The 71,810-nt window shown below is 43.1% G+C and overlaps 2 protein-coding genes across 2 annotated transcripts; one reads left to right on the plus strand and one right to left on the minus strand.

Moving 5' to 3' along the window:
- Positions 1 to 11,272: 11,272 nt before the first annotated feature.
- Positions 11,273 to 27,244, minus strand: Slc25a32 (solute carrier family 25 member 32). Its single transcript, XM_051159500.1, has 7 exons — positions 26,935 to 27,244; positions 20,453 to 20,603; positions 17,597 to 17,682; positions 15,778 to 15,938; positions 13,394 to 13,507; positions 12,975 to 13,120; positions 11,273 to 11,484 (listed from the first exon to the last, which is right to left on the minus strand). Exons 1-7 carry the CDS (start codon positions 27,086 to 27,088, stop codon positions 11,346 to 11,348), a joined length of 951 nt encoding a protein of 316 aa, XP_051015457.1. The 5' UTR covers positions 27,089 to 27,244; the 3' UTR covers positions 11,273 to 11,345.
- Positions 27,245 to 27,518: 274 nt separating this feature from the next.
- Dcaf13 (DDB1 and CUL4 associated factor 13) lies at positions 27,519 to 59,160 on the plus strand. Its single transcript, XM_051159501.1, has 11 exons — positions 27,519 to 27,706; positions 33,603 to 33,802; positions 34,441 to 34,548; positions 38,473 to 38,562; positions 39,597 to 39,752; positions 44,001 to 44,078; positions 46,171 to 46,253; positions 50,440 to 50,604; positions 55,395 to 55,530; positions 56,898 to 57,061; positions 58,977 to 59,160. The coding sequence occupies exons 1-11, from the start codon at positions 27,637 to 27,639 to the stop codon at positions 59,062 to 59,064; spliced, it is 1,338 nt and encodes a 445-aa protein (XP_051015458.1). The 5' UTR covers positions 27,519 to 27,636; the 3' UTR covers positions 59,065 to 59,160.
- Positions 59,161 to 71,810: the final 12,650 nt, after the last annotated feature.

The raw sequence follows: 71,810 nt of genomic DNA on the forward strand, positions 1-71,810 counted from the left end.
CTTGAAGGTATCCGCTCCACAGGAGGGTCCATGGTAGTGAGTGTAGGTGTCTCAGTTGGAGCTGAGCAGCCCTAGTACCACAGAGAGTGGGAGCAGGCATGTGGCCTGAGGCTGAGGCCAAGTCAGCAGGAGCCTGAGAGATTTTCTTGGGTTTAGCCAGGTGACCTGAGGTTGGACCCGTGAGTTTTCCTCAAGTCTCACCTGGCAAACATAGATGTTGGGTTTTTGGGTTCCACAGCACGTCCGGTTGGTCCCTCTGCTCTCACTGCTGTCCTGCTGTTCAGATACCGTGCAGACTCAGTGTCACCATATTGATCTCTCCAACTTTAGTATTTTTAAGCTGAAGACTTTGCCACTGAAGATTAAATTTCCAGTACTTGACATATGAGAAGTTAAACATAAATCTAAAATTTAAGTATTCATTTAGCAATTTATGAAATCTTAGCATATGCATAACATGGTTATGTATCTTGAGGGATATGAAGCTAAGGGTGGTTATATGTCAGGAATATAACAGTATTTTAGGAGTTTTTAATTTTAATGTATCAAAAAGTAAAAACATAATACTCTGGCCTCAAACTGCTTATCATTTTTTAGAAAGGATAAGCTATACACAAAAATTACATAGTTGAAGAATGTAGATGTAATTGCTTTGAATTGAGGTGATCAGAAAGCACTCACCGAGCCAGGGTCAGTGTGAGAGAGATGAAACTCTAAGCTTGAATTGGGAGTGTCAGCAAGAACTCATGTTGTATTTACTACGCAGGCTAGGAACAATGGCCATCTCAGTGATCCTCAGACTGTGATCGCTACAATAGCAAGATCCTGGGAGGAATAAGTGATTTTATCTCTTGGGCAGGAAATGTACACCTTCCCTTGGGAAACTGTGAAAGAGATATCAGAGGATCCAAGGGGGGCAGCTCGAATCATTTCCTACCGGCAAAGTTGATGTATCAATAAAGACAACAGCTGCAGTCATTTGAAACATACCAACCAACATGGTTTAGCAAGATGATACTCATGAATTCATGGTCTGCTAAAATAGAAATCCATTGTTGAAATCTCTGCTAAAATAGAAATCCATTGTTGAAATCGTGGGATGGCAGACAAACTTTGATTCAGGACTGGAAACCAGAGTCAGCCTTCTTAATATGGGTTATGGCCCTGAGTAACCAAAGCATTTATGAATGAAGGCATTACTCTTTTTAAAAGTATATAGAGTTGGGCTGGAGAGATGGCTCAGTGGTTAAGAGCACTGTCTGCTCTTCCAAAGGACCCGGGTTCAATTCCCAGCACCCACACGGCAGCTCACAACTGTCTGTAACTCCAGTTCCAATGGCTCTGACACCCTCACACCAATGCACATTAAAAAAAAAAAAAAGTATATAGAGTCCAACGAGGAGGTCCAGGGATAAAGGCGTTTGCCACCAAGCCTGGCGATGTGATTTCAATCTCCAGGACCCACACAGTGGAAGGCAAGAAGTGGCTACTTTAAGTTATCCTCTGATCTCACTCACCATGGCACACATGTACTCCCACACAAACACAGACAAAGTAAATAAACATAACAAAAGGAACGCAAAGTCAGGTCACATATTATATATACATATGTATAGTGTTGTACATTAATAGTTAATGAAGAAAGAATGCTAACATTGGACTACCACCCGCTTTCCACCCTTCACAAATTAAGGCATCTGTAAGCGTGGATTCGTGGCTTACAACATCCCCCAGTTCTAGTTGTGCTGTGGCTCAGCCCTAGCTTGTTTTACCATAAACAAGCACTTGTGGTTTTGGCTCAGCCCTAGCACACACCTTTAATCCAAGAGCTTTCTATACACAGGATTAAATAAAATTAATCCTAGGTCAAGAGGCAGAGCAAGCAACAGGGAGACAGGAAGTACCTACAGAGAGTGAGAGGAAGTCCAGAGGAGGAATAGACAGACACACAAGAAGTAGAAAGGAGGGACATTGAGTTGAAGGGTACTTGAGACAGCATGGAGAAGGAGAAGGGACTTTTTCCTTCTAGAACATCAGTTGAGTAGGAGAGTCAGCTGGGTGCTTTCTCTGCCTCTCTGAGCTAGTAGGCCTTCTTCACCCCAGCATCTGGATCTTGAGTCTTTTTTTTGGTAAAAATCAAACGTTTGGGATTCTCTTTCTTTAAGACAATATTCAGGTTTTTTTAACAACCAAACAAACTGATATGTGTGTGTATATGAAGTCTAGGAACTAAGCTGGCAGAGGAAGCTGAGAGCTTCACCATGGAGTGAAAACCCCAGAGTTATCTGCAGGGCAATAGAGGGCCAGTGAGTGAGAGTTTAAGTCAAATGACAACCAAAAACTAGGCAATAAAAATGAATAGGTATTTCTCTGAAACAGCCCACAAATGCATAAAAAAGATCCCCAGTGTCACTAGTCATTAACAAAATTAAACTTAAAACCACAAGTTTATCACTTTATCCCTATTAGCAGGCTCTAATTTAAAAACATGGAAAAAGGTGGTAAAAAAAAAAAAAGTATGTGGACAAAGTTGGACTTCAGTAGGGAACTAGTGGCAGTGTGCATAGCCTTCACATTCTAGAGTGATAATGTCACATAGCAAGGAGTACATCAAATGCCACAAAATCATACACATCAAAGATACCAATTGGGAACTTCCTATTATGTATATTATCCACCACTTTTAAAAGCAGCTACCAGAGGGCTGGCAAGATGGCTCAGAGGTTAAGAACACTGACTGCTATTCCAGAGGTCCTGAGTTCAATTCCCAGCAACCACATGGTGGCTCACAACTATCTATAATGATGCCCTCTATTGGCCTGCAGGTGTACATGCAGACAGAACACTGTATACATAATACTATAAATAAATCTTTTTTTAAAAAGCAGCTACAAGAATATGACTTCATTGATGAACCTAGCAATAAAACAGAAAATTTAAACATATCTAAAATGTAAAGATTTCAAGCAGGATATAGGAACATGGGCTATAGGAAAATTAAGAATCACTTCAAGGTTTCAGTCTAGGGACCCTGGGAGAAATGGACATGAGGTCAGGGCAGATCTGGGCATAAGATGCTGGCTTTGAACTGCTACTAGAATACCCAGTTATTTCTGGCCAACGGGAAGTTAGAAGTGAAGGCCTGCTGCACAGGGGACAGTTTGGAGGTGGAGACAGATCTCTGGACATCTTTCCTGAAGAAGTGATGAGCAGAGCTTGGAATGTCTGATCCTGGTGCTCAGAAAGGCAAACGGACTGCTAGATGTCTTAGAGTTTCTATTTTTTGCAACAAAACATGATGACTTTGAAAAGCAAGGTGGGGAGGAAAGGGTTTATGAAGCTTATACTTTCATATTGCTGTTCATCATCAAAGAAGTCAGGGCAGGACCTCAAACAAGGCAGGAACCTGGATGGAGGGGTGCTGCTTACTGGCTTGCTCATCATGGCTTCCTTAGCCTGCTTTCTTATAGAACCCAGGACCACCAGCCCAGGGATGGCACCGACCTCCAAGGGCTGGGCCCTACCGCATTGATCACTAATGAAAAAAAATGCAGCTGGGTGCGGTGGCACACCTGTAATCCCGGCACTCAAGTAGGCAGACACAGACAAGATCTCTGTGAATTCGAGGGCAGCATGTTCTGGGTTCAGTCAGAGTTCTGGGGCAGCCAAGGCTATACAGAGAAACTCTGTCTTAAAAAAACCAAAAGGAAGGAGGAGGAGGGGGGGGGGGAGGAGGAAAGAAGAAGCCACCCTACAGTCTTGCCTGCAGCCTGATTTTATGGAGACATTTTCTCAAATGAGGCCCCTTCCTCTCTGATGACTCTAGCATATGTCAGGCTCACATAAAGACCAGCCAGTATGCTAGTTCAAGGCCAGCCTGGACTGTATAGCAAGACGGTCTGAGAAAGAAAAACACACTGTGAAAATTAAAGCTATGAGATGAGATCACATTGCAGAGAAAGGAGATAGACAAATGCAAGAGAGAAAATTTCACATTGTGGATATTTAAGTGACTAGAAGGAAAGGAATCGAAAACAGAGGACACCATTAGGCTAAGGACAGAATCTAATGAAGGAAGGGGTGGCAAACAGTGTGAATACTATACAGATGTTGATGAGGCTTCAGTTTTACAACAACCAGCGCTGTGGTATAGCAGCCGGAGCCGCCCACCCCCCCCCCACCCCCAGCTTCGAGTTCACTGCTATCACACTGGCGTCCTGAAACAGACCACGGTCTGAAGCTGACCAACACTAAAAATATGGGCTTTCTTATTTCTTGCCCTTCGGCTATGGGGTAGTCTTTACCACAACCCAGGCATCTCCCTCATTTGTAACAGAGCTCCTAAGAGTACACAAAATACCAAACCCCAACAGAAGGTGGGTAAAGAACATACGTAGTTCACAGATTCATGAGAATTACAGAGTAGAAGCTACCTAACTCCCGCGAAAGCACAGAAGCCCACGGCTTCACTGGAATTTCTAAAAGGTTATTAACTTGAGAATTGTTAGTATGCATTTTCCAAGAGGGACTTGAGAAGCAGAAGGATCTCCGTGAGTTCAAGGCCAGCCTAGTCTCCAAAGGGAGTTCCAGGACCGCCAGGGCTACAGAGAAACCCTGTCTTGAAAAACAAACAAACAAACAAACAAACAAAACCTCAAAAAAAAAAAAAAAAAACAAAAACCCATAACAACAGACACTTGTAGCTATTCTTGAGTTTTAGAAGCCATATATAAGATCTGAATGTGATACTTTACCCCATGCATGCAGTCACCTCTATGGCTGCTGGTGTTGATGGAAAACCAGCCCCAAAGCTCTGAAGCAAATTCCGGCAGCAGCAGCAGCAGTGCTTGCGATCTAGCATACTCGATAACTAGGAATGTTCATAGCAAACAGAAATGTTCAACGGCAGTTTTAGCAGGCACCAGTAGGAGAGTCAAAGACAGGACTTGTAGGATTTGAAAGAAAACTATGTTTTTTTTTTTTTTTGTTTTTGTTTTTTTTTAAGTGAAGACGGCTATTTTCTAGAAGACAGCATCTGGCTGACTGTAGTGAGCTCTGGTTGAAGCATCACGTGATCCCTGGGCCAAGACTGTCACCTTGACCTTGGTGAGGACACATCTCTGGTGCTATCTGTGGGTAAGAAAGCAACCGCAGGAGGGTGAAGACACAGTATGGGGAGCTCCAGAGCCATAAGTAAGATTTATGAGCAGGTGGCTCAGCCAGCTGCAAGAGAAACTCCTGTTGTGTTACTGCCTCTTTTACAGCTCATGCTATGGTCTCCTAGAATGTTCATTGAGCAGGTGATTGGGGGGAAAATGAACCTACTTTATAGATAAGCTGATATATAGAAATTCTGATAAAATCCAAGGCTGTATGTTGTAATGGATTTTTTCCCTCCCTGCCCTAAGCTCCCAGAATAATGACTCGTGAGACTCAAAATATATTACAAATACCTAGGCAATATATCTAAGCTCTTGTCTGATTAGCTCATAACATAAACTAGCTTATTTATACTAAGCTACATCCTGCCACGTGGCTGGTTACCTCTGCTCAGGTACCATGCGCCTGCTCTCTTCACATCTTGAATACCGCACCTGGCTCTCCCAGGATCCTTTCTGCCTGCCAGATGTCCTAACTCCTATTTCCTGCCCCCAGCTACAGGCCATAGGTTTTTAAGTTGACAGGTGATACATCCATACAATACACAAGATGTTCTCTCAACACCCAGTCACAAAGCTGGGTGGAGGGAGGGTGTGCGTTTCCATAAGAAATTCTGGCTGCTTCTTCAAGAAGAAGGGAAATGGAAGCTAACAATAGGGATGTATTCATTACAGGTGCATCCGGAGTCTGCTTTTTGTTTAATTCTTCAGAAGTCTAAGACTTTAACCCAAAGCCTTGCATGCTTTCTACATGTTACATAACACATTTTCGGAAAACAGCACAAAGGTCAAGCAAATCACTTTACTTCCTTGTCATTTTGTAAGGGCTTGACTTTGCTGCCAAGGTGAGTAAATATTGCTATCTTCAGAATGTTATTTTCCATTGAAAATAGTGTCAGTTTCCCAAGGAAAACAAACCTTGATGACTCCTGAGTTCAAACATACTCTTCAGTTGGCATCTCTTTTTTGATATTGTAGAAACCACACACACACACACACACGCATGCACATAGGCACACACACACAATGCACACACATGCACGCACATAGGCACACACACACACACATGCACATAGGCACACACACGCGCATGCACATAGGCACACACACACAATGCACACACATGCACGCACACACATAGGCACACACACACAATGCACACACGTGCACGCACGCACATAGGCACACACACACACGCGCATGCACATAGGCACACACACGCACATGCACATAGGCACACAATGCACACACATGCACGCACGCACATAGGCACACACACACACACACACACACACACCTCTTAAGGTAAATAAACTTTTTTTCTTTTTCGAGACAGGGTTTCTCTGTGTAGCCTTGGCTGTTCTGGACTCGCTTTGTAGGCAATGCTGGCCTCGAACTCACAGGGATCTGCCTGCCTCTGCCTCCCAAGAGCTGGGATTAAGGATTAAAGGCATGCACCACCATGCCCAGCAAAGTAAACTTAACCAGGCCACAAAAGTATGCACTGGAGCAGAGTGGCCCCTCACAAGGCGTGAGAGCCGTCAGTGGATCATGTTGGCTGTGCCTTTATCTTCAAAAGTGCCCTGTCCTGCTCTGGTTTTCCCTCCCCAACCTGCCCGACTTCTCCCTTCTCCTAGTCTGGTGTTTTTCATGCTGCAGCTCTCTTTACCCTTATCTGCCAAACGCCAAGAGGAGCCATGCTCCCTCAGCTGCCTGCAGCCTATCCTCAAATGCTGTACTTCAAATCGGATTAACATTATCAGCAGCATTTCAATCTACTGACGTATTTACGGGGTTGATGACACTCTTTTTGAGTTGCTCCTGATGTGTCTTCCTGTTTCTCCTAAGATGCAGACACATTTCTCTGGCCTACTTACTTTTTCCTCTTTTCCCCATTAAAATTCCAACATGTTCAGCCAGGCTCTGTTGCAGGATCTTTGACCCCATTGTGATCCCTGAGATTGTAAACTGTAAAAAAAAAAAAAAAAAAACTATCTTGTTTGGCATGGTTAAGACCTAACACACACCTTTAATTCAAGAGCTTTCTGTACACAGGATTTGATAAAAATTAACCCCAGGTCAAGAGACAGAGCAAGAAATCAGGTGACAAGAGATTGAAGAGTAGGAGGGACTTTGAGTTAAAGGGTATTTAAGACAGCGTGGAGAAGCAGAAGGAGCTTTTAGCTTTCTAGCTCCTCAGCACCCTGGCTTTTGGCTTTTTGGGCTTTGAGCTAAAAAGCCTTTGGCCTTGGGTTTTGTTTTTTGTTTTTGTTTTGCCTTTTCCTCCTGGGCTGTCAGCTGAGCTAGTGAGCCTTTTGGGTCATTTTCCTTCTGGGACATCAGCTGAGTAGGAAGGTCAGCTGGGTGCTTTCTCTGCCTCTCTGAGCTAGTAGGCTTTGACCCTAGCACCTGGCTCCTGAGTCTTTACTGTTAAGATATAACAATTAGGATTTTCATTTAAAACATCAAGGCTCCAAGAGTTCTCAAGTTCTGTTCCCAGTCTTCCTCTTGCTTTTCCATTTATTACACTGGTATTTCACTGCTCAGAAGAGGCTGCCTCTGCTACTGCCCGCCAGAGTTCCTCTTCAGAGTACCTTCCTTCAGGCTCAGCCTTCCGCCCTTCTGAAGTCTTGCTTCGGTTCCTTGCAAGCTGTGTGTCACCATCTCTGACTCCTTCAGCCAGGCTGACGTCACTGAGTCACTAGCTCTTGACTAGATACTGTCAATACTCTGGGGACATAGCCAGATCCCCTTTACAGTTATGGGTACTAGCTAACAGCTCACAGCTCCACTCTTTGGAAGACTGCCCTTGCTTGTAGTATCTCGACTTTGCCTTTCCCCTCCCACAACTTCCTGAAGACAATGACGACTTGCTTTGAGAATCAAATGGGCTGAGCATGGTAGCACACACCTTTAATCCCAGCATCAGGAGGGCAGAGGTAGGGGATCTTTTAGTTTGAGGCCAGCCTGGTCTACAGTGAACGATGTCTGGGCTGGGCAACCTATGGTCCGATCCATTCTTCCTAATGCTCTCCAGGGTCAGGCTGAGGCTATACACATTCCCCTCTGTGTATCAGGCTGGCCTCAAACTCAGAGACCCGCCTGCCTCTGCTTCTGAGGGCTGGGATTAATGGTGTGCGCCGCCACACCGGGTTTCACATTAGATTTCCTAGAGCATTTTCTCTGTCACTTCACTAAGAATGTCCTCCTTGGGAATCACTAGGACTGACTGAACACCATATTGCAGATATAGGCACTTAAGACAGGAGGGAAATGGTTTGTCTTAGGTCAAACAGGAAGCCAGGCAAACCAACATTTGAAGGTACTCTGGTTCTCCAACCTGTGATCTCACCACACTGCAATGGCTGCATCGTCAGTCTGCTCTCCTCCAGGCAGCTTAATTCCCGCTCCGTATTTCTCACCTTCTCCTACCTGACACGGCAACACCACTCTCACTGCTGCTTTTGTTTATAGCATTCAATACCCACAGCTATATTATGCTTCTCTGTATTTTTTTTAATCACATGAGTCCAGTGACTTGCTTACTCTACGCCGTCAGTGGGCAGCAGTGCTCCTGACAGAGGAGGTCCCTCCACATGTGCGGCCGAGTGAGTGACGGACTACCCTACATGCTCATGCACCGGTTGAGGGTTGTAGGAACACACTTATCACGCAAGCTTATATGCTCGCAGAGGACAAGGACTGTCAAATTAATTTGAGCACACAGGAGGACTCATGAAACTGTAGCTTGCCTGCCCACACAGGCACATATCTGGGTGAATCCCATGCAAATTATAGTAAAATCCAGAACTATGAAATGCATAATTTATAAAACATTCTATGGTTTCCCTAACTGGGAGATCTGGATCTCAAATTATGGTTCTCATTGTTTAAATGTTGCCGTAGGCTGTAGCTCTTTGTAAACTACTAAACACCCCGTATTTTATCCTATAACAAGAATTTAAGATATCCAAATAAAGTGTAGGTACAGTTAGGACAATGTTTAAACCAGTAAAGTTTTGAAATTTCCAATAATTCCTGGGAATACTGATTCATTGTTCCTGAATCTCAGAGTAACACACCAGGAAATGTTGAAAAACTTGCTTTTTGTTAGTGCGTTATAATTTTAATGTATCATTTATGATGAATAAACATACTTAAAAATAACAGTAAAGGGTATTATAGTAAACACTGTATTTGTAAATATAAATTATCTTTTTGTTTTTTATTTTAAAAGCAATGCCATCTCCAAAATATAAAAAAAAAAACAGGCTTATTTTCAAAGAGCCCTTTAAATACAGCTTTGATCATAATGCTTTATTTACAAAAAAATACATACTAGTGCAACAGCGCTGACAACTTTTCAGGAAGGCATTATCCCAGCATCCTTTGGGGCAGTACTTAGAGATCTACAGTGACATACAAATCAAATCAGTAATGTAATCTGTACGTCAACCTGAATTTGAACAACCAATGTAGACAAATCAATTATTTGGAATCTGGATCCACAAACTTAATATTAAGAATGTTTCTATTTCTATATAAGGATATGCTTATTTCTTTTTTTTTTAAACACATTTTTATTGAAAAATAAAATAATTCATATTATATCTCATTTTCTATCCCATCCCATGCATCTTCCCATTCCTCCCTCCCTCCCACATTCACCCCAATCCCCCTTCCCTATGACTGTGACTGAGGGGGACCTCCTCACCCTGAATATGGTGCTAGGGTATCAAGTCTCTTCTTGGTAGTCTGCTATCCTTACTCCGAGTGCCACTGGGGCTCCCCAACAAAGGGACATGGCCAAATATGGGGCACCAGAGATCCTGTAAAAGTCAGTCCCCAGTCTCCACTTAACTGTAGAAGATCTGGGTAGGGGTTTGAGGATGACTGCACGTTTTGTCCTTGGTTGGTGCCTTAGATCAAGCAGAACCCCTGGGCTCAGATCCACCCATTGGAATATACCCAGAAGATGCTCCAGCACACAACAAGAACATTTGCTCAACCATGTTCATAGCAGCCTTATTCATAATAGCCAGAACATGGAAACAGCCTAAGTGTCCATCAGTAGAAGAATGGATAAAGAAACTGTGGTACATTTACACTATGGAATACTACTCAGCTATTAAAAACAAAGAATTCCCGAAATTTGTGGACAAATGGATTGAGCTAGAAATGATCATAATGAGTGAGCTAACCCAGAAGCAGAGAGACTCAAATGGTATATACTCACTTATAACTGAACACTGGCCCAAAGGGCAGGTCCCATGAAAGTCTGCACCTACCAGGAAAGTGGGATAGAGGTGAGAACATCCTATTGAGACTCTAGGGGAGAAAAATATAGGGGATAGGGAAGTAGGTGGATCCAGAGGGTCCTAGAAACCTACAAGAGGATATGCTTATTTCTATTCAGCAAACTCACAGCAAATGCTCCACCTCTGTGAGACGTGAGCCAGCGCTCCTGAGGAGTGATTTGTAAAGACATGTGCTAAAGAAAGATCTGGAAGTTCAGGTCTTATACACTCCAGCCACACTCCAAGTGTTTATGGCCAAAACCAAGGTCTGGATCCAGAATCACACTGTAATTAAGCCATGGGACAGCAGAAGGCACCAGATATTTCCCAGGGAAACACATGCCTTCTCCAATTACTGTAGTTGGTGAGTTCCTACTGCATTATAACTAAAGCACACTGATAATGTTTCTAACAAAATATCCCTATTCAAAATGGGCTGGATTTGGATAACTCGTTATTTCTATGTTGTCCACGTTTTCTTTACCCTTAAAATACAGTCCTTCTTGTAAGAAGCCAGTTCCTTGCTATTGCACAGGGGTCAGTTTTAAAGCCAATCCAGGCAAGAGAGTTCAGAAAAAAGAACATTCATCAAATTATTTACAAATACTGCAAATCAGCTTTTACTTGAACAGTGAAATGGGAGACCATGTAGACTCCCTGGCTCTCAGGGTCAGCCCTATGCTGACGGCATCCCCTCCAGGCAGAGGCAGCCGAGCTCCACACATGGAGAAGCGAAGGGCAGGAAAGAGGGAGATGACTTAGCAGTCCTTCACTTCTAACGGACAGATGCTGAGGATGAGCGATGTTGCTGTGTAGTACTCTTCTCAGTCTGTGCTTCGAACACAAAGGAGTTTGTTGCTGCTTCAAGCTGCTCTACAGGACTCTCCTTTTAGCTTACTTTCTCTTTTCTAAGGTCATGTAAAAAGTGTGAGACATTTTCATAAACCACGAAGGTGATACAGCAGGCTGGAGTCACTCTAATCAAATTGGGGGCAATTCCTTTGTAAAATCCACCGATGCCTTCTTTCCTTTAAAGGAGGAACAGATACACACTTAGTTTCCTAAGGAGACAGCACCTCATTAGCACAGAGCCTGGAACAAACGCTGAAGCTACCCGACTCACACGTGGGTTTAATGCCAGTGTGCAATGTCCTGAAGGACTGTACCTCAGGAGCCAGAGAACTGTGTTAGTGATGCAGTCAGTGTATTTACATGGATGACGATGCTGGAGATTTAGCAGACCTAACTGGACCATCTCTCAGGCAGCCAGGTGTGGTGGTTCAGGCCCATAGTCCTGGTACTCCGGAGGGCCATGAGGCAGAAGGGTTGCTACAAGTCTTTGAAGTCGGCTGGACTAGACACTAAGTACCATGCTGCTGAGAGCTACACTCCAAAGACTGTCTCAAACAAGCATGCTTGTTAGCAACCAGTGCGTCCATTATCTCATAATTGGCATTAGTGGTACAAAAACTAATATAGCTGACATTAAAAACAAAACTGTATTTCCTTAGTACTGAAAACAGCAACTAAAAACCTAGTAAGTTAACATGCAGATTAGCAAACATAATTTTTTAAATAATCAATTAATTTCTTTACTTTATATCCCTGACCACAGCTCCCCTCCCTCCTCTCCTTAGTCCTCCCTCTGTGCTCTCCTCTCTTTCTCCTCAGAGAAGGGCAGGCCTCCCGTGGACATCAAGCAGCCTTGGCATAGCAAGCCGCAGTAAGACTAGGTGCATCTTCTACTGACGATAGACAAGGCCGCCCAGTTAAAGGGAAGGGTGCCAAAGGCAGGCAACAGAGTGAGAGACAGCCTCTGCTTCAAACAGTATTTCCTAAAAAGAACTAAATTTAAACAGTCTCTTCAGGCCTTTAGAATTAAAGAGAAATGCAAAGGAAGTCTACCTATAATAGTTAATTATTCTCATGTATGACTTCGTCTACGCACAGAGACAAGATCTTACAGAAGTTGTGGGGCACTAGCAAATATGGGCCTTTCCCAATGTATTTACCTAGGCTTTTGACTGCTTATATCCAATGTCAATCAAATATTTTGAGTCTTAAATTCTACGCTGATAACTTTTCAAAGCACTTATTTGTTTCAAATCACCCCCCCCCCCCACGAGACAGGGTTCCTCTGTGTAGCCTAGGCAACCCTGGACTCACTTTGTAGACCAGACTGGCCACGAACTCACAAGCATCTGCCTGCCTTTATTTCCCACAGTGCTGGGATTACGGCGTGTGCCACCACGCCCGGCCCGGCTAGTTCACAATTTTTAAATAAGAACTCTGTGAGTCCAAACAGCCTAACTTTTCAAATGAAGAAATCAGGCGTTAGAGAGGTTGTTTACTGTGACAAATGTAGTAAACAGGAAAGTAAGGACAGCCAAGACCCCGCCCCCGCCCACCATCTTTTCCACAGCAGACTGGCCAGGCCCACAAAACTAGTATGGAGGGGACAATCTAGGCGTGCAAGGTAATTATGAGAGTGCTTCTGATGTCCCGTGCTCTCTCTCACCTCCACGTCTTTATGATGACATCCATGACGCCGCCATAAGCCACATGCTGATCCTGAAGGCGGGCTCTCACAACCTGATATGGGTACGTTGCTGCTACGGCAAATATTTTGGATAGTGCTGCAACAGCGATATATTCTGCTGTGCTCTAAAATGAGAATGTAAACAGGAGTTCTTTAAAAGCAAAAATTACATTAAAAATATAAATACATATATAGAAAAGTACTGTTCCCTCTTTAACACAAGGTCTATTTAATATTTGTGCCATTAGCTCATAAAATATTTAGCTGTTAGTGACAGAATGTTTTTATAGCAGCAATATTGTCAAAAACCAATATTGCTAAAAAACAGATTTTTTAAAAATGTCTACCTATTCAGCACGCTCAGAAACGAATGCCGTCATGTTGAAGACTGCTCTTACCAGCTGGGCGCCTGGCACTCTGCTGACGTGCTCATTGTACTTCAGCTTTAGGAGCTCATACGCCATAAATTGAAGGGCACCGTGCGATGTTCCAAACAGCCCAGGGACAAAGCCCTACAGGGGACGACACAAAGACGTACAGAATTAGCCATGCACGTGCGCACGCCTTTACTCCCAGCACTCAGGGAGGCGGAGGCAGGTGGAATGCTGTGAGTCTGAGGACAGCCAAGGCTATACTGAGAAATCCTGTAGCAAAAAACAAAAACAAAAACAAAAACAAAAACAAAGGGGAAAAAAACCAAAATGAAATAGCTTTCAATGAAAGATGTAAATTCACCTAAGTTTTACCTGAATCACATTTTAATCTATATCTTAACAAGTCATGGTTAATATATTAAGTACATATTTATATAAATGTGTCTACATATTATATATTTTATATATTAATAATATTACTATATAATTATATATTATATCAAAATATAGTTACAATATTAATATATTATAAATTATAATGCATATATTTAATATTCACATATGGCATGCATTTAATACACACACATATGAAATAGTACTCCTTCTCTGTAAGCTGTTTGGATTTCCATAGGTTATTTTCCTTTAAATAGTATACATATGAACATAAAAAGATCCACACTAACAGGAGTTGGAGTTTGAATAGGAAGTTAAATTTAGTGAAGAAAATTAAGCTAATGATATTTCAAAGGATTATGCATAGGTATTCTAAAAGAACAGGGTATCAAATCACAAAAGGAACTACAGAATTGAATAATATAAGTGCAAATAAAATTGCCTATAGACAAGTAAGTAGTCTTAAGTTTATATGCTAGTGATTTTTAAACTATCACACAATTCTTGAAAAACAAAGTAAAAAAACTTTTTTAAGATTTACTTTTTTTTTTTTTTTTTATGTACGAGTACTCTATCTGCATGTACACCTGCATGTCAGAAGAGGGCATCAGATCACATTATAGGTGGTTGTGAGCCACCATGTGGTTGACAGGAATTTACCTCAGAACCTCGAAAGAGCTCTGAAAGTGCTGTTAACCACTGAGCCATCTCTCCAGGCTCCCACTCCCACCCCTTCCTTAAGACAGGGTTTCTGTGTAGCCTTGGCTGTCCTGGAACTTGTTCGGTAGATCAGGTTGGCTTTGAACTTACAGATTCTCCTGCCTCTGCCTCTCCAAGTGCTGAGATTAAAGGTGTACACCACTATCTGTGTGCATGTGTGTATACATATAAAACATGTAAATTTATTAAAATATTTAAAATATATTAAATATATAAATGTAAACATAGTAATATATTTATTATTTATATATTTATGATAGCATAAATATATACCATTTATTATATAATTTTATATAATATATAATTATATAAATATAAATAAAATAGAAACTATTTATTTATAATATATTATATATATTTAATGAGGATAAACAAAAAAGACAGAAAAGGACTGTGGCAATTGCATCTCTGCTATCAGCATGACTGGGGAGACACCCTGCGGCGTGCACATGAGGGTGGTACACACACAACCATCCTGTAAGCTGTGGTCCTGGAGAGAGTTCAGGTGGGAAAGGAGAAAGCCAGCAGGGCAGCAGCATGTGCCCTGTTCCCTAAGCATGGAGCTGCTCTGCCGGCCGCCCCCACAGACTGACACCTGGGAAACCGCAAGCTGTGAAGGTCTCCCTTCTCTAGTTGTTTCTCTCACATACTGTGGCCACAGTGATACAAAATCACACCACAAGAAATTAGGGCAAGAGATAAAAGGTGCAAAATCGGAAACAGATCTTGCTGCCACTAAGAAGAAAGTTCAAATATACTGCACTCAATTCCTAGCAGTGAAGGCGCTGACTTTTTCTTTTGGTTGTTATTTTAAAATTCATTTTATATTTAGAGTCAATAAAAATAAGATGGCATTAAGACTCATGTGGTCTCTTCTGCACATATCATCAGAGACAACTTCCATGGGCTACAGTAGGAAACAGGAGGTCTAACTGCACGGCTGACAAAGTTTTAGACATTCTCCCAGTCATGAAGACACAGCTTACTGTGATCAGGAAGCACAATAAAGTACAATTTCAATATTATAAAGGTTTCAGCTTCATTCAATTGTTTCTTGCCTAAGTTTGGTTTCTTTTTAGAACCAAATACAGGTCCTTTAGAAGTGAACAAAGGAGCTGCTGTCCAGACAAGACAGCGGAAGCCGGGACAGTGACACGTGACGCAGGCATCACTGCAGTATTCTGTAGTCTTAGACACGAAGGTTGAGAGTTGAAGGCTAGCCGGGCTGTATAGCAAGATTCTGTCACAAAAACAAAGTATTAATTACTACTTCCATGTTCATGCTAGTTTGTTACCTTGTACAGTCCACGCACACCTTCATGTTTATATATTTTCACAAGTGCATCAAACATTCCTTTGTACTGTCTCTGTGAAGGGTTAACAACACCTCCATACTGCAACATAAGGCGGGTTTTCGTTACCCATAATGGGTTTGTAATGCAGAGTGTCATGGCTCCTAAAATCATATTTAAAGATGAATTAGCAAAAAGGTAGTTTCACATAATCCAAATAACCAAAAAAAATTTCCACACTGTGCACGTATAGAAAGCTCAGGTCATCAAGAACTGGGGTACAGCCAGGTGTTGTGTGCACACTTTTAATCCCAGAACGCAGGAGGCCGAGGCAGGCAGATCTCTGTGAGCTGAAGGCTAATCCGGCCAGCTCAGGCTACATAGTGAATCGCTGTCTTAAAAACAAAAATAAAGTAAAACAACTGATGCCATTGGGCATAAGTAGGACATTAAATTTGATTAGGAAAATGAGGCAATGATATTGCGATCAACTGAGCACAGGCGTCCTTAGAGGATAGGACACTAGGAGGCTGTAGCCGGGGCAGGGAGATGTGGTCTCTGAGGCACTGCCCGAGAGTCAAAAGGAAACTCAAGTCAAAAAGTTTCTCCTGTGGTCAGTGAGAGGTAACTTCTGAGATAAAATGTGAATTAGTTTCCTTGTAAGGATAGAACAAAGCTATCCAGACTCCTAAACAGGGTAGCCTGGGTAGAGGTGCGATCTTAAAACATGGGGCTGTGATTCAGGGGAGAAGAAAGAACTGGAAATGTGGTTCCTCAAGCTTGCATGTGCACACATATGTCACCTCAGATCCATCACACTCTGCCTCAAAGCCTTTCAGAAGCAGTCACTCCCCAACAGTCTAATAATCTTTAGAGTAGTGATAATTTTGCTACAAATGTCATCTGGTGACATATGTGGTGCACTGCAGCAGTAGGTGGGGTCAGGAAGATCATTTCAAGGCTAGCCTCGGCATATTACATGTGATTCTATCTTTACCAAAACAAAATGAAACAAACAAACAAACAAAAAAACAAAACCAAAGCAAAGAAAAACAAAACCTACCTCCTGCCCTACCAAAAATACATCTGGTTAAATTTCACATTTATTGAGCTTCCTGAGGAGTTTTTTTAAGTAAATAAATATCAAATTCTATTGTGATTTGGGTCTCTGCATGTGGCTAAGTATTTGAAAATACGACAGTTCTTGCTTTAAAAGAATACTCTGTAAACATGAAGAAACCAGGTCTACAAGGGATCAAATAGGCTTTATGAACACCGATAGTCTCATTAGTTTCCCTTGGTGGCACACACACAGGAGAAAGAGAATACAGTTCCTAAGTTATATAATTGGAAAACATTATATCCAAATCATCTCTTGGAATAAATTTTTCAAAAATTATTTTGCATTTCCGAGTGTTTCTCCTGCATGTATGTATGTGCACCATGCGTGTATCTGGTGCCCTCAGAGGCCAGAAGAAGGTGCCAGATGCCCTGGCCCTGGGGTTACAGACGGCTGAGCCACCATGTGGGTGCTGGGAGTCCAAGCTGGGTCCTCTGAGGAGCAGCCAGTGTTCTCAAGTGCTGAGCCACCTCGCCAGCCCCAGAGACTCCCAACTTCATAGGATTCCATGAGCACATTTAAGCCTCTATTGTTTAAAGGGGAAGGGGGGGGGGAGTTTTAAAATAAGAAAATGAAAATCAAGCCCGGAGGCAAAAGGTCACAGGCTCACCGGCCGGCCGACCTTTCACTCAATAGGAGGTCTCAAATGGAGACCTTTCACTCAAGCCCCCTCCCCAGGAATTCCGGTTCCACACTGCTTACCAGCTTCAGCAGCAGACACGAGGTATTCTACTGGCTCTAACTGCTCAGCTCTTCCCTCTGTCTTATATGACTTGATGGCATTGTAACTAAAAATATGAAACAAGCAGGTTTAATTTAATTAAACACACAAGGTTAAATTGAACATGAGTCATAAAGCAACAGTTCATTTTAAAGCATAGTCTTCAAAGTAAAAGTCAATGCACAAGGAAACCACAGATTAAGGCTCATTTAAGAATAATATGCCAGAAATGTCTCACAGTGGGATTAAAGCACCCTCCCCATAAATGAATATGCCGAGCAATATATATGAAAATGTTCTAATAACACCTTCTGCAGCACACAAAAACCGGGAGAAGACGGTACTGTGGTAATGTAAACACTGGAAAGAGGGCAAAGTCAAACAAGGGGCACAGAGGAGCTCCCGTTCAGGAACAGCGTTCAGCTTTCTAACGGACAGTGGGCCCCTTTAATACACTAACAAAATAAAAGGCAACAGTGTCCCTTAGGCAGGAGGGGTAGAGGGAGGGAGGGAGGGAGGGAGGGGAGAGAACAAGTGCAGAACCCTGTGTACGAGCAGCACTGGCCAGGCACTGAGACAGGTCCAGTTTCATCAGGGAAAGAGACACACACCGGGAGAGTGAGTGTGAGAGTGGACAGCAGGCTGAGGAATAAAAGCCACCGGAGTGGCGGGTTCAGATTTGGGTCTTGTTTGGCAGAGAACAGCCACTAAATGTTGCTGAGCAGGAAAGATAAACTAGGTTTGCTTTTTTATTTTTTTGGTTGTTTTTTTTTTTTTTTTTTGGTTTTTCAAGACAGGGTTTCTCTGTGTAGCCTTGGCTGTCCTGGACTCGCTTTGTAGACCAGGCTGGCCTTGAACTCCCAGAGATCCGCCTACCTCTGCCTCCCGAGTGCTGGGATTAAAGAAAGGCATGTGCCACCACTGCCCGGCTAGGTTTGCTTTTCGTTACTTGTTTTGTAAATAAAATTTTTATTACGTGTACGTATGTGTCTTGTGGCCACAGCAGCTGGGGCTGGACGGATAGGTTGTTTAGCTGTTTAATGTAGGGATGAGAAGTGAGCTCTGCTTGATAGAGAGAAAAGCCCCATAAGGAAACGTGGGCGGATGGTTACGGGACTCTTGGCTGAGGAACAGTCAACATAGTTTAGAGGGTTACTAGTTGCCCAGCCGCAGGTGTATTAAGGCTTATTAAGACTCTAACAGAATGGAGAGAGGGAGGAAGAGTGGACTGGGAGGAGAGGAGGGATGGGCCTACATCAGAATGCAAAGTGAATAAAAAAAAAAAAAAGAACAGTTTCTGTGTCTTTTATTTGTATAATAGCAGGTCAAGAAACAACTGCCACCTTAATAATTATATGAATCAATATTAAATATCAAATACCAATAATCTTTCCACACAGGTCTTCTACGACCCAGGCTGGCCTCAAACTCACCATGAGCAAAGGGTGCCTTTGAATTCCAGACCTTTCTGCACCTACCTACCAAGTTCTGGGATTAGGTGTGTCACCAGGCCCCAACTTCTACTTTCCTCTTCAAAGATTTTGGTTGAATAAACTTTTCCAACTTTACCCATAATATTTTAACATGAAGCAAACTGTCCTACTGTAAGAAATTTTTGTCACATAATTCACATAGCCTGTCCTTAGATATTCTTGGGGATATATTCATACACACACACACACACACACACACACACACACACACACACACACAGACGGCATTGTAAATTTGAGTTGTACAGATTAAATGCTTTCCTAAAGCGTTGCCTTGGTTTCTGCACAGCAATAGGACAGTGACTAGGACACAAGTGTCCATGCCAGAAGTTGCTCACAGCATCGCAGCACATGCCCCTGCACTGCAGCGCAGTGCCATGATGCTTTGTGACTGTGCCTTCTGAAGAGCTTGCAGTGGTTCCCAGAGGAACGCAGGAGGAGCTATTCCAGACAGTGGTGCTGGCTAACAGGTAATGAGCTATGAAGATGAAGGGGAAGGCAAGAGCGAGGTGTGAGCAGTAAGTATCTCAAACTATAGGAATCAGGTCAGCGCTGTCTCCCTGGCAGGGACCTTGCTCCAGGCCTGTGTCTCCTGCTTTCCAGCTGCATTATGCACCAAGTACACTTCTCTAAGCTGTCTCAAACAGTGTGGGGTTCTCGCTGAGGATAAATATATAACTATGTTATGATACTTCAGTATTTAGGACATTTTCTACTTTGGGAATATTCTAGAACCAATCTCTCACACATGAAGAAAATAGTCTTTTAAAGGACTGAATTTAAGGACTGAAATTGTGGGATTCATCTTAAAAAACAGTTTGAGGTTCCTACTGTAATACTTACAAAACACTAGTGAACAACTGCTTTATTCACATTTTCCTAACCTCTTTCGGCTGTTAAGAGTGCACAAGAGGACCGCTACTATGGTCACAGCACCTCAGAATTCCTGAAAAAGTTGTACAGTGTCACTGTGAGTATGCTGAGCTAGCGGTGGTTTTAACTAAAACAAAGAGCTCTTTAATGTGTCAGCACCCTGCTGCCCACAGTGACCAGCTGAACAACACTCCTAAATCCATCTCAAGGCAACAGTTTCTGCAAGGGTGGTGCTCCATCTCATCCTGTTAGCAACTCTGTTCTGGGTCAAAGGTCTCTGATAAGAGCTGGCAGACAGAAAACTAACAAGCTCCTTTGCTTCCCAATCCTTCCAACGCAAATATAAAAAATAAAATAAATTCTTTTTTGATTAAATGACTCATCAGTCACCCACGTAAAAAAGGATTATAAGCAGAAATCATTAAAACAACGATCCCCTTTAATACTGTAAAATCCCAAAGATGTACTCACAAGAAAAAGTAGAGTCCCCAGGATAAACCTGCACCCCACACATTCGGGGTCACTCCTTGATAAAGTCCTCGTAGTCCATCAACTTTCCAAATGGTAGTCAAGCAGTGTAAGATTCCATTATATTTTGGTCTTACTTCCAGCCCATCACTCACTGCATTGAGGAATACACAGGTGAGAAGAGGAGCTGCTCACGGCTCACGTATACACAGCAGTCAGAAGCTCACAAGAAAAACCTCAGGAGAGGAAATTGTCTTAACTAGCACACCTGTCAATTTAGCAAAGTATTCAGCCAAAGCGGACTAAAATCTCCAACATTTCAGAAAGTAGGCCTTATATAACCCAAAACACTTGTATGCTTGTTACTGATACTCAATTATACTGATACTGATTATGACCTCAAATGTTTCAAGATATTAGTCAGTGGCTAGAGAAATGGGTTTTGGTTTGTAACATTGCTTGCTCTTGCAGAGGACCTGGGTGTGGTGGCTCACAGCCACCAGTAACTTCACTTCCAGGGGCTCTGACACCCTCAATGTGAACTCTGTCGGTGCCACACATACAACGGGTGTTCACACACACATATGTTTAGGCAAAAACATTCACATATATAAAATAAAAACACTACTCAAACAACAAAACCCAAACCTAGCCAGCTGCTTCACCTCTGTCAGGTTCTGAGGGCAGCAGGGAAGGGTTCTGGAGGAAGGGCAGCCTGTTCTCTGCCAACGCGCACACACACCTCAGTCAGAACAAACAGTACCAAAGGGTTTCACCTGAGCACCCTTTTCTAGAATTGAGCTAGTTTCCTCCATCCTTCCCCAAGCAGTTCCTGTTCTAGGGTCCCACAACTCAACTAAAGTGGCACTACCATCCACAGACATGCTCACGCCACCTGGGGACCAGTTACCACCCCGCGTCCTTTTTATTAAGCAATCTTACCAAAAAAAAAAAAAAAAAAAGTTCTTTTGATCTTTTCATTCTACCACACAAAGCTCTCTTAGGCCTGTCTACATCTCAGAAAAATGTTGCCATCTGTTTCCAAGCAGCAGTAGTATTTTGAAGTGTAGAGTGCTATTATGTCTGGCTAAGTCTGGCGTTTGTTTTTGTTCTGCTTCTATAGGAAATGAAAACTACATTTGGAATAGGATAATTTAGGGGAATGAAGGATGCTTAACGGGACTGTGGGCAGGCTGTAGGAAGATGGCATGAAACAACGCAGTGCCAATAACTGCTTTATTGTTTTCAAGAAGTCACTTAATGCTGGGAGTAGAATGTTCAGTATCTCACTAACAGGGACATTTCATATCACGCATGTGACACCAGCTTACAAAACCATGTTCTGCATTATAACATTTCACAATATAGAATACCAGCTTTGTTTGCATATCCCTTCCTTCTCCACTCTAGAGCTTACAAGCATTTCTCCTTGCTACTACACTCCCACAAATAAGATGCTGGAAGCTGCGGCTGTCGTCCACCTCACAGCCATCCTATCGCTTGTGTACTCACTCTCTGATGTGCGTTGCACATCTTTTAATTCATGTTTTAGGTTTAGCATGTAAGACATGGGTTTCATCAAAATATTTTTATATGTATGTGTCATACTGCTTTTTGAGATGAGGTTTCTCTATGAAGCCATGGCTGAGACCAGGCTGGCCTCGAACCCATAGAGATCCGCCTGGCTGTTCCTCCTGAGTGCTGGGATACAGGTGTGCTCCATCACTCGGCCATTATCCTGCTTCTATTTCCTCCTCCTCTCCCACCACCCTCTTTTGTACGCCCCGTTCCCTCTGTCTGGTCTGCTCATCTTTTTACTAGTAAAAAAGTTCTCTAAAGAATAGACTTTACAGTTTGTGTGGAGTTTTATTACTTCTTTATCTATAGCTATTAGAAAGAAAGTAATACGGATTAAAGGGCATACATGTAAATTTAAAATACATAGTGACAAGTACTTCCTAAAACGCCCACACAAGGTACAGTCTTTTACATGTAAGCATGCCCAGTTCTCTGTCCCCACCTACAGCTGTATAGAACGGGCCTAGCAAGGACAGATCATGACTGTTTACCAGTGCCATGCAAAGGTGGAATGGCCAGTTTCGCTCACCATTAACCTGTCAATATTACACTACAAAATGAGATTAAAGTGCACTGGGCTTTGTGAGAGGCCTGGGTTGGATATCTCATTTTCTTTATTAATTACATGGTCTTACCCTCTCTGAGCTTCAGCGTCCTCCTTTGGAAAGTGGATATATCATCATTTATATCCTAAATTTTGTAAAGTTCACACAAAATAGAAACTTTCAAATAGCAGGGCATCTGCTTATGAGAAGTATTTTGTAGCACGCGTTTCTGATGTGCCCCTTTGGTTTTGTGCCTCTCATTCCATACAGATTTTTTTTGTTGTTTGTTTTGTTCTGGGCATCTTTCCAGTTTTCTCTCAATAATAAGCTCGCAATGCAATTGTGAGACAAAAGGCAAAACAAACCACCCCTGATTTCACGGCTATAAACCAATGCCTGCTTTACTGTTTGGAGAAGTTAATCTTACTAATAACTGTGAGAACAGCGGGTATGAAGGACTAGGCCTTCAGGTCTTCAGAGGCAGGAACGGTTTAGAGGTGGAAAAGTTAGCAGCAGACACAAAAGGGGCTGCACCACACCTGGCAATTTGGGGAGGAAAACTGGAGATTTGGGTGGCACAAGAGTTGGGCGGTGGAGGAAGGAATATTAGCTCGGAAGGAAGGGTGGTGGTGGTGTGGGGGGGGAGGGCTGTTATTAGCTCCTGAGTTCTTGTAAAGCTGTAGTTCTCAACGTGACTACACCTGGAGGCAGGGCCTGTGAGGAGGGAATTATGGTTAAAAGGCTATTTGCAAGCCAAGAAGAGGGTTCTCACCAGAAACCAGCCTGACTAGCACCCTGATCCTGGGGACCCTTCCAGTCCCCAAATCCCCAAGAGAAAGCAATCTTTGAGTTGTTTCAGCCACACTGTTTGTAGTGGTATTTTGTTGCACCTCACCTAACTACGAAGGTTCTTGGGGAGAAAAATACAAAAAAGTTTGGCTATGATCTCAAGGCTTTATCTTTCTCAAATTTGTGTTTAATTGTGTATAAAATAATCACATATCTGCTTTGAGAAAGGAAATGGCTTCCTCCGCTCTTAATTAGAAAAATATAATAGTTGCCCTACTATTAAGGTAAAAATTTCATTACACACATACTACATACATACATGATACAATGTGCTCACACACACACACACACACACACACACACACACACACACACAAAGGAAGGAAGGAAGGAAGGAAGGAAGGAAGGAAGGAAGGAAGGAAGGAATTGTGGTGCCCTCAGTAGAATGACAAGCAGAGAAAAGAAGAGAGCATAGAGATGAAGAGCCGAAAGAGGGTCTCCCTAACGTCAAACAGAAGTTGTTATAGTGAGGTTTAGCCTCAGTGTCCTGAGGAATTTTATCAAAGCAGTGACCTCACATCTCTGTAGTGACCAGTAGTAACACTGAAAGACACCAGAAGACAGGAACTGAAGCAAAAGTTGGTCAATTGGAGGGGCCGAGACAGAAGACATGAATTTTAAATTCATTTTGCAGAATGCCAACAAGTATATTGGCTTTAAAAACTATGCAGCGCTACCACTCTCGGTACAAACTGCTTCATGCTCTGGCTCTTAGGTTCACTGACCCCTCGTTTCCTTGGTCATACCCGAAGAACTTGTTTCTCTTAGTTAACAAATCCCCTTCACGTGTGCTTTGTGTGGATGGCTTGTTTCTGCTTTTTTTGTGATACTAGGTATTGAGTTTCTGACCTATAGGTGCCTCGGCGAGCACTCAATCACCGAGCTCCTTCAGTGGCCATACCTCTCTCAAAAGCATCTGTCCCGGCCACACTGTCATTCGGCGTTTCACTGCACACTGCCACCGCCCTGCCAGGCCAAATTCAGCATCCTGTAATTTTCCTGAGGACCAACTCACCATGGGCACCTCCCTTCCCACACAGAGCTCAACTAGTTCCTTCACCTTTCGCACATAACATTTCTATTCTTTTTAAAGCTGTCGACACTGGAGCTCCGCTTTACATGGGAGTCAATGAACTGTTTGGCTTTACGGCACCTGCAGGCAGAACTAACTCCCTCCCCATTGTTACACAGTAATTTTGTTAAGTGCGCTTAATATGAAAGCACAAAAATCTAGGACTTCCTCAGTACTGATGCTTATTGAGGACTGTATTAGTCAGTTTTATGTCAACTCCATAGTTTATGTCAACTTCTGGAGTAATTTGGGAAGAGGAACCTCAATTGAGAAAATGCCTTCATCCAGATGGCCTATAGGCAAGGCTGTAGACATTTTCACGATAAAAGGATGGTATGAGGGCGGAGATGCCACCCCACAATCTCACCCCCACCGCAGGTGTACAAGCCCGCAGGTGTACAAGCCCGCAGGTGTACAAGCACGCAGGTGAGCAAGCCAGGAAGCAGCACTCCTCCACAGCCTCTGTGTCAGCTCCTCCTCCATGCTCTGCATTTAGTTTCTGCCCCGACTTTCCTGGACGAAGGACTATAAAGCTGTCAGGAATAAACCGTTCCTCCTCACGGTGCTGTTGGTTGTGGTGTTTTATCACAGCGACCGAAACCTTAACTAAGAAAGCAAGTTAACTTTCCACTGTCTCTTCCTAAACGTCTGCTTCCTATCACAATTCAAACTGCGGCTTTCCCAAGACACACACACACACACACACACACACACACACACACACACACGCTGTGCTGGGAAGGCCTGCAATTAGGGGTTACTATCCAATCTCAATGCCTTAGTCTGTCACTAACTGCCTTGTCTGCCCTTCAAGATTCCATTACTCTTCTCACTTGAGGAAAAGGAATCCTCTCAGGTCCCAAAGGATTCCCTTTCCTCGAGCCCGATCAGCTTGGCAGCACTGTGCAAACCCCGCCCCCGCCCACCCTATCCCTCAATAAAGCCCCAGCTCCCCCTCTTCTGCTCCTAGAGGAGGCTGTGTACGAGGGACACCAAGACACAGACAGACTCACATCTCAAGGAGTCCAAAAACTCTTTACTCATGTTCGAGGCCCTGTTAGCAGGGACTTGCAGAGGCGCTGTGGGGAGTGGTTAAGTGCTGGACCGTTTTAGAATGGACCTGCTGAATTCAAATCTCAGATTGGTATTTACAATCTTGTGACTTGGGCAACTCAACTCCTACCGTCACCACCTGCATAAAAGGGATAATAAATTCCTAGTAAATGCTCAATGAAAGTTATTTTTCAATATCCGTAACTTTATGATAACAGTTATTTACAGGTGCATGTCAAATTCCATGGGATTATGTCTTTCTGGTATCATTTCTAGGACTCACCCCACAAATATCAGCTATTTCCCACCACAGAGTGCCTTTTTGTCTCCTCTTTTGGCTGCCAAAATTTTAATCCTGTTGAGAACTTGAATAGCCATGGAACCTTTACAGATATATACAAGCCGGCTACGTTACTTTTTAAAATATTTATTATTTCATATTATGCATATGTGTGTCCCCATGTGGTATGTGCATATGTGCATGTGAGCGCAGGTGCTAGCAGAGGCCAGAGGTGCTGGATTTCCCTGAAGCTAGTTATAGACGGTGCTGGAAACCCATTGAGGGTCCCGTGGGAGTGCTAAGCCCCAACTTTCTTTTTATATAGTCTATTTGTACTCTTATTTTATATTTGGGCTTATTCTACTTCGCTCTTGATTTTATGTTGTGTAGAATTCTTTTATATAACTTATGCTAATTAGACTCTTAAGTTCCCTCACAGCCAGAAACTGTTGGTACTGCTTAGCTCGGACACAGATACATCAAGTAAATTGGACAAAATTAAGATGCTCTACTAAAGCCAATTCTAAAGATTTGATTTGCAAGAAAGAATTTAGGTTGTAATAACTGAAATAACAGAAAGTGGTTTCTATATAGTTACCAAAGATCACCTCTGAAACGTAACTTGGCTAATTTCCATATACTTAATTCACACTTAAACACAGTAATTTAGAGTGTAAAAAAGCTCCTCTTTCCTTCGCCGGACAATGCATAATATACATACTTCAAGCAAAGGAAACCTCACGAATATTTTTATCCCAGACTTAGTCCTACCGCTCAATGCTACAGGTCAAGTACTTGCACTTTCGTTTGCCTTTACACAGCCAAACACGTGGCTGCCCTTAGACTTCAAATTACCCCCAGGAGTGAATGAGGGTCAAAAAATGACAATCTCCTATCTCTCAAACTTCACTCACTTTCCCCAGCCCTTAGGGGACACTGGGAAGTCCTGGGCCCACTTCCTAAATTCTAGCTCCAGGTAACGTAGGACCCCACAGTATTATCTTCGGAGTCCCTCCTCCTTGTAGTACTGAGGCCGGGAGACCAGTGTCTCCATTGGGTCTTTAGTGCCTTGACGGGGCTGTCGCCCGGGGCGTGGGCGGGCTCTTACCAGCGAAGCGGATCTTCACGAGATCCAGCGGGTGCAGCGCCAGGTTGGACAAGACCCCGCCGCTCACACCAGCCACCAGGTTCTCGTACCGGACGTGGCGGAACACCGCGCTCCACGCCGCCGACCCGGCCGCAGACTGGCCCTGGCCTGTCATGGGCTCGGGGCTCGTCGACACTACAGCGCCCAGCGCCGCCGACGTGGGGCGAGATGTTGTGGCCGCCACCGTGGCGACAGTCGCGGACAGGGGGCCAGGAACCGCGGGACGCGAGTCCACCTCCGGGAGTGGAGCCCGGGACGGGGCAGCCGAGCAAAGAGACCAGGTCAGAGAACCGGTTGTGCGGAGCACGCTTGGCCCCTCCCAGCCCGCTTGGCCCCGCCCAGCCCACTTGGCCCCGCCCAGTAGGCTTGGCCCCGCCCAACCCGCTTGGCTCCTTCTAGCCCGATTGGCCCCGCCTAGCTTGCTTGGCCCCTCCCCGCTCTTCCCCTCTGAACCGGACGCGAGCTACAGCTGAAGGACCGCCCCCTCCAGGCTCCGACTACGGAACGCCGCGGAGTCCAGAGGAGCCGTCGGACAGCTACGCTGCGGAGCCACGTGACAGGAAGAAGGTTGCGGGAAGGCGGAAGGCGTGTGTCTGCGTGGAGGCCGGGTTAACCTGAACCCGGCAAAAAGGCTCGTGGAGTCGGAGACCCAGAGCCGCCAAGATGAAGGTGAAAATGCTGAGCCGGAACCCTGACAACTATATCCGCGAAACCAAGCTGGACATTCAAAGAGGTGAGACGAGCTGGTTCCGAGGAAGGAGCGCCTTCCCGGACTCCTTGGGTCTGCGAGCTTTGGAGCAGTGGCGAGCGCCTGGGAGGCTAGGTCCACACTGGGCTGTTAGGGAACTGAGCTGCAGACGACTTCTCTTCAAGTTCTTTGTAAGAATTTTCATCTCGTTGTGGAGTAGTTACGTCTAGGAAAAGTGCTTCCCGTTTTCTACTTCCGCCAGCTCTTCTCTGCTGCGTTCAGGTTTCTAGCGGTTGGAAAGTGGAGTTTGAGCCAAACTCATTGAGTCAAGCACTCAAGACTTGTTAAAAACTTAGCCGCGCTTTGGACACTTTACCACTTCAGATTATCTGCCTCTGAGTGAGGAAAGGAAAAAAAAATATGAGAAGAGATTTAAAGGAGTCAGTTTTCTCGTAACTACTCTTGAGAGTTTGAGGAGAGAAGTTAGCGAGTTTTATTTATCTTTACCGCTGTTTCCTGTTAGCGTGCTGACCCTCTATGAATACGTTTTTGGTAACATAAATGACAGGAGACCGATCTTGTATAAGCAGACCATTCTAACCGAGGCACGGAAAAGAAGTATCATGTCTTTAGAGTGAATGAGAGGTAACTAGAAGTTATCTGTGTGTGTGTGTGTGTGTGTGTGTGTGTGTGTGTGTGTGCGCGCGCGTGTGAGCATTACTAAGATGTGGTATATGGTCCCCGCTCCCAAGGTGCTTTTAGCAAGATAATATTTCTTAAATGCAAAATCGATTTGTCACTTGGATTTGATATTATTTGAACCTTGTTAGTTCTTCACCACTTTCCCCAATCAGGGCTTTGCTGCTAGGTGACTTACTTTACCCTTGCCAACATGGGCGCATTTCAGGCTGTCTCTTGGAGCTGTACCTATGGGAAGTTTTCTATTGTTGTTGTTGTTGGAGGGTTTCTCTGTAGACCAGGCTGGCCTCGAACTCACAGAGATCGACCTGCCTCTGCCTCCCGAGTGCTGGGATTAAAGGTGTGCGCCACCACGCCCGGCTCGGGAAGCTTTTCTTTAACCACGACCCTGCATTCCAGAACCCTCTTCTGTGTTTGCAGTACATATTACTGGATTTCTGTCAGTGATTATCACATTGTCTCATGATTACATGTTTAGACAGTGACTCACATAAGTAGCCACTTCATAAGTGTCTGAATAAATGAATTAATGAATTAGTGGGTGACGGCCTGGACACAGACTCTCCTGCTAAAAGATACAGCCATTTTTGTTATTAACATCTTTTTTCTCCAATATCTCCCTATTTTTATTTTATAATAGAAATATTCATATCAAAATGGAAAAATAGAATTGTTGGAGTGCTGTAAAGTATAAAATATGAAACACATTTGTTACCTTTTTATTTTTTATTTTTCTAAGACAGGGCTCCTCTGTGTAGCTTTGGCTGTCTTGGACTTGCTTTGTAGACCAGGCTGGCCTTGAACTCACAGAGATCTGCCTGCCTCTGCCTCTCCCCCATCCCCCAATGCTGGGATTAAAGGCGTGTACCATCACGCCTGGCTGACTACTTTTTATTTTTATTTACTGTTCTTTCCTTGTGAATTTTGTGCAGTGTTTAAATATTGGGGTAAGTACTGTGAACCTTTATTTTTAATATATCCTTGATATGCCGGGCGTGGTGGTGCACGCCTTTAATCCCAGCACTCGGGAGGCAGAGGCAGGCGGATTGCTGTGAGTTCGAGGCCAGCCTGGTCTACAAAGTGAGTCCTGGATGGCCAAGGCTACACAGAGAAACCCTGTCTCGAAAAACAAAAAAAAACCAAGCAAACAATATATATATATATCCTTGATAATTCTGATATGGCTGGTTAATATATAAGAGAGCCTTACACAAATACATGTAGTTTTATGAGTTTTACACTGTGGTACCCAGTGCATATCATGTCTGGCAGGTGCTACATTAGAGTTAGTCCTTTGTCCTTGACTAGATGAATGAAGATAGAGGCTGATATGATGCTTGCGATTTAGAAGCTGTTGAGAGCCTATTTTTAAAGGGGTGAGTGAAATTTGGGTAGATTTAGATGAAAATTAAGTGTAGATAGAAGGGGTGTTGTATAGAAGGAAAGTGCAAGGTAGTTTTAGGTAACAGGTAGTAAGCCTGTTTGAGCTGAGCTTCAGGAGGTACCTGAAGCTGACGAAACAGTGGGACCAAGTTATAGAAGACCAGAAAGGGGTTTGAACTTAGTTCTGTGCCTCTACAAATAGATATTTAGACGATCCATCACCATATGGGGATACAATTAGAACACCAGTGCATTTCCTATCTTAAAAAACAGATTGAACCAGGCTTGGTGGTTCAAGCCTGAACTTACAACCCCATTTCAGCATGTGCTGGGTAACCTGGGAAGAGGAGGGTTGACAAGGGGGTGTAAACGATTTTATTTGTCTGTTTCAGTTGTTGTCTGGGAGGCTCACTGCCTCCTTCAGCTAAACTGGAAGCTTCTAGTCTCCATACAATCTAACCTAGGCCTAGAAGTTTTCAGCCTCTGAGACTTGCTGCTTAATAAGCTCACCCTTACTTGTTCTTTCTGAGCTCTGGGCTGGCTGGTTCAACTCAGCTTAAACTCCTCTCCCAGCTGACTTATTCAATCTGGCTTCTCTCTCGGCCTCTGAGTTGCTCTGCTTGGCCTCCAGGGATCTTTTTGAATCTTCTGGCTCTTTCTCATTCTCTGGCTCATTCAGTTTTCACCTGAGCTTGCTCTCTCACTCTGCAACTGCCTCTCTATTACTCTCCTGGTAAAGCTGCCTCCTGTCTACATTGCCCCTTAAGTGGCTTCCCTTTCCTCTCTTTTCTTGTGAGAGTTGGGCGCATCCTATTCTGTCAAATCATTCTCTGATTTGTCAGTTTCCTGCCACTCAATAGACATAACTTTCAAACATGGGTTCTTCCTTCTGCAGACAGTCTTTACCTTCTTTTGCGGTGATTAAAGGCATGTATCCCCACGCCTGGACCTAAGCTTTTCTTTACTTGATACTTGCTCTATACCAGGCTGGCCTTGAACTCAGATCTGTTCACCTCTGCCTCCTGGATTAAAGCCGGATCACTTTGGATTTGATCTCTTACCAGAGCAGCTATGTTCTAAATTAAGATTTCTCTACAAGGGAGGACTTGTTTCTACCTTTAGAATAGCATAGCATATTATGGTTTACATTTATTGTGGGGTATAATAATTTTTAGAAGGAAGGGAAAGACTAAAAATATTTGTTCTTGCAGAAGTACTTTGACTGTATTATGGCAAAGTTCTTGGAAGAACCTAACTATGAATTAAGTATTTCTGAAATTGTCAAACTTTTCTGTAGTTGTGAATATTAACTAACATGTTTTCTTTTAACTTTTTCTTTTTTCTTTTTTTTTTACCTCAAGTATATATAATTTTTGATTGGCAAAATAAATTTATCATGATTTCTGTTTTATGTTCTGTGCCTTTTATTATTTATTTATTTTTGTTTTTCGAACAGGGTTTCTCTGTGTAGCCTTGGCTGTCCTGGACTCGCTTTGTAGACCAGGCTGAGCCTCGAACTCACAGCGATCCACTTGCCTCTGCCTCCCGAGTGCCAGAATTAAAGGCGTGCGCCACCACTGCCCCACTACTTTTTTTTTTTAACATATACATTTATATTATTACACATACAATAAACTACCTACAGCAAAAAGAACCATGACACAATCAGGAATTATATAAATGTTACATTCTTAGTATTTTGGCTATTTGTATTTGGCAGCCTTGAAGAAAACATCTTTCCTATCATGGTGTGTCTAAAATTCTTAATGTGAATCAATATCTATCATATCTCATCATTATCAACTTAAAACATCTATCTAGACCTAAAAACATCTTAATCCCTAAACAACTAAGCTTAATTGTAAAACTAAACTCTCTGGTCTTCAACTCTATCAGAGACTTGATTCTTTTTTAACTTTTAAGAGAAAATAAAGTATATAATCTGTTCCAAGTCCTTTCCCCCATTTGTTTATTTGTATTTGAGACAGGGTGTTCCTGTAACCCTTTCTACCTGGAGTTTTCTCTAGAGTCCAGGCTGGCCTCGAACTCCTAGAGATCTACTTGCCTTTGCCTCTGGAGCATTGAGATAAAAGGTATGTAGCACCATTTTCAGCTTTTCCAAGTCTGTTTTAATGATAAACGAGGAAATGACTTTAAAAAAATCTTACGCTGTTCAGAGTTTCTTTTGAAAATATATGCTTAGAAATGTGTTCACTATTTAAAAATTCTTAATACTGAACATGTAGTTTATAATGATGGGTTTTGTCTATAAGAAAATATTTGGAAACAGCATGACTTACCTTCTTTCAACTATTAATATATCAGTTAATTGTAGGAACAGCTGTTGACACATCAGAGTAGATAGAATATTTCTAAACACACTTCAAAAATAGCTTTTGCCAACCTGATGGATATGGCCAAAAAGTAAATGTACTAACTAAATATTGCCAGCTCTAGAGAATCACCACAGAAAAATGTGCCAGCAAGAGTTTGGTTGCTATATGCCAGCATCCCATTAACATGGCACTGTGGGAAATCAGTGAGTCTTTGTCCACTAAAAGCAGATGTTGAAACACACATTTGGAGGCCTTGAATTTTTCTCTCAGGAAGCTTAATTAGAAACAAAATTTTAGTGAAAATTAAGCATCTTTAATACACACTTGTACAAAATAGACCAGCTCAAAAGACATGTTGCAGTGAGACACACAATCTAAAGGGTTGAAGGCTGCTGCCGGAGCCTTTAAATGATTTTGAGTATGAGAATGCTTGATCTGATGGCTGTTTAAGCTGCTGCCAGATCAAATAGGGGTGCTATCCTAGCAGTGCAGGCATGCGGTGACAGGGGCTAGCGCTGAGGTAGTGGACACATGGAGGAAAGGAGGGGTGACTGAGAGAGGATGAGTGTCTGCGTGGGGGGGCTGGAGACTCTGGAACATGGGGCCCAGAAATGACGAGGTTTAGCTTTATTGCATGTTGGATTTGCTGTGCTGTTAGTAGGGAGCCGGGACACAGAGCAGCAGGGTGAAGGCAAAGAGTATTTACTGTACACACTGCATTTGGCCAGACATGGACTTAGAATGAGACCGCGTGTTTGGCAGACTAATTTAGAACATGGCTTATGGGCCTCTCCGTGCCTCAGTTTCACCAACTCTAGGGTGGGAGACAGTAACAGGTGTAACATGTAGGGTACTGTGGAAGTTATATGAGTTAAGAAGGTATTCGGAGTCATGTCCGGAATCCTGTGAACTCTACGTCAGTGCTTTTCGAGTAAGTAAGCAGCTATAAAGTGCACAATGATGGTGGCTGTATTGTGTAGTTCAAATCACAATGTTGTGTGTCTGTCATTGCAGTGTTTAGTACCATGCAGCAGCTAGCACAAGCAGCATAGAGTTTAGTTGAACAAAAGTTCACTATTATACTTTGCTTTGCTCTAGACACCGTGCTAGGGACAGAGTACAAATGAACAGTGTGTTGGAACCCCTACCTGTGAAAGGCCACGGCCTAGCTGGCTGTGGTAGGGTGTATACAAGGAAAGCTGTGTGTGTGTGTGTTTTGAGACAGGGTTTTTCTGTGTAGCCTTGGCTGTCCTGGACTAGCCCAGGCTGGCCTCGAACTCACAGCAATCCATTTGCCTCTGCCTCCCGAGTGTGTGTGTGTGTGTGTGTATGCCTATATAGTCTGCTTGTCCATTATTTTCCCATAATTTTGAAAAGGTTTGTAGGTGGCTGGTGTACTTAGGCAGAAAACAATATTCCTAATTAAAGGCCTGTTGAGTAATAGGTTACATGGTGAACTGGGGCTTTCCACAGGAAATGGTAAGTGTGTTTAATGTTATTAAGAGATATTATTCTTATTCCAGTTCCAAGAAACTTTGATCCTACCCTACATCCTTTTGAAGTCCCACGAGAATATGTAAGAGCTTTAAATGCTACCAAATTGGAACGAGTGTTTGCAAAGCCATTCCTTGCTTCCCTGGATGGTCACCGTGATGGAGTCAATTGCCTTGCAAAGCATCCAAAGAGCCTGGCCACTGTCCTTTCTGGGGCATGCGATGGGGAGGCAAGTGTCACTGTATCTTACTATTCCTCAGACTAACACTCTATTACAAGCCACTTTCCTTTTGACTACTCTGTATGACTTCAGTTTAATTCTTTTGTTTGTTTGTTTGCTTGTGTGTTTGTTTTTCGAGACAAGGTTTCTCTGTGTAGCCTTGTCTGTCCTGGACTCGCTTTGCAGACCAGGCTGGCCTCGAACTCACAGCGATCTGCCTGCCTCTGCCTCCCAAGTGCTGGGATTGAAGGCTTCAGTTTAATTCTTAAACCTAAATCTGAAGTAATATTTAGCAGTTTTTCATCTAATCTTAAAATGGTATCAGTTCAGTGGTGTAAGGTTCAATCCTTCAATACATACATTTATCATGTTTATAATAAAGGTATTTGAATTTTTTGCAGGAGTTGTTATTGATGGTTGAACACTTAATTTCCTATCTGTAAGGGAAAAAGACTTTCGAATCAACTTAGCATACCTGACAGATTGCATTTTCTGCTTGTTGATACATTTATCCATATGCAGTATATTATTATAATCCAAAGGATTTTGGTTTTAGTGCCAGGTAGAGTGATTCACAGCCTTTTCAATGTAGGATTTCTAAAATATTTTACATTTAGAGTTCACTGAAATTTTCTGTTTTATCATAGGTTAAAATTTGGAATCTGACTAAACGAAAATGTATCCGAACAATACAAGCACATGAAGGTTTTGTTCGAGGAATATGCACTCGCTTTTGTGGGACTTCTTTTTTTACTGTAAGTGTGCTGTTGGCTCATGAAGTCTCTTCAACATGCACAGGAAAGATCTAATTGCATAAATTATTTTCAAGTTCATTTATTTGTTTCAAGGGCCTTTGGAGCTCATGAGTACAAAAGAGTTTATTAGCTCTTGAAGAGTCCAGGCTTTCTTTAAGCAGTCCAGCCTTACTCATATTTCCTGTTTTTGCCTTTTTATAAATAAGCACTTAGCGCTGTTGAACTGCTGTCTGACCCTGAGCGGTGTGGTTGGTGTGAATTAAGGCGGTGATGGAATGACGATGTGACTTTCTGTGGGAAATGTTTAGCACTCAGATGAACAGTGTGTGCGTTGTCAGGAAGGAGTCACTGGAAAATATGTGCATAGGGAAAGAATAAGTACATAGCGTGTCTGCCATTGTAGCCATTTTTGAGTATATGATTTGGTGACATTCCGTATGTTTGTATCAGTGTGCTGCCGTCGTCATCCACTTTCAGAACTTAGCTGCCTTGCTACTGTGTTCATTCAGCACTGGCTCCCATGTCCCCTCTCAGCCCACAGTAACAACCGCTCTGCTTTCTGTTGCTCTGGATTTGACTGTTCTAGGTGCCCCACATAAATAGAGTCATATGATTTTTGTATGTGTAATTGCCTAACTCTAGCATGGTGAAGTCAAGGCTATCTGTGATGTAGCATATGTTATGATTTTTTTGAGGTTACATAATATTAGCAGTGATGTATATATGTCACTTTTTTTTTTTACCCATTCATTTATCAACAAACCATCAGTTTGTTTTTACCCTTTTGCTATTATAAGTCATGCTGTTATGATCATTGATGTATAAATACTAGTTCAAGTTCATTGATGGTTTTAAAACATGTGAATAACAGATTTCCTGCTGTGCTTTGAGATGATTGCTTTGAAAGAAATGAATGCTCAGCTTGTAGGCAATTCTCATTGTTTGCATAAGCAATAGTTGGGGGCTTCCTGGTAAATACAACCTACAAAAAGTAGTGGTCAGATTGAATAATATTTTGTGGCTTGATGCGCCCATCAGATGACTGAGAGCTACACTGGATGATTCCTGCTGTGGAAAAGGAGATGTCAGCAGGTGCCAGCATGTGTAGGGGAGGGACAAGGGTCTGCTGTGATGTCCTGGACTGATACAGGTTATCTGAGTAAAGCTGACTGTCCTTTATAGATGAAATCCTAGGACTTAGAAGAACTGTCAGAACTTAGAGAAGTGATGATTGAGATCACAGCATGACGTGGGTGTGAGGAAATACAAAGATGCAGTGGAAGCAGCAGTCAGAATGTCTCTCTTTAACTGGGAAACCATGTAGCCATAGAGCATGGGCGTGCATGACACGGTGATCATACTGTGTGTGGTAGAAGGAACTGGGTGGTGCCGGTCAGCTGTGCCAGCTGAGGCCTCTGTTCCTCAGGATGTGTGAATGGATACAGCAATGCTATCCCAGCCAGAGTAGTTACAATGGGTTATTTCCTTTTATGGAGCTGGGGATCAAACAGCATTGTGCATGCTACACAAGGCCCTGTCACTAAACCTCATTCTCAACCTTACTGTTGGAGGTTTTTTTGGGGGGGGTGGGCAGGTGTAGTTTGCTTTTTTTCTTTTAAGCATTCAAAATGAATAAAATCTTCTATAAAGTATTTAAGTGTCCACCAACAAATAAGAAGATAAAGAGAATTTGGTGTATCGATGTAGTAGAAAACTATTCAAGCGTAGGAAAAAGGGGAAATCCTGTCTTTCGCAGCAGTGTATCTAGATGGATGTGATGCTCTGTGATATAAGCCAGCCATAAGAAGACATTACAGCTCCTCACTTCTGCATAGGCTACAAAATAAAAGGTCGAGTGTTTCTTAGTCCTAGGTTGGGAGTTACAGGAGAGAGACTGAGAAGATGTTGCTCTGAGAATAGAAACTTTGAGATAGGCAGAAGAAGTAAGTGCATGTAATATGTTAATAGAAATTACATTTTATTTATTTTTTGAAATTACATTTTAAATTAAAACCAGGAATAGGGTACATTTTGAACATCACTGATACAAAAAAGAAAAAAAAAGAAAAAAAAACCCAGAACATTCTAAAATCCCAGATCTTTTGAGCCATCAGTATGATGCCAAAGTGGAGACTATAAAACTGCTTCATACACAAGTATTAAAAATAATAGGTGGCGGTGGTGGCGCACGCCTTTAATCCCAGCACTTGGGAGGCAGAGGCGGGTGGATCACTGTGAGCTCTAGGCCAGCCTGGTCTACTAAGCCAGTCCAGGACAATCAGGGTGACACAGAGAAACCCTGTCTCGAAAAACCAAAAGAAATATAAATAAATAAATAAATAAATAAACAAACATTAGGATTTTATCTTCAAGTCAGGGGTCTAAAGCTTGACCCAACAGTCTCCTTCTCAAAGGGCTCATAGGTACCTGTGGTTAAGCGCTCCAAAATCTAGAACACTTCTGGTTCCAAGTTCTTCAGAGAAGGCTGCTAACTGTTGTGTGGTGCCGCATACATGGCTGTTTGTGTTATTAATCACAGGCCACATTATGTTATATAGTCTAGGTTGAGTTTTTAGTTCACTTGTCTCAAACAATGCTGTCAACCATCCAGTTTTTGACTCTCTTTGATATGGGCTGAGGTGACACCAGTAATCACCATATGTTTTCATACCTCTGTAAGCTTAGCACGTAAAAAGATTATCTCTTGTGATGCTGGCTTCTCCAGAGGTCTGCGGTTCAATTGGAAAACTACAAACTTAATAGTTTCTGGAGTGTGTGACAGGCAGAGAAGGACTTTGTCTACTTTAAGATTACATAAAAATGCCTTCTCACAAGTATTTTCATGCTCCCCCCCCCCTTTTTTTTGCATTTAAAATGATCTGAAATTCATTGTATATGGCATCAGATTGGCTCAAACATATTTTGTCCATCTTTATGTGTGTGGTGTATTTGTATGTGTATTTGTATGAATTAGCATGTCCTCAGTATCAACCTCACATACTAAGAGTCTTCCTCAGAAACTCTGACTAAAGGGCCAAAGTCACCAGTGAGCTGCCATGCCCACACAGCGTTCGCATGGGCTCTCGGAGGGATTGGTCTTCTCGTTTGCAGAGTTTTGTTTTGAGGCAGGGTCTCATGTGGATTGGCTTGCCTGAAATTCACTCTGTAGACCCGGCTGGCCTCAAACTCACAGAGATCCACCTGCCTCTGCCTCCTGAGAACTAGGATTTAAAATTGTGTGCCACCACAGAGATCTAAAAACAAAATCTATTTTATGCCTGTGTGTATGCCTCTAGTATATGTAAATGGATCACATGCATGCAGGTGAAGCCAGAAGCATCCGATCCTCTGTGTTAGAGGCAGCTGGGAGCGCCCTGGTGTGGGTGCTGGAAGCGCACACCTGGACCTCTGCCAGAGCAGCAAGAGTTCTTAACCTGAGTTGCCTCTCAAGCCATACTTCCTGTTTCAATAGGGTAGTGAGTTATCCTGCAGCTTGCCGTGGAGCCGGGATTAGCCTTGAACTTAACCATCCTCCTGCCTTAATCTCCTGAGTGCTGGGATTATAGGTGTGTGCCACCATGCCAGGCTCAAAACTTTCTGAATGGCTATTCATATATTCCAGTATATCCATTTTATTGTAATACATTTCCTTTCTGATTTGAAGTACTATCCTTATGTGACCTAACTTTGATCTGTTCTTATCCCTTTGCTTTGCTCATGCTGTTTTTTTTTTATTTTGTATGCTTTATATAATTATTAGAAGTCTTTGCTATGATAAAGTAGTAGAAAATAAATGCATCAATAAATGTGAAAATGAAAGGATGGTTGGTATATGTGTTAGTATTTGAAACAAGATACTTGCAGCTTGATATATGTGATTACAGCTATTGATCATTAAAATCATCATAAAATAACTGTATCTAGGTTGGTGATGACAAAACTGTGAAGCAATGGAAAATGGATGGACCAGGCTATGGAGAAGAAGAGGAACCTTTGCATACAATATTAGGAAAGGTATAAAATACACATTGATTGATGCTTAGCCTATCGAAATTATTTTATCTTCTTTTGTAATTACTTCTAATAATTGGCCTGCTAAAACAATGTAAAATTAACATTTTATGTAATTAAAGTTTTTTGAAGCTGAAGACTATGAACAGCTCTTTGGTGCTAATTGTAGTAGAGTTTGATTTCTCTTTAGCTAACACTGGCCATATTAGACATTACAAGTCATACAGTATTGCTTAAAGAAAGGCCATGAAAGAAACTGTTAAGATAAATGTTAGGAAAACAATGGCTTAGTGTCTCTCTGGTTTATATGATCATAGATCTTATACAAAGCTCAGAATTTCTCAAAGAAACATGGAGTAGTGTTTGCGTCTTATCTAACCTTACACTTGGCATTGCTCTCCAAGTCAGCTGGGTTCAGGTTCAGCCCAAGTGTGCTCTAGACCAGTCGGCTCACACAGGTTTTGTGTAATGAAAGCTGATATTCTTACACTAAGCACACAGGATTCTGAAGTTAGGCTTAAGCCTCAAATATATGCATTTTAAAAGCTACCACTTTGTTTCATTATTCAGTATTAGTGTATATTTAGGTGCTGCAGCAGGTTTCAACAAGTTCAGAATATTCTTATAGGGAGATGGCAGTAGGATATGTGTACAAGATGGAACAGCTTCCAGGTGGTAACAAGTTAGTAATTCCAAAACCAAAATTGATTTCATTTTTATAAACTGTCTTAGCATTTTATGATACTATTTTGCCCTAATTTAATGAAAGGCTTCAGAGAATGTCTTTCGACAGGAGATACCCTGATCAGTATGGTGGGTTTTCCAAGGTGATGCTGCCCTGTTACGTTCTGGGTGTGCCAGCCAGCCCTGTGACTTCCCCACGTGTAGGAGACTCAGTAGCACAGTGTGTGGCAAAGAGTAGTGGGAGAAGAGGAAAGAATTTTCTTTGTAGCAAGGATTTCTTTTTTAAAAACTTTTCTAAATGTGCTGATTTAAAGGAGTGGTGTGCGTCTGTAACGCCTTGTTTGCTTTTAAAGACAGTGTACACTGGCATTGATCACCACTGGAAAGACCCCGTCTTTGCCACGTGCGGACAGCAAGTGGACATTTGGGATGAACAAAGAACCAACCCTATATGCTCAATGAACTGGGGATTCGACAGTATAAATAGTGTTAAGTTTAACCCTATTGAGGTAATGTTCTTTTTAAAAATATGTTCTGCTTATTGTTTAACATGACATGTTAGCTCTGTTTTAGGAAACGCTTTCTATATCTTAATGGTTTTCTAGCATTTGCTGAGTTTTCCGGGACATTTTTGGGCTCTGTGAAGTCTTACCTGCTCATCAGAGTAGACTCCAAATACATACTTGTCTCTTTTTGGTTTTGGTTGTGAGACGGGTCTTAGGTGGCACGGACTGGTCTTCAACTTGTGACCCTTTTGCCCTAGCCTCAGATTAGCTTTGCTTTCACATGCTTTCCACATTCGTGTTTCATCAGATTGTCCTGTTGTTCTTTGAGGAAGATGTTCCTTTTTTTTAACCCTCTTGGAGGTCACAAGAATGAGCATTGATCATGCTGGTCCATATTTAAGTCATACTGCTGCCATGCTTCATAGTACTGTGCATGGCCCGTCTTGGACTGCGGGATAGGTACAGTTAGAGGCTTTGAGGTTTTTTTGGCTCTGCAGTTTTGAGTTTCTTCCTAGTTTCTTCCTGGTGTAAGTGCTGACTAGGAGATCAGCTATTGCATGCTACCTGTGTGTGCGTGAACTCAGGAAGAGAGGCTGACCTGGAGGCTAATGCGCCCTTGGACTGCAGAGCTTTCTCAGACCATTCTCTGAATGCATAACACTAATTGCCCTCGTTGTCCAGAAGGTAGTCAAGATGCTTTTTCTTTCATTTCAGGGTTAATAGGAAGTTTCCATGTAAATTTCTGTCAGACAGAACTCTGAAATGCAGAATTCATGCCCCCAGGGAGGGAGGAAAGGTTAGGCCAAAGAGCAGAGTGTAATGATTACTCATGTGACTGCTCTACAGTGTGGACTGGCTTGAAGTGTCGCCAAGGGGCAAGCAGACAAGGCTACCCTAGCATGTGCCTGTGTACACTTCTGCATAAGGCTACGCTCAGGGCTAGCAGGGATGCCGGTGTATCCCTGTGTGTTATAAAGTCTTACAGGAGTACAGGCAGACCCTCTTACTGTGCTGTCTGCAGCTGCTTTATACCACAGTGGAAAACCTGAACATTGCTCTGGGAAGCACATGGCCCATAAAACCTGAAATTCTTTCTTTCTGACTTTTTATGGAAAAAATTTTCTAATCCCTAGTCTAGGATTTCTGTCTGAGCTGTGCACTCGTCCCTTGTTCACTGGTTGTGGAAGTGAGGTCTGGCCTTAGTGGTCAGCCAGCTTTGAAGCCTGCCTTACCCAAGTCATAATTCTCTGTATTTGTTTATTTACTTTTAAAGGAGATTGATCATATCTCTGATTGTACTCCATTGCTGTAGTGTGCTGTAAATTGTGATGATATAAGTGAACATTTTAAGAAAGTGTTATGTACATCCAGGACAGCAATTTATCATAGACAAAAGTAAACACAGACAGATAGTAATTTCTATTTTTTGAAGGGACAAATATTTTACTTTCTTTGATGAACATGTCAAAAGAGCTGATGGCCAATTGTAAAATCATGACTACAGGTCATGGCCTAGCGACCATGTTTTTTTTTTAATTAATTTATTAATTTATTCATATTATATCTAGATTGTTAGCTCTTCCCTTGTTTCTTCCTATTCCTCCCTCCCTCCCACGTCCCCCCTTCTCCCCTCCCCTATGTCTGTGATTGAGGGAGACCTCCTCCCCCTATATATGCTCTTAGAGTATCGAGTCTCTTCTTGGTAACTTGCTATCTTTCCTCTGAGTGCCGCAAGGCCTCCCCATCCAGGGAATGTGGTCAGAAAAGACGACCATGTTTTTTAAACTTGCCTATTTAATAGCTCTGTTTGTGCACTGGCTTTTTTTTTTTTTTTTTTTTAATTTTAAGAATTGACTTAGTGATAAAGCAAATGATGTGGAATCTCTTACCCTGTATTAATGGAGAGGGCGGGGCAGATTGCTGTGAACAGATAGGCTGTAGTTATTTCCTCTGTCCATTAATAATTAATTTTCTGTTAAAATATTGAAGCCTAAAATTCTGGTTAAGCCAGAAGTTATTACCAAGGATTGCCACATCTTGCAGTGTGAAAGTTTACATTCAGTCCAGGTGGAACTTTGGCTATGTTCAGATCAAAGTCTTTGTTTTAGAAATTGTCCTTGGTCTTACACAAAATGGCATTATGAAAGGCCATGAAAGGTTAAGAGGTTAAGGGGCAACTAAGGGAGGTCACAGAAGTGGCACTTGAGACAAGCTTTGAAAAGAAGGGAGCCCATATCATGGTTGTACCATCTGTTTGACACTTTATTTAAACTGTGCGCACACAGTAGGAGTAAGCTGTCCACAAAGCTGTTTGCTAAACAGCTCTTCCCGCTCTGCTTGCGATAGGAAGTAGCACTAGGCAGAAGCCACGAGTTGTGGTTCCTGGACCCAAGAATAAGGAAGAATAGTGTTACGGAGAGTGGGATCAGGAGTTGGAGAAATGGCCAAGTGCGTAAGAGTGCCTGCTGCATGAAGTGCACTCTGAAATTGGGTCTCCAGCACCCGTGTAGCAGCTGAGCATGTGTGTGCCTGTGATCTGTTGGGGTGGAGAGAGGGTGCCAGGGATGTTCTTCTGGCCAAAATGGTGAACTTCAGGGTCAGTGAGGCACTGTTCAGAAAATAAGAGCAGGTAGGGGGACTGAAGAAATAACTTAGTGGCTAAGAGTACTTGATGTTCTTGTAGAAGACCTGGGTTGGTGCCCAGCACCCAAATGATGGCTCACAGCCGTCTATAATCTCAGTTCCAAGGCTTCCAACGCCCTCTTCTAAGTCCAGGGACACCAGGCGTGCATGTGGTACACAAGCATACATGCCAACAAAAGTCATTCACATAAAATAAGTGAATTCTAAAGATTTTATAGCTGTGAAATGGAGGGCTTAAGAGATGCGGAGATGGCTCAGTTGGTAAGTGCACTTGCCAGGGTGTCACCATCCTGAAGCCTGAGTTTGATTCCTGCACTCCGTATGTCAGAAGGAGAGAACTCAGGCCTGTGAAGCTGCTTCCTGGTGCCCACCCCCTGGAGGGCACATGTATGCACGGAATAAATAGTGTGGAGTTGACTTCTCTACGCAGTACAGGAAAGTCCACCCGACACGTACAGCCAGCACACACACAGGTGGGTCAGGGCTCTATCGGATGATAGCTCATTTTCACTAAACACCAAGGGCTGTCATAGTGCTTTGTGTGGTTAAAACCGACTAAGCAAGGTTTGGTGGTACATGCCTATAATCCTAGCAGTTAGAGACTTAAGACAGGAGTGTCACAAGTTTGAGGCCATCCTGGACAACATAGTGAGCTAGAGACTCCTGTCAAAGAAGGAAAGGAAAGGAGGGAAGGACAGACAGACCAGGAGATGGCTTGGGGTAAAGTGCCCACTGAGCAAGCGTGAGGACTTGAGTTTGGATCTCCAGCATTCATGTAAAAGCTGGGTCGCTAGTGCATGTCTGAACCCGGGGCTGTGGAGAGCTGAGATAGGCAGAGCCCCGAACTTGCTGCCAGCCAGTGCAGGCAAATCGGTGATCTTCAGTGAGAGACCCTGTTAGAAAGAATAAGGCAGAGAGCTTTAGAGGACGCCCTCCTCCATTGCCCTCTCATCTCCACACGCACCTTCACTCACACGTTCATGCACAGCAGAGTGTGCGTGTGAGCCATACATGCATGTATATATACACACATGTGCACACATGGTTGGACAAAGGACAGGCCAAGTTTATATAGCATTCATGAGCAAAAGAAAACGTTTAACTTGTAATAAAGCGGGAAATGTGAGTGTTTAAGAAATATTGTCATATGGAGCACCCAGTTGTAGCAGAGGGAACAGTCTCATAGGACAGTGTATACTTCTAACAATAACTAGCCTCGTGTCAAAAGTCATAAAACTGTTCTGCTTTTGGTTCACTAATACCACTCTTGAATTTTTAAAGAAGAGTTTAAATGTCTGAAAATACTTAGTGAAGTGTAATTTATGATGGTCAAAAGCAGTCGCTAAGGCTTAAGTGGAAGAGCAGGTAAGTAGAATGTGTTCTGCTGTAAACAGACACGCTGTTTTCACCGCTGCCTAAACTACACTGAGAACACTTGACTCAGCTGAGAGTATGAGTGATGTATTATATTCTCAGAAAATGGATTAAATGTTACAGCTTGAGGGTTTAACATACATACTAAAGATGATTAAATAATTTGTGCTTTTGAATAGACACTGTTTGCTTCCAGCCTGGCTTTTAATTGATGTTTGTTACACTTATTTTTAGACTTTTCTCTTGGGAAGTTGTGCTTCTGATAGGAACATAGTTCTGTACGATATGCGACAAGCTACTCCTTTGAAAAAGGTGGGTTTCGGTCTTGTCTTTGTTTTATAGAGGTTCTGTATATCAAGTGACTGAAAAATGAAGCCAGTATTGCACACCAGTACTGCACACCAGTATTGCACAGGGCTGTTTTTTCACAGAGCTGCCGTCTACCCCAAAATGGTGGTGATAACAGTCAGTTCTCCATTGATATTAGACTCTTTGTGACTTCATAATCCTAGTATATTTTAGGCAGCTAAGAAGGTCTAGCTAACTTGAAAATTTTAAAATAAAAGATATGTCATTGCATTGCTTTGTATGTGCTAATTGGGAGAGGGCACTTGATTATCATATGACATGTCCATTTATTCAAATTAATTTTAGAACTCATTCATATAATTAGCCATTTTTTTAAAAATTGTTTATACAGTATTCTCCCTGCAGGCCAGAAGAGGGCACCAGATCACATTATAGATGGTTGTGAGCCACCATGTGGTTGCTGGGAATTGAACTCAGGGCCTTTGGAAGGGCAGCCAGTGCTCTTAACCTCTGAGCCATATCTCCAGCCCCATAATGAGCCATTTTAATTATATGCTGATGCTGGTTTAACTCTTTGCTTAGACATGCACTGTCTTGTTGATGAAAGGCTTCTCTGTCGACTCTCACTATGGTCACTTCAGGGTATCAAAGCTAATACATCCTTATACTGACTTGCCAAGAGAGAGAAATACTGTTTGCGTACAGAATGGACTACCATTTTAAGCAGAGGAGTATGAAGTTGGTATCAGGCATTAGTAGTGTTGTTTAGGTTTGGAGTCCTAGCATTTGCTAGGTGAAGGCAGGAGAATAGGAGTTCAAGGTCATAGTTGAAGCACTGAGTCCTAGCCCAGCCTGGGCTTTATAAGACCTGTCAACGAATAAGAGAGAAGCAAAACAGTTTGTAATGTATTGATAAATTCAGAAATATCGAAAGTAGGAAGAATGAGATTAGTATTTTGATTATTCGTTGAAAGTACCAATGTCGTAATTCATTCACATGCTATGGGAACTTCGCTGTCTGTTCTTCTGTAAAATGGTGGTATTAATCAGTTCTTTGCAGTGTATTTATAGAAATGAGGTATGATACACATCAGCATTTAGCAGAATGCTGACATGAAGTTCTACCTTACTAAATAATAGTCTTTGGCAAGTACACATGTCTACACCCACAGTCTGCTTTCGGTGGAGCTCCATTAGCTGTGACTGGAAGAGAGTGACTGTAGCTTGGCACTCAGTGCACTCGGAAGCTGAGCCCAACCTTCATGCGTCTGTCTGTTTGAGACAATGAGACAGGGCTTAATTGTAGTCTGCCACCACATAGGAACGGACACTGCTACTTTATCTTGATTTTGATTGTTGCTAGTTACTTATTTTCAAGATAGAGTCTCAAAAGGTTCTGGTTGTCCTGGAACTCGCTCTGTAGACCAGGCTAGCCTGAAACTCACAGAGAGCCTCCTGCCTCAGCAGTGTGAGTAAAGGCAGGAGCCGCCACACCCAACTTTATTAATACTATTCTAATCCTCTAGGCTACTGTTCTTTATCTTTTTTATTTATGGTAGTTCTCCTCCTCCCCAAGAAAGTACAGTTTTGAAAATATGAAAGGAGCAAATTAGTGGGAAAGTACCTGAAGCTAAGCTTTGTACAGTAAATACGTAGATTTTTTTTTCCTTCCTCTTCACCCAATACCACTCCCATTGCATTGAGAAACACTAGAAGCTGCCAGTCATCAGAGGTCTCCTTTCAAATTTTGCTTTCCGTGTTAAACATTTCTTCTTAACATTACCCCTGAGCAGCTCGCCATTAATTTTATACCTAGCTTATTATGTCATAATGTCTTACTTTATTATTTATATCTTTAGAAAAAAATTTAATCTCTGCCTCACTTTCTGAAGAGGGGCTACATGTTAAACATTGTCCTGTTGTTGTCCTTATACGTGATTCTCAGGACACAATCCTTTGACTTCTTTTCCCACTGCTCTGAATTGTATCCTATGCATTAAAAGTTATTTGCTAAATCAGAGAAAAAAGTAGAAAATGTAGTCACTTCGTATGTGTTGATTTCGTGGTAGTGGAAAATACATCCTTCCTTTCTCAGGTTATCCTGGACATGAGAACTAATACGATCTGCTGGAACCCAATGGAAGCTTTCAATTTCACTGCAGCAAATGAGGACTATAAGTAAGTGTCTCCACTCAGAGGAAGGACAGCAGGCTACCAAGAAGAGACTCGATACCCTATGAGCATATACAGGGGGGGGAGGACCCCCTCAGTCACAGGCATAGGGGAGGGGAATGGGGAGGAAGCGGGACGGAGGCAGGAATGGGAGAATACAAGGGATGGGCTAACAACTGAGATGTAATTTGAATAAATTAATAATAAAAAAAGGAGAAAAAAAATAAGTAAGTGTCTCCCCTTTTAGAAACTTACCCTAACAAAAATGGCCCTGTCACATTGCCTTGTTAATATAGTATGTTTCACTTCATAAGTACACTTTCATATGTGAGTTGAAAGCTGTTACTTGTTTTGCTAAAAGTAATTTTCCAAATTGGAGAAGAGATTTTTAAGAAAAATATTTTCTCAGATTTTAGACTAACTTAGACAAAGAATAGCAAACTAATGTCTGTAGGTAAATGCTGTTTGCACAGTTCATGAGTGTGGCCATGCTTGTTTGCTTATGTACTGGTATGGCCGCTTTTGTGTTGTAGTGCCTGGGTGGATAGTCACAGTAAAGGCTCATAGCTCACTTGAACAAACAGAAGAGAGTGGAGGATCTCTTATGTAGGCCATTGAGATAATGATGAGACAGCAGGTGTGAGAGTGAGTATCTTTTTCCCTAGCACTCTAGAGGGCGAGGCAGGAGGATTGAACCCAGGATAACATGATACATTCAAGGCCAGCTTGGGTTTTATAGGAAGACAGTGTCTCAGAACAAACAAACCGTATTTTCTTTACAAGTATTTGTGACTCCTCAAGTAGGTGATGCTCATGCAGTCAAACTGTTTGCTGTCATTGTTAAAGCAAGCAGAAAGTGACAGTTCAATTTTTAGCTTAATATTTGCATATATTTTCTGTGCCTGTAAATTGGCTTAGCAGAGTTATTTTGAACTGTGTGAGATTTTAGGGTACCTTTTGTAATGCTTTATTACTGTTGTTAACATTGAACATGGCTCTCTCATTTCATCTGTTTACTGTTGTCATCAGGTAAGATGTATAATCAGAGAAATTAATCTAGTGAAAATTATATACAGTCTTAATACATTTTATTATTAATCAACCAATCAATTAATTTGGTTTTTCAAGCCAACCCTTGGCTGACCTGTATCTCCTTTTGTAGACCAGGTGGCCTCAAACTCACAGAGGTCCTCCTGCCTCTGCCCCCCGAGTACTGGGATTAAAGATGTGACCCTCCAACTGTTCAGCTGCTTTTTGTTATTACTTAAGTACATTCTTAATACACTTTTTGAGAAGGTAAAAACTTGTTGGTGGATTTGACTATAACTGCAAGCTTTTCTACCCACACCCTAGTTCCGGAAGTAACAGCCCTGAGACTTTATTGTTTATGAGTAAATGTCTAGACCATAAGCTTTGGCTCGTTTCCCAACCAGCTCATAACCTTTTTACCCATTTATTCTAGTCTATGTGTGCCACATGGCTGGTTACCACTCTTCAGTTTCATGTGTCCAACTTCCTCAGAGTCTAGGGTGAATCTGTCCTCTGACTCCATCCCAGAGTCCATCTCTCTCTGCTGGAACTCCCACCTCCTATTTCCTGCCTCAGCTAATTGGCCATCAGCTTCTTGTTGACTGGTGATGCTTCCACACAGTACACAGGGGATTCTATTCTCTCTACATTTGACCGTTAGATTTCCTGTATTTAAAATTCGTCCCCCAGGGGCAGGAGAGATAGCTGAGCAGTTTAGAGTTGTTGTTACTCCTGCAGAGGAGTACCCCTGTTCTGTTCCCACCACCCACACTGGGCAGCTCCCAGTTCCAGGGATCTGATGCCCTCTTCTGGCTGCTGAAGGCACCTGCACATATGTAGTGTACATATAAGGAAGCACGCGTCCAAACACATCAATAAAAAATACATTTTTCACTGTGTCCAGAGTCTAGATATGAAAGTGTAAATGTTAGTGTTAGCTCACACTGGACTACTTCGGTGCCACTGACTGAAGTTCTCTCTCAGGATTTCCTGTACTGAGACGAAGCAGAGTTGATTCCTTGATTAGTGCAGCCACATTGAAGCCTTTGCTTACTTCATAAATGCCTTGAAATGAAGTGGTGCTGTTGCAACAGAGGCAACAGAGGCAAGAGTCAGACTGCAGCACAGTGGCCTCTCTGCTAAGACTCTAAAGCACACCATGAACAGCTGTGTGCCGAGGTAGTCTTTTTCCAGAGCCGCTTTGGAATTTCTCGTTTCTTCCCTTGGGAAGAATTACATATAATTCCTAAAACAAAACACACCTCTTATAAGAAATGGCTGCTAGTTTTTCATAATTCTCCTTATTTTTAAAATAGTCTTGGTGGGTGTGATGTGATGTCTGTGATCCTAGCACTGACGAAGCTGGGACAAGAGGGATGAGGGCTCAGAGGAAGCTTGCGTACACGGCTCAAGGGCTGCCTGCCAGAGCCTGCCGCAGACAGAAGGGTCCTGTTGTGCTGGCTCTGTTCTGTGTCTCAGTTTTCTTTAAATATTAGAATGGTTTTGAATGAAAACTTAAATTCAGACCTAAAGCAGCTGATTATTAGTTAGAAAGTGGGCAAGTCATTTAAACTAACTCAGTGCCGTGGTGTTATTGTCTGTAAGAAAAGTTTAGACAAGATAATTGCCTGAAAATGGCCATAACTCAGAATGTTAGGCATTTCTGTCCCTGTGGATTGATTTGCTTGGAATTTGAGCAAATTTGTATTTTCCCATCCACAGAATGACAAAACAATTTGTTAAAAACACAATTTGCTAAGAGAAAAAAATCTTGAGAACCACTATACTAGGTGGGTAATATGTTGCAGTTGTTGAGACAGAAATTGACCTCAAAATCGGTAAGACCTTGGCTCACAAGCCTGTGGCTTGTTAAAGGGCTCTTTGAAAGAGAAATGATTTGGGCTGTTTGTTTTGGTGTTTTTTGAGGCAGGCTCAGCATGGCCTAGGACTTGCTGCATAACTCAGGCTGCCCTTCCTTCAGTTTGTGAGCCTCCTGCTACAGCTTCTTAATTGTTGAAGTTACAAACATAAAGGCATAAATACCCAACTCAGAGTGGTTTGTCTTTTGTTAAGGATATTGTACGTTTTTATAAGTGTTTGCCTGCATGTGCTGTCTTCTGTTTCTAACAAAAGTACAAATGTTCGATTTTACCAATAAAGACTTGGGAACCAGTTCCGGGGGTGAATGTCTGTTAGCTAAAAGGGGCAGAGAAAGCACTCAGCTGACCCCCCCCTCAAAAGAAAAAGGAAGTCGTCTCCTCCAGGCTGTCTCAAAAAACCCCTCAAACTGAATGTCCCTCCCTTCTACTTCCTGTGTGTCTATTTGTCCTCCTGACTTCCTCTTACTCTCTATGGTTTTTTGCCTGTGTTCACTCCCTATCAACTGGTTGCTCTCCACACCCCCCTTGACCTGTGGTTAACTTTATTCAATCCTATTTACAATAAGCAGAAAGCTCTTGGATTAAAGGTGTGTGTGTGTGAGGGCTGAGTCACACTGCAATTAGAAGCAGGTTTTTCCAGTAAACAACACGGTCTCAGGGTTCACAGTGTGATCAAATATCTTGCAACCATCTTCTATCATTATCTTAGTCCAGACAACTAACAAATTGCCATAGGTTGAATAATTTAAGCGAAGAGAATTATTTTTTCCTAGGTTGGGAATTGCCAGCAAAATAAGGATCTCCTAAGGGCCTTCTTCCAGAATGCAAGCAGCCAACTTCTGTCCCCACAGGGCAGGCCAGCTCTCTGGCCCCTTCCATGGTTGTTGTTTAGTGGAGGGGTGTGTGTGTGTGTGTGTGTGTGTGTGTGTGTGTGTCTGTGTGTCTGTGTGTGTGTGTGTGTCTGTGTGTGTGTGTCTGTGTGCATGCGCACAACCCATACTGCTTCCGTGGAGGTGAGAAGGACCACCTGTGGGAGTTGGTCCTCCTACTGTGTGGGTTCTGGGAATTGTACCCAAGTCTGCCAGTCTCAGTGGTGTGCCTTTACCCACAAAGCAATGAGATGTGTTGGTATTTGTCTCTGTACCATACCTATATTCAGAATTGGCGTGCTTGTTAATGAGGTTCAGTGTTTAGGTACTGTTCTTATTTTTACTAATGTCTTTTAGTACTACAAATGGCTTCTTTTTAGAAAATTAAGTCACATACTTAACATTGTTTTACAGCTTGTACACTTTTGATATGCGTGCACTGGACACGCCTGTGATGGTGCACATGGATCACGTGTCTGCGGTGCTTGATGTGGACTACTCTCCCACGGGGAAGGAGTTTGTGTCGGCTAGTTTCGATAAATCTATTAGGATCTTTCCTGTGGACAAAAGCCGAAGCAGGTATGTGCCACCAGTTAGCCATTTTTTGTGTGTGTGATATTTATTTAGTCTTGATAATCGTTTCTCTTTTCTTAGACAGTAGTTGTTATGTGTATATGGTAGGGCTAACACCCAGGTATCATGTCATGGAATGTAGACTTTCGGCTGCATCAAGCTGGGGCAAATCAAGTGGTTGTTTTTATTGACTAGGAGATTATTTCTTTATAATTAATAATAAAAATATAGTTTGATGGTGAAGAACTCAAGTGATTCTTTTTTTCCTGAAAGTAGTTTTGAAAACAATAAATAATCCTCCCTGGTATTGTTTTTTACACATTCAAATTCAACTCACTCGACCAGACAAAAATTAGAAGAGAAGCAGTTTAGATTGTTAAGCTCAATTCCCTCTTTCTAGTTTCGTCAGTACCTATGAAGTGATCCACATGAGAGGTATTGACGATCATGCTGATTAAGCCAATTAAAAGCCATGAGTCATTTTAGTAATGGCCAGACCAAGAGCTACTTATATGCATGTTAAAACATAAGAAGAAAGTAATGTAAATAAATATATATACTCATAGGTGTGTGTGTGTGTGTGTGTGTGTGTGTGTGTGTGTGTGTGTGTGTGATGGCCAGACCAAGAGCTACTTATATACATGTTAAAATACAAGAAGGAAGTAATGTAAACAAATATACTCATAGGTGTGTGTGTGTGTGTGTGTGTGTGTGTGTGTGTGTGTGATGGCCAGACCAAGAGCTACTTATATGCATGTTAAAATACAAGAAGGAAGTAATGTAAACAAATATACTCATAGGTGTGTGTGTGTGTGTGTGTGTGTGTGTGTGTGTGTGTGTGATGGCCAGACCAAGAGCTACTTACATACATGTTAAAATACAAGAAGAAAATAATGTAAACAAATATACTCATAGGCGCACGCGCCCTTTCTTGGTTGAGTGACCTAGGCTTACTTGACAAGCTTGTAGTTAAGGAGGGAAAGTGCTGGTGAAAGAAAGTGGGGAGTCCGTGTAGGTGGTGGGAAATAGAAGGAGAACGTATGTGTGGAAAGGAAGAAGATGAGACCCATGTGGGGAGGATGCGAGGTGCTAAGCCAGCCAGAATCAGCACAGTGGAGATGCTGGCGCCATTTCCTAGCTTTCAGGAGATGCATCTTTCTGGAACCTTCCACATCTTTTTAAGAACGCTGCGGAATGTTCACTTGATGGTGTAGTTCCTACAGGATGAGATGTCACACCATGATAGTGCAATGGTGAGAATTCAGGTCGTTATTTCTAATAATAAACCAGCCTTGCTGCTGTAGCTAAGAAGGCTCTGGGCCCTCTGGAGGAGCCATGCTTGCTTTCCAAGGTGCATCTTGTTTCTTCCTGACTCGGTGAGGCAGCGTCAGGACTAGGAGTAGCAGCAGGGTATAGGGGGCATAGAGTTTAAGAGCTCCTTAATCTCAGAGCTCTGATGTTGTCCCCCCAGCATCTGCCCACCCAGAGGATGAGCAACTCCTTGGGGGTCTCACTGTGGTGAGACTTGCCTCCCTCTCGTCCCAGCTGAATATCAGTATCTACTAGGAGACCTTTCTCACGGCCACCCTGAGAGCTGAGAGCTCTACCCTTCAACCTTAGCCAGTCTGCTTACCTAGACTTTTCAGGGTTTAACTCCTCATAGTTGCATCTGTCTTTGCTCTGATCTTAGGAAGCTACACTGACTCTCACGTCTTCTATCACTAATTATCAGCAGATGACTCACATTGACAAATGTGATTGAGGCAGATGCTTCCTAATGCGTGTGTCCTGATGGTTTCAGTTATCACTGCCCGTTCTACTCTGTAACTGCTGGTGTTGGTTCCTATGTGGCTCTTGGAATGACCTTGGTATTCCCCACACTCTTTTGCAGTCTCCTGCAAGGTTCTCACACTTGTAGATGTGTGAAGAATCAAAGCCTCCATCATCTGTTTGGCACCCAGCCTTCTAAAGGCGACAGCATCACTAAGACGATGTGTAAGCCAAGACTAGACAGAACAGGGCAAAGAGGGTAATGACTTGAGGTGCATAGGAACAGCTCAGGAGCCCAGCAGCCTGGGTCAGGATGACTTAGTCCAGAGCCACACGAGCTGCTAACTGCAGGTCTAGCTACAAAGCCCAGCTGGTTCCAGACTTGTAGGAAGGATTCTTATGCTCCATGGATGGAGGATTTGGTCCTGGTGTCATTTGGACGCACAGTCTTGGGAGTTACTTGCTGTTGTGTTTAGATGTACATGCCACTCCCTCCCTCGTCACTTAAGCTACTTGGAGTTCCCATCCCCGGCTCTGCTCTTCCCCTCTGTCCCTGCAGAGCCTGTAACCAGCTTAGGCAGCACCTTGAATGTCTTTAAGTGTTTACCCTCAAAAGACTTTGCAGTGGTTTGAGTTCAGTTTTTAGTTTTTAGGTTTAGTTTTGTTTTAAGAGTTGTTTGTATTCCAGACTGGCTTAAACTTTCTATACAACCAAAGATGGCGTTGAAGTCCTGATTCTGCCTCCACTCCCAACGTGTGGGAACTTAATGCTGTGCTGGGGAGCAAACCTGGGGCTTCATGCCTCCCGGACAAGCCATCTCCCAGCCCTTGAGCACATTTGGGGCGGGGTCTGTAGATTGTGAAGGCCCTCAATCAGGAAATGCTTGTCTCTTTCTTGTGTACATGCGTGCTTGTGGACCTGCTGTAGTGTGCGGTGCAGGTCAGGGGTAGCTTGTGTGTGCGTGCCTGTGGACCTGCTGTGGTGTGCGGTGCAGGTCAGGGGTAGCTTGTGTGTGTGTGCCTGTGCACCTGCTGTGGTGTGCGGTGCAGGTCAGGGGTAGCTTGTGTGTGCGTGCCTGTGCACCTGCTGTGGTGTGTGGTGCAGGTCAGGGGTAGCTTGTGCGGTTCAGTCCACTGTTCCTCAGTTTATCAGCTTGACAGCACTTTCACCTACATGTTTCTCAACTTTAGTGAAAACAGTATCTGGAAATCTGTTTCTAGTGGATTTCACTCAATATTTGCTAAGCAAACAAAGAAAATCAATAGCATTCATATGAGAAAATTTATTTAGACTCACATTTTTTAAAGTGTCTCCTGATACAACTTTTAGTGAACTTAATACATCTTGCATATTGCAAAAGAGATGTTAAGAACTGTGTAGCTCACCATTAAGAAGGATTTTGAGTTTCTTAAATGCCTAGCCATAGATTTGACTGATTTACTTGAACAAATTATTTTTGATGATTCCTGAAGCTTAATTGAATTACCAGACATAAACTCATGCCACCTTCTGAAAAGTTGGGCTGGGAGTGGGGGAGCAGATGGCTTTTAAGAAATTAGAGATGGTAAGAGATCAGCATACAAAAAGTAGGACATTGAAGAGAAGAAAAAGTCTCTCCCATCCTAGCTTTGTTTTAATAACCATAGTTCCTCTTTAAAAATAAAGTTCTTGCAATTTTAATGTTAAATACACACTGCAGAAGCAATGACCAAGGCTAGTTTGTGAATGCACTTTAGAGATATGGTCTATAAATGAGTTACTTCATTTGGCTGTCTCTGTGGTCTTTATTTTACTGTGAATAATTTGTTGGAATTGTTTCCTTTCTGTCATATGGTCTCCATTTTGACTCATTTTTTCCATATTTGGAATTCAGAAGTCTCATCTTAATTTCTTTGACCTTTTACTTGTTTGAAGTACTCTTCTTAACACTTCCCAATATAGTATCTCCTGTGAATTCACTTAGCATGTTTTACAGCATTTCCAAATAGGTACGACTCGACATCACCATTTATTAAACGATTCTTACCTCAACTTATCAGACACTTTTGCAGCCCTCCCTGTATTTTCACACATGTAAATAAACTCTCACTTGAGTTAGGTTTTAAAAACAGTGTGCCCAAGCAAAGGAGCTGGTTCAGCGTGCCAGGGTGGACTCTTTGTGGACCATTGCATTCGGGTTGTTTTCCCCAGTAAAATGCCATTGAGGGGAGAGTGGCTGACCCAAACTACACTAAGGATGAATAAATAGGAAAGATGTTTTCTTCAAGGCTGTCAAATACAAACAGCCAAAAGACTAAGAATGTAACATTTATATAATTCCTGATTGTGTCATAGTTCTTCTTGCTATGGATAGTTTATTGTATATATGAGTAATAATATAAACGCATATGTGAAAAAACCTTTTTTAATGTTAAAAAAAAAAAAAGAATGCCAGGTGTGGTGGTGCATGCCTTTAATCCCAGCACTTGGGAGGCAGAGGCAGGCCATGAGTTTGAGGCCAGCCTGGTCTACAAAGCGAGTCCAGGACAGCCAAGGCAAAAGAAACCCTGTCTGTCTCGAAAAACCAAAATAAATAAATTAATAAATAAATAAGCAAGTGGTTTCGAGCCAGGAGTGCTGGAACACTCCTGTAATCCCTGAACTCGGAAGGCAAAGGCAGGCTGATCTTTGAATTCAAGACTAGCCTGTTCTACAGAATGAGTTAAGCCAGTGCTACACACCCTATCTCAAACAAACAAATTAAAAATAAATAAATAAAAGAAGCAAAAAGAAGAAGTAGGCATTTCTTAAGCTTCCAAAATTATTTTAGAATTGAAATTATATTAAATTATAAATTTTGTCAGGGCATCTGTTTGTTTGTTTTAATTCCCAAATACTTAGAATAGAATCATATTAGTTAACGTTCAATGAGAATACAATGAAGTGAAATTGAATTTTTTGTTTATACTTCCTCAGGACACAAGAATGGTTAAAGAAAATTTGTTCTAACACTCCTGATGATATTAACGTAATTCCTTTTCTACAGGGAAGTATATCATACAAAACGAATGCAACATGTTATTTGTGTAAAATGGACTTCTGACAGCAAGTACATTATGTGTGGATCTGATGAAATGAACATCCGTCTCTGGAAAGCTAATGCTTCTGAAAAATTGGGTGTGGTAAGACCCATTTTTCTTTCATTGCTACAAAACAAGGTTGCGACTTTGTTGACTATCATTGTAAAGAGCTTTTTGAAGTACTTAATTGATCAGGTTAACACCACTGTGATGGAAAGTTAGCAACATAAGAAACAAAGGTACACTGGTACTTTTTCCTACCAAAGACACCTTCAAGGCTGGGGAGATGGCTCATTTCATCAAGTGCTATAAAGCAAGCCTGAGGACCTGAGTTTTATCCCCAGATCCCTGCCCTCTGCTCTCCTCCCCTTCCCTCCCTTCTGCCCTCCCCTTCCCCTCCTCTCTCCTGTGCTCTTCTCTGCTCTCCTCTGCTCTTCTCTCTTTTTTTATTTTTTCTTCTTTTCTTTTGCTTTATTGTTTTTAAAAAGCCAGACATGGCACCCAGCCAGTACTTGCAGTGCCATAAAGGAGACAAGAGTATCCCTGGGGCTCCCCTGCCAGAGTGGCTGGCCAGCTAGTTGAGTTGACAAGTTCCTGGTTCAGAGTTAGTCCTTGTCTCAAGAGATAAGGTGGAGAGCAATGGAGAGAGACCCAGTGTGGACTTGAGCCCCACAGGCACCAGCTGTGCCCGTGCACATACACAAGTGCACTTCTAGAAGGTTTTATCAGTTGGGATTGGCACTATGGGGCTTTCCTCGTTCTTGTCTTCTTTGGTTGGAGGGAGAGATGATGTAGAGCTGAGATGTGGAGTCTGATGAACTCCTCTGCCGTTGTTAGAGCAGTAGTGACTGGCGCTGTCAAGGCTGCACGCCCCTGAAAGGTCATCTGATACCAGACCTGAAAACCTAACTGTAAAGTAGATTCCATGACAGTGCAGCTATGTCTGGCTTGTAGATAATGTGTAATGGTGATTTTTTTATTGATACTTTCTAAATGCTGCACTCCTGTGTGGAACGTGCAGCATGTTTATGAGAAATGAGAAGGGAGCGTTAGGTTTGAAGTGTTTTCTCCTTAGCCCTGGTAGGAAGAGTCAAGCCGCAGCAAGCAGTAACGGAAGGTAATTCTGTGTTATGTTCGGTTATCATTGGGCATTACAGTCGTCATCACTAATTGTTCTGGTGTTTTTCTTTTATTCCTAACATTGTTAAAGCCTACTTATGCAGTTAATACTTTTTTTTCTTTTCATGTAGTTAGACTATTACCAAAACCTAAATGGGTTGCTTGCTGTGGATGCCTTTTCTGTGCTCTATGCTTAGCAGGCACACCAGCCTGGCCCCAGCAGCTCACGGTGGCTTTGTGTGTGTGTGGTAAAAGTTGAACTTTGGGGACAAGGGGGAAAGGGTGCATTCTAGATTTTTATACTCAAGAAACTAAAGAATTTGAGATACTGAAGTACACTTTGTTTTTAGCTTACATCACGAGAAAAAGCAGCAAATGATTATAACCAGAAGTTAAAGGAAAAATTTCAATACCATCCGCACGTGAAACGGATTGCTCGCCATCGGCATCTACCGAAATCTATCTACAGCCAGATCCAGGAGCAGCGCGTCATGAAGGAAGCTCGTCGCCGAAAGTATGTGCTGACACATTTGACCCTTGCCTCTATGCTCTCAGCTGTCCCCCCTCTCGTCTCCACCACCATCACAATCCAACAGAACCTTTCTTAATAAAGGCGTGGTCTGTGTGCGAATGTATGGTAGACATGCTGTGAGTGATTCTCTGGGCTTTCCCCCACTTTCCCCAAAACTCCATCTAAGAATATGAGAATTTCCATTAGTTACTTTTGAGACTATGTCTCTTTAAAGTACAAATGGAGAAAGTGAATTATCAAAGTAAAAAACACTTCTCAGGTGGAGAAAGAGTACAGTTGTAGAGTAAGTGCCTGGAGCATAAGACCCTGGGTTCAGTTGCCAGCATGGATGAAAGAAAGGGAGAAGTGGAGAGAGGGACTCACATTTAAAACTTTAAAATGATGTTTAAAATGTATTTGTTGTGCTTGTTTGGGCAGCGGGTACAGGGGACACTTGCATAGCCCTTCTACAAGGATAATGCACAAATTTATGAAATGTTCCATTTAAAAGCATCACTTCTCTCTTGTGTGTGTTGTGTATGCATGAGTGTGAGTGAGCGTGGGTGAGGCCAGTGTCAGGTGTTCGGCTCTAGCACCGTCCATCTTACTGTTTGGGAACAGTCTCCCACTGATCCTGGACATCACCTACTTGCTGGACTGGTTGGCCAGTGAGTTCCGGGGTTCTCCTGCATTCATCTCTCCAGTGCTAAAATTACAGACACACAATGCTCTTAACAGTCAGTTCCAGGCGAGCGTGGTGGAGCACTCCTTCAGTTTCAGCACTTGGGAGGCAGAGGCAGGCAGATGTCTGTGAGTTTGAGGCCAGCATGGTCTACAGCGAGAGTTCCAGGACAACCAGGGATACACAGAGAAAGCCTGTCTCAATAAACAAAAAAACAAAAACAAAACAAAAAAACCCAGTTCAACTGTAGCTGTACTTATGAAGTGCTTTGTATTTTTAAGTGAATTGAAAGAAGCTGGGCATATTGGCTTACACCTGCAGTCCCAGTACTCTGCATCCAAGGTTTATATCCCAAAGAATTGTAAAACCCATATTTAGCAATCATTTCTCTGAAAAGTTGTAATATGTTGTATTATAATATTTGACATCTGATGTCTTGCCTTGTTTCTTGAGGTAAGCGTCTCACTGTGAATCCTAAGCTGCCTTTGAGCTCCTGGGCTCAGGGGATCCTCCTTGCTCAACTTTCTGCACAGCTGGAGAGCTAGCATTTTCAATCCAAAGCAGAACTTGCCCAGCCACCACCCCTTCTGTGGAGTGCAGTCTCTGGAGCCCTGGGGCCATGGGCTAATGCAGTGCTGACGTCACTGCTAGAGCTTTGGGGGGGTGGTTTTTATTAGACTGCATAGCTCACTGTTGTGCTCTTTGGGTCCATGGGGGGATTTAGTCATATTTCTGTTTCTTAGTAACTAACTGTGCTGTGTTTTTATACTTAGTAAAGGATGCTGGCTTGAGTGGTTTTGCTTGTTCGGCTGTTTCTTTTTCATGAGATGGCCTGCAGTGTGATAGCCTGGTATGTCTAGAACCCACCAGCCTAGCCTCCAACTCAGAGATCTCCCTGCTTCTGCCTTCTGAGTGCTGGGGCTAAAGGCGTGTGCCACCACACCTGGCTTAAAAGCCTACAGCACTAAGTATTCCCAGGAGCCTCCCATCAGGTACTAGCAAGTTTTCACCCCACTTAGCTTCCAAGGTCAAACACGATCAGGTACGTTCAGGTTGGTGTGGCCTTAGGTACTCATCATTAATAAAATATGAAGCAATTAAGTATAATAAAAGTTGGAAATTCTTTTTTTCATTAGTTCTTCTAGTGAAAGAAAATGCTTTATGATTCATTTTTCTTTTGGCTGAGATGATTTCTTATGTACTTGCTCATATTTTATATGTTTTGTTTATTTCTAGGGAAATGAATCGTCGTAAACATAGCAAGCCTGGATCTGTGCCAGTTGTGTCAGAGAGGAAGAAACACGTACTGGCAGTTGTGAAATAATGTTTTGCCTTCCTACCAAGCTTGATATATAATTATTTGCTACTTTTGATTTGGGAACTCTGTAAATAAAAGTTCTGGCTCTGGTTTAATAGTAAACATTGTGGTTGTGTTTTTCTTTCCTTTTCACTGCCTGACTCAGCTTTCTCTGCTTTTTTTTTTTTTTTTTAACTACTCTTAGGTTGGCTGATCTAAAAGCTGGTTGTAGAATAGCAAAATCAACTGTCAGTTCATTTGCTGTGTGACAGTGAAACCACCATGGTCTGCTTGCCTGCTGTCTTGTCAGAGCATTGTATGCTACTGTCATTAAGAGAGTGCCACCTGCTGAGTCACTGGCAGGACCTCCTGCTAGACCTGGTTTCCATAGTGATGCTTCAGTGCCCCACACATTACAGAGCCTGACTAGTTAGAGACATGAGCAATTTCCTGTAATTCAAGCCTAGACTAATCTAGACAGCATGATTCTGACCATTTTGAAGTGTCACTTTTGGAGTTCATAGTCTCTTGTGAGAAATCCACAGACAGGTTTTCACAAGTGACATAGTCAGGGTGGAACTTGAAGGAGTAAGGATGGTGATAATGAGAAATTGTTTAAGAGATAGAAGAGTTGCCCCTGGGGAAGAAAAGTTGTGTATCAAACGCCTTGTTGTTAAGTCTTGCTGTGCAGCCACTGTGACCTTTTGCTTTGATGGGAACAGAAAACAGGTTGGTCTTCAGTGTGTTTATAATTCCCATTGCCTTGTTTGGGACGTGATCATGTCATGGGCATAAATAAGGTCATCAGGACATCTTTAGAGAACATTCAGGGGCAGCTTGGGTCTTTGAGTACTGAATTCCAGATTGGTTGCAGTGCAGTGAATGCTGTTGATTGAGTCCATGAGGTCTTTTTTTTTTTGGTTTTTCGAGACAGGGTTTCTCTGTGTAGCCTTGGCCATCCTGGACTCATTTTGTAGACCAGGCTGGCCTCGAACTCACAGTGACCCGCCTGCCTCTGCCTCCCCAGTGCTGGGATTAAAGGCGTGCGCCACCACCTTACAGTACTAAAGTATTTGATGGCAGGGACTTTGAAGCACAGTGAGCCAGTGTTTGCCGAGGTTTAGGTATTGTGAATAGACAGGTTACTTATTGAGTGTTCTTTGATTTCATCAACCTGTGTTGAGTCCTAGCAAGCAGCTGTTCACATGTGTGTGCTCTCATATCCCCACCCTCACCCGTGTGTGTGTGTGTGTGTGTGTGTGTGTGTGCAGTACAAGCTTTGTGCTTGGTTTTCTTCATGAGCACTTAAGCCAGTGTCAGGAAATGAACATGTTCTTTTGTTCCAAATCCTCAATGTTGTCTCTTGCATTTTCTGTTTGAATAGCATACCTACCACCTACAGAGATTCTCAAGAAAAAGTTCTGTATGAGACCGCAGCCTTTATTAATAATTGTAGCAATAGTATCTGTTGACCTGCTGTTTACTAAACAGTGTTTCTTGCATGGACTTAGTTGAAATTAATTTACTTGGATCTCTCATAAGAGACCTCAAAAGGAGACCTTATTACAATACGTATAGTCTGTACTCAATGCACATAATCAAAAGGGGTCAGCCTCAAAGGAAATAAGTAATTGTAGAGCATTATGATGTCTTAGTTAGATAATACAGCAGTACAAAAGAAAAGCCTGCCTGCTGAGGGAGGAAGAAGCTCGCAGAGAAGAGCAGTGTTTATCAAATGCCAGCTGATTCAGGCCTGCCTGTTGCCGGGATGCCTGGAAATAGAGGGAGGATGCTACCAAAGTACACTCAAGAGCTCTCCAGTGTGTTACTGTTCATTAAAAGACAAGGAAGGAAACGTCTCAGCAATGCTACATTAGAAACTTCCTGTTCCAGGTCAACGTAGAAAGGTTGGGCTAACGTTCTTTCTCCAGAGAGAAGGCAGTTAGGTTATATCTAAGTGCTTTATTGGGTAATAGACATTAATGGCTCACAAAGCTCAGCCTTGACGTCTAGGAGCCTTAGAGCAGAGGGGCGGGAAGCATAGGTGCCGGTGGTATGAGGTGGAGACTGCCAAGTCTTCAGTGTGTATAAACACGTTCTCATGTTTGGCAAAGGATCAGAGAAGCCTAGCCACGGGGAGCAGGGATGGAGATGGCTTTGGGTCTTTATCCCACAATGCACCCTCCCACAGGAGAAAATCCATTTGGGAGCCAGCTTTCAAAGGCCAAAGAGGCTGGAGATGGAGCTCAGCTGGTAGAATTCTTGCCTGCCTACACGAGGCCCTAGGTTTGACACCCACAACATAAAACTTAAGTGCGGGCATGCATGCGTGTAGTTCCAGCACTAGGAAGGTGGATGCCGGGAGGATCAGAAGGAACTCGAAGGAAGATGGGTATGGTGGATCACACTTCAGATTATCAACTCACTTGCTGGCGGGGAGCTGAGGTGGGAGAATCAGGCAGTCAAGCACAATTAGAGCTACATAGTCACATGGGGCGGGGTCAGAGCGTGTATTACAGCATAAAGATAAAAACAATTTCTAGTTAATACCTATTTTGTAGACCAGGGATCATTTTGTTGCACTAAAGGATTACCTCAAGGCACTTGAAGAAGTCTGTGGGAAGGAGGTGTAGAGCCCCAGGGCCAGGATTTCAGCACAGCTAAAGCAGACATCCCCAACTGAGCTGAGTCTTGAGTAGGCTCTCCAAACACTGACTTCCGGGCTCTCATACGTTCAGCTGGGCATGTCTCAAAGAAGTTGCCTTAGCCTGACTTGCTGTCACTCTCCAGTCCTAGTGACCCATTAGCTCTCTGCCTTCCATTTCAGTTCCTGAGGGGAGGAGTTCCTTTCATTTGGAATGGGGTCCTTAAAGCAGAGAGACCTCAGTTACTAGCTACATGTCTGGTTCCGGCCACTGGCTTAGCGTGACCTAAAAGTGAGGGCCTTGGGAACACACTGTAAGGTAGGCAAGCCCAGTACAGTTTACCTAGTCACCAAAATAAAGAGCAACATAGGGACAGATGAGGTCCTCAATGTGTTCTGAGGAAGATAATTGTGTTCCAGAGCTACACAGAAATGTTCACTCCCAAGAGCAGCCTGATTGAGAGGAAACAGCACAATGTATTCGAAATGCCCAAGCCGACATCATCCAAGATGGCGTCAGTCACACACTGTGTCTGATCCTTGGAACAGCACTGACTGCACAGCCATCAAAGGGACCATACTGAGAGCTCCAAAACACAGTGCTGGTGTTTCCCAGAAAGAAGGAAATCCTGCCATGTGGATCGTCCGTGCCCTCCTGCCACAGGACCATGGGACCACACTTTGGTGAGCTCCCAGGGACCCTAGGCCACAGCTGCTGCCACTGCCACTGCTTTTCGGGTTGCGGGCCGATGCGGTGCGGGCCAAGGAGATGGCATTCTAGGAGTGGGTGCTGTTGGAGTTGAGCTGGAGCTAGGACTGCACCGCCCACACCACAGGCCTCATAGACCTCCTTTCATGGGCCAAGGCCATATTCAGTGCTGAGAGCTGGATCCTGCAGGGCAGCACCGAGGCGGGGCCTATGGTGGATGGAGCACACGATGGAGCCGAGATTTGGGAGGTGCTAATCAACAGAGCCACAAGTTCCCCTGGACAAGAAGCTGAGCTGGGCCAACATCAATGCTTTCTGTGATCAACTCAATGACGACTTTGAGGGGCCTCCACCTGCCACCTGCTTGACGGCCCACGTGATCCAGTACCCACAGGAGTAGGAGGCCAAACAGGCCTTGATGGCCAGCAACAATCTGGTGAATTGAACGGGAGCAGGAGAGCTAGCCCTGAAGACACAGGACCAGGAGAGCTGACTCTGAGGACCCAAGAACAGGAGAGCTATCCCTGAGGACTTGGGAGCAAGTGAGCCAGCCCTGGGAACACGGGAGCTGGAGAGCTGGCCCTGCACTGAGGGCACAGGAGTGGGTGAAGCCTGCCCTGCCATGATGACATGGGAGCGGGAGAGTGGGTCCTGCCCTGAGGACATGGGAGCAGGAGAGCTGACCCTACCATGATAACAGTTGGCCCTGCCCTGATGACATGGGAGCAGGAGAGAGGGCCCTGCCCTGAGGACAAGGGAGTGGGACTTGATCCAGGGCTCTGAGTGAACCTCATCCCAATATCTACCCCATGTATGACCTGCTGGAACACATGAAGGGGCCAGACCTGCAGATTCAAAGATTAAGAATCTCCTTGACACACGGCAACACAATAGTGTAGGCCTCCAACCAGACCCATGACTCATAGTAATGGACATTTGAAAGTAAACATATGTGGACAAAAAACAAAAACAAAAACAAAAAACAAAACACAAAACTTGGGCCCAATAAACTTTAAACAAGTCGGTGTTAGTCAGAGTCCATTTCCCAAAATCCTGAATTGCCTCTAAAAGCAAGTCAAGAAATGGATTTACTTCCAGGTACAAGTTAATTATCCCCTATTTGAAATAATTGTAACTGAAAGTGCTCTTGGATTTCAGATTTTGAAATACTTTACATACATAATGAGATACTCTGTGAACAGACTAAGATATAAATAAAGTCGTTTATGTTTCTAAAAACAAACAAACAAACGAACAAATGGCAGCATAGTCTTAACCATGAAGGAAAATGTAAAGGTGCCTGGAATGACTTGGGACTGGTCATTGGTAAGTTCATGAAAGGTCATGGGAAATGTCGACCCTAGCACATTTTGGTTGTGTTTTTCTAGCTCATTACCTAGGTCTCTGGACATGCACCCATAAATACTCTCCTAGGTGCCTTCTGGTCTCTGTTCTGGTCTAATAGATGGGGAAAACATAAAGGTTTGAGGTTCAGTGTCTTCCACCCAAGGCGTAGGGCTCTATTTCCATCTTTTTCCCATTTGGCTCCACTGGGGCCCCTCCTTTCCAACTCTGCTTCATCCAGTCGGTTGACCACGTGCTGGATGCTTGCATGATGGGCTCTGCACTTGCTTCGTTCGGCTGCTAAGCCAAGCAACCACACTGAAACCCTTTCTTGTGCCGTCTGCCTTCGCACTGGTCAGCCCTGGAGTTCTGGCCAAGCTTGTAAAACCACTAAACTGCACATTCTCAACAACTTTACCAGACCAGAGCTGAGTCCCAGCACTCTGTGCACCCCAATAAGGACACAAATTTTGCGGAATTCAGAATAACATGAAAGGGAATTTTATTTTTACCTTTGCAAGGATAGAATGGAAGTGCTGGAGAAATGACAATATTAGGTAATGTGAAAATTCCTTTAAATTATTAGAATTGTCAGGGAGTATGTGCTCAAATACTGAGTTTGGCATGATGGTAATCCATGTTCCTCTAAAATTATTATTCTCAAAGTTTATAACCTCTTTTATTTGAGACAGTGTTTCTCTGGGTAGCCTTGGCTGTCCTGGACCCACTTTGTAGACCAGGCTGGCCTCGAATTTAGAGAGATCCACCTGCCTCTGCCTCCAAGTGCTGGTATTATAGGCATGAATCTGCCCAGATTCAAAATGCATACTCTTAATTCAAAAATTTACTTAGGTTCAAAGTATAGAAGGCCAGATATAAAAGTTTCAAGCTCAGATATAACTAAGTCAGAACAAATATGTTTTAACTAGTCTCATTTTGTAAAGAAATAGTCCAGAAGGCTAATTTGTAAAAAGCAATCTTAATAATTAGTTTTCTTTTCAAGTGAAATGTAAAGCTTTGAATAGCATTATGCAATCTGGTTTATAATGAATGAATTCAATTTCATTTGTAGTAAATTTTCTAGTCAGCCATCTGTTTCTTTCAAATTGCTATCACTCATAAAAATAAATGTCAAGTATTTCCTACAGGAAATGATATCTCTGAATAATTTTACTTAAGTTTTGGTAAAATAGAGTAAATAAGACAGAAGAAATTAATGTCCCAAATCTATTAATTCTATGATAACTAACTTGCCTTCTCTGAGACTGTCATGTCATATGTAAGATAGATATATCAAGGCACTACACCTTTATATAGAAAGAGATTTCTGAGAAAAAAGAAAAAAGAAATTCTCTCAGTAAATAGAAACCTTGATGAAGTTGCTTGTTTCAAGATATAAGAAACAAATCAAGGGCACCTAGGGTAGTTTTTGAGTTGACCAATGAAGGTACTTTTTTTTTTTTTTTTTTTAGTTAAAACATCATTTCTCCCTTTCTTCCCTTCTTACAAGTCTTCCTATGTATCTTCCTTATCTTGCTCTCTCTTGAATTCATGGCCTCTTTTTCTTTAATTGTTATGCACACACACACACACATGGCTCAGTCGGTATAATGTTCCTTGCATGTATATTTTTAGGCCCAGGCACTTGGTATTGGATAACCAGTTGGGGAAGACTATGTCTCCAACTCTGAGCATTCCTTAGTTGCCCATTGTTTTTTGCCCAAGGCTAGGGCCTTGAGCTTTCGCCTTCCATATTGGGTGTCCATGGTTTTGTCCTTGTCCAGGTGGTGTTTGGCAGCCATATTGATGAAACGTCACGGGTGTAGATACATTGCTAGGAGACTCAATCTCACAGCAAACCTCTTGTTCCTTTGCATCGTTCACTCATTCCTCTTCCTCTTCCTCAGTGATCCCTGAATCTCAGGTGCAGCAGGTGTTACAGGTGGGTCAGCTGGGCCCGGGAACCACACCATGCCTTGTCCGAATGGGGGTAATTCCTGAACAGACATCTTGTAAACAGTTCTGAAATCTTTCATTGAAATGATCTGTCTTTTTACAGCAACGCTTTGATAAAGAGTTACAAACAGTGTGCAATAATTATTTGTACTTTTCTTGGCTACCCAGAATCTATTTTGATGGAATCCATGCTGTGTGATTCTTAGAAATTATGGAGCTGAAAGAATTCCTCTGGACAAGAGCAGTTGGATGTTCCTGCACAAGAATTTGGGTCTGAGTTTACCGGGGGACCTGTGTAGGACCAGTTTTCAAACAGTTCATGGGAGAGCCCTAGCAGTAGCTAAGTGTGGGCAGTCATGTTCACTGAGACATACCAAACACCATTTCTGCAATGAGCTCCTATTCATCTTCCAGCCTTGGAATCCAGTCCTTTTGTCCAATCTGTGAATTACTGTATGCCTAGAAAAAGTCAGCTTCTGTTGCCGAAAAAAGCATATAGTCTCATAGGTCATTAGTTACACTAGAAAGATTTTAATTCATGAGCATTCTTTGGTTTTGTTTGCTTGTTTGTTTTTTGTTGTTGTTTCTTTTGCTCGGAGCTAGAGATCTACTCCAGGCCTTGTACCTGCTGGGAGGCAAGCATTTAACCAGGCCGGGTTAGCTTTGAAGTAAATCTCACCTCCCTGAGAAATAGTGCCTGATGTGATGGGTGATACTTTAATTGTGGTTTGAATAAGAATGGCACCCATTGGCTCATAGATTTGAATGCTTGATTACTGGGGAGTGGCACTATTTGAAAGGATTACAAGGTGTGGCCTTGCTGGAGGAGGTGTATCACTGGAGGTTTCAAAAGCCCAGGCTAGCCCCAGTGGCTCTCTCTTTCCACTGCCTGTGGAACCAGCCGTAGAACTCTCAGCTACTTGTCTGGCGCCACGCCTGCCTGTACACCACTGTGCTCCCTGCCATGATGGCAACGGACTAAACCTCTGAAACTGTAAGCCAGCCTCAATGAAATGCTTCCCTCTATAAGACTTGCTGTGGTCACAGCGTCTCTTCACAACAACAGAACACTGACTAACACAATTGTCAATTTGACGCAATCCAAATCATCTAGGAGATGAGCCTACCCTCTGGAAATACCTGAAGGATTTTCAAGAATGGATTAACTGAGGTGGAGGGACCTGTGGGTCTCCTCCTCCCTGGGGGGGTGGGGGGGCTGTTGGCCACCAGCCCACAAAGGCAGGAGGAGCAGAAGGTGAGTCACAGGGCTCAGAAGGCTGTGGGCACAACGGAGAAGTCCCCTCCAGGAACCACTTCAGGGAGAAAGTGCAACTTTACTTGGGGAGGGCAAAGGTTGTATAGTGCTTGGGGAGTGGGTGGGGGGCTTCTAGGATAGGTGTACATGACTGGTGGGAACCAGGCACTTCAAGGGCGCTTGCTTTGTATTTGGTAGCACCGCTCCTATCATGTGAACAGGAACACAATACCTAATTATTCTATAGGCACAGGGAAGGGAGAGCTAGCAGGGAGCTGTGTCAAGGGCCAGATGTGGTTAGGGCCATCGATGCCTATAGACACTCTCCAGATGGAGTCCGGCAGAGAGTAGGAGGCCCTGCTGGGGAGAGGGAGTCCTCCATCTAGCGCTGAGCTCAGAATGGCTATCCGGACTAGGAGGACTGCAACCCCAAACAGCAGCGTCCTTCCAACTGTACCCACCTTAATTATGTGTGTGGTGCTATCCCATGGACAAAGTCCCAAAACTGAATACAAAGGAGGAAGCTGGGCTGGCCAGTGAGATGGCTCAGCTAGTAAATGTACTTTTTGCCAAGCCTAATGACCTGAGTTAGATTCTCAGGACGTGCATTGTGGAAAGAGAGGACCAACTGTCACTAGCACGCACACACACACCCCCCACTACCCCCCCCCACCACCATCACCACCACCACCAATTTCTTTTAATACTTAAAAAAAATTAAACAGAAAGCAAGTTGAGCACCAACAGTTATCATCTCTGCTTTCTAATGATAACACAACCAATCGCTTCACTCTCCTGCCACCATGATGGCCTCTGTCTTTGAACTGTAACCTAAAATCAATTCCTTCTTCAAGTTGCCTCTGTCAGGTGTTTTGGGGCAGCAGTGAGAAGAGTTAACTAATATACTGTGCAACTCTATAAGAAAGATAAACCTGTACAGTTTGTGAATCTGAATATTTTATGTACAAGCTGCTTCATTTCTCCTTTGGATGGGATTCTTTTTTTTTTTTTTTTTTTTTTTTTTTGGTTTTTCGAGACAGGGTTTCTCTGTGTAACCTTGGCTGTCCTGGACTCACTTTGTAGACCAGGCTGGCCTCGAACTCACAGCGATCCGCCTGCCTCTGCCTCCCGAGTGCTGGGATTAAAGGCGTGCGCCACCACGCCCGGCTGGATGGGATTCTTTTTCTCCTCCTTCTCACTTCTTCTCGCCTCTCCTGCTCGTCCTCTGTGTTTCTATTATTGATACACTGCTCTTCAGCCTCAATTGATTAAGGATGGGGGTCTGTAGGGGAGGTAGAGCACAAAGGGAGGGGACGCTTTGGCCAAGTAGGAATCGAAGAAGGGACAGAAGGAAAGCCGGTCGCATTTCTAGTGTAATGATTTAATTTTCATAGTATTGGGTATAGAACCCAGGGCCCAGATATCTTAAAAAAATATGCTGTACTCCACTCCCCACAAACATTTCTCCTTTAGTAAATGTTTCTCTCTTATGTTCCCTGGCCAGTCTCTCCTTCCCACTCTTTAGGAAACCGGAAGAGGGAGGAGGGAAGATGAGCACAACTCCCACTCTCAGTGCCATCTTTCCAAACAGACCTCATATGCCGCATCTGCTGTACTGTGGGTGCTCAGCCGAGTTCGTTGAAGGAGTGTGATGGAGCGCTTCAAGGTGATTCGTGTAAGTTTCTATTCTAGCTGCATTAAGGCTTAAAATACGTTCTTATGAGCCACTTTGGGAATTTATCCATTATTGATAACTTGGTTTTCCATTAGAAAAAGATTCCAGAAATTGAACAGGAGCCTTACAAGTAATGTCTCCCTCCCTCCCTTTCTCCTTCCATTCTTTCCCCCCACCCTCCCTCCTTTCCTCGCGGTGTGAATCTGTGTGTATAATGTATATATTTATGTGTGTGAATATGTTTAAGGATGAGCATTTGTGTAGCCATGCTTGTGGAGGGTAGAAGTTTACATTAAGTGGTTTTCTCACTCACTGTCTACCTTATTTGGCCTGTGTGGATCTGGGGACCAGTTTTGCGGGGTGAGTTGGTTCCCTCCTTCCATTTGCTTTGAGGCAGCGCTGTGTCCCGCAGGCTAGCTTGGCCCTGAGCTCCCAGATGATTCTCCACCTCCCATCTCAGTAAGCCGCAGAGATCACCTGTTTCTCTGCAACACCAGGGTTACAGGTGTATATTGCTACACCTGACTTCCTGTGGAATCAGATTTAGGTTTCCAAGGCTGGTATAGCAGCCACTTCAATCACCCAGCCATCTCCCAGTCTCACAAATACCCTTTTGGCAGGCCATTTCAGGTGCCGTGAGCTGCCAGCAAAGATGGCGTAAGTAAAAGACTTCATCTCAAACTTGAGCTATTAAAGAAGGCATTAAATTAATAGATCTTTAATATGTAAATTTAACAATCACTGTTCTTTATTTTAAAATACAATCACATCTTATTATGCACAGCTATTAGTTCCTCAGCAATACCAAACCCCACAGATATTCATGTCCCCTGTATGAAATGGCATAGGATTTTTATTTGGCCTGTAATCCTCTCATTTGCTTTAAATCATAGGTAGATTACTTTTGATACTTATTACAATGTATGTACTGTATAAATATTTACTGCATCATATTGTTTAGGGAGTGATATGAAAGTTGTCTGTACATATTCTGTAGAGATGCCCTTTAAAGGAATATTTTCAATCCACAGTTGACTGAACTCACGGATGGGAAGGCCACGGGTATGGAGGGACAACTGTATTTCCTCAAATTCTCTTCTGAGCAGTTAAGTCCCAGTTGTGATGCAATTTAGTAAAATGGTCAAGAAGTATTTTTTAAAATACCGAGGGAGCTCCAGAGAGTTCCTCTTCCTCCCTCTTCCTCCTCCTCTTCCTCGTCCTCTTCCTCCTCCTCTTCTTCCTCCTCTTCTTCCTCCTCTTCTTCCTCCTCCTCTTCCTCCTCCTCTTCTTCCTCCTCCTCTTCCCTCCTCCTCCTCTTCCTCCTCCTCCCTCCTCTTCCTCCTCCTCTTCCTCCTCCTCCTCTTCCTCCTCCTCCTCCCTCTTCTTCCTCCTCCTCTTCCTCCTCCTCTCCCTCCTCCTCCTCTTCCTCCTCCTCCTCCTCTTCTTCCTCCTCCTCTTCCTCCTCCTCTTCCTCCTCCTTTTCCCTCTCCTCTTCCTCATCCTCTTCTTCCTCCTCTTCTTCCTCCTCCTCTTCCTCCTCCTCTTCTTCCTCCTCCTCTTCCTCCTCCTCTTCTTTCTCCTCCTCCTCCTCTTCCTCCTCCTCCTCTTCTTCTTCCTCTTCCTCCTCCTCTTCTTCCTCCTCCTCTTCCTCCTCCTCTTCCTCCTCCTCCTCCTCTTCCTCCTCCTCCTCTTTCTCCTCCTCCTCCTCTTCTTCCTCCTCCTCTTCCTCCTCCTTCTCTTCCTCCTCCTCCCCCTGCTCTTGAAATCTCCTCTTCCTGCAGACTCTGCTTGGGAGCATGGCTCCTCCTCTGGATGTCACCCCAGCCTTCCATTCCTGCCTTCTCGTCCAGCTGACATTGCTTCTGCATTCTGCTGTTCACCTCTCCTACTGGTCCAGCCTCAGGACGGCATCACCCACTGACTCATTTTGATATTAGACTTCTACCTTTGCATGCCACTGACTCCTCCTTGACTTTACACTAGCCATGAAGTCCCAAATGCCTCCTAATGATCTTTACATTTTCCCTTCTCTTTTAAAAGTATTATTATTATTATTATTATTATTATTATTATTATTATTATTATTATTATTATTTAGAGAATGCAGGTGTGAGTGAAGGCTGGAAGACAGCTTTTGGAAGTCGGCTCTCTCCTTTCACTATGGGTTTCAAGTATCAAACTTACATCTTCTTTACCTGCTCAGCCATCTTGCTGCCCCACCCCGAACCCTTTCGAGACAGGTCTTCCTATTAGTAAAATTCTCAGCATTTACTCAGCATGACTTAGTTTTGCTCATTGTTAGAAATGACAATGCCTAACCTTCTTGAGATGTTGGGCAAGTTAAGCGCTACACTGATTCGTCAGCACTCGGGAAGGACAGCCTTTGTCCACGATGCATCCCATGGAAGTATTCGGTGCCGTCCTTCCCTGAGCAGACCTTGTGCTACAATGGATTACTTAATTTTGCCTTGTGAACAGAATACCTAGAAGAAAGGACTCTGTGCGTGGCAGAGAAAAGCCGATCATGTCACTGCAGGCCAAGAAGGGAAAAGCAAGCAGGGGCCACGGTGGGCTAGCTGAGCCTGTACCCTCCTGAAATAGCACCAGCAGCTGGGGCGTGGGGGCAAACAGTCAGAAAAAGCCTGGGGGAAATTTTCAGGGTCAAACCACAGCATAGAAATAGTTCTGTGAGGGCTGGGCTTACTGTCTTACACAATTCTCTTTCAATGAATTCCCACTGTAGTCCTACAAAGAAAATATAATTTATTCCTCTTTTTCAAATTATAATGAGATTATACCAATAAGGGTCAGATACCTTCTTTGCTTCTCCCCACTATGACAATATCCAGTGAAGGATAATCACTCAGGCGTTTTTAAATTCGCGTTACACATATTTACTGGAGGTAATTGTATTTTCTCCATTGGACTTTTGTAAAGTATGTAAACTACTATCTCAGTGCCCAGACGCCACACTCACCAAAGTGTCCCCTGTTAATTAGGCCTCAGGTCTAATCCTTCCACGGGTTCTCAAGTGCGCCTCACATTTGCAGCAGGATACCTTGTCCTCTCTGCCTTCGACTCTTGTAGAGTCTCCATGAAATGCCAGTAGATTCCTCTGCCTTCCACATGAACTAGGAGGTGACTCCATCCTCAACGGACATTGAGGAGATAAACACAAGTGACTACAATG

The sequence above is a fragment of the Acomys russatus genome, chromosome 17, assembly GCF_903995435.1.
Source record: "Acomys russatus chromosome 17, mAcoRus1.1, whole genome shotgun sequence".
Taxonomy (NCBI): Eukaryota; Metazoa; Chordata; class Mammalia; order Rodentia; family Muridae; genus Acomys; species Acomys russatus.

Coding starts and splice junctions, on each gene's coding strand:
- Dcaf13 (XM_051159501.1), top strand. CDS start 27,637: ATGAAGGTGAAAATGCTGAGCCGGAACCCTGACAACTATATCCGCGAA. Junction 44,079..46,170: donor AAGCTACTCCTTTGAAAAAG/GTGGGTTTCGGT, acceptor TTCCTTTCTCAG/GTTATCCTGGACATGAGAAC. Junction 46,254..50,439: donor GCAGCAAATGAGGACTATAA/GTAAGTGTCTCC, acceptor ATTGTTTTACAG/CTTGTACACTTTTGATATGC.
- Slc25a32 (XM_051159500.1), bottom strand. CDS start 27,088: ATGACAGGCCAGGGCCAGTCTGCGGCCGGGTCGGCGGCGTGGAGCGCG. Junction 20,604..26,934: donor CGTGAAGATCCGCTTCGCTG/GTAAGAGCCCGC, acceptor TCCTCAATGCAG/TGAGTGATGGGCTGGAAGTA. Junction 11,485..12,974: donor GTCATCATAAAGACGTGGAG/GTGAGAGAGAGC, acceptor CCTCCTTTAAAG/GAAAGAAGGCATCGGTGGAT.